The sequence below is a fragment of the Vulpes vulpes genome, chromosome 4 (genome assembly GCF_048418805.1).
Source record: "Vulpes vulpes isolate BD-2025 chromosome 4, VulVul3, whole genome shotgun sequence".
NCBI classification, from domain to species: Eukaryota; Metazoa; Chordata; class Mammalia; order Carnivora; family Canidae; genus Vulpes; species Vulpes vulpes.
Window position 1 is genome coordinate 133158075 of NC_132783.1, and position 72089 is coordinate 133230163.

Sequence of the window (72089 nt, forward strand, 5' to 3'; positions counted from 1 at the left end):
AAGAAATCAATAGTCATACAACACTGTTTCCCAATCCACAGGCTCTTTTTGGATTGCACCAACTGTACTATTGTACCTCTTATTCCTTTCTGGTCTAGCATCCAATTCAGATCATGAGCTATATTTAGTTGTTATATCTCTTTAGGCTCTTCAACCCATAATGATTCCTTATTGTTTCCCTGGTTTTTATGATCCTGATTGGTTTTTTGTATTTTGTTATAGCAGCCCAAACAGATGAAGACAAGAACAAATACATGTAAAAAGGCTTATTACAAGGAATTGACTCATGTGGTTATGAAGGCTGAGAAGTCAGCAATCTGGATACCCAGAGAGCCAGTGGTATATATAGTTCCCACTGGAGTCTAAAGGCGTGAGAACCAGGAGAGCTAATAAGGTCCAGTCTGAGTTCAAAGTCCTGATAACCAGAAGAGCCAATAGTATAAATTCTAGTCTAAGTCCAAATCCCAAGTTCTACAACTTGGACAAAGCCATAACCCATTAGGGAGAGCAGTCTGTTTTACTCATTCTGCTGACTGAAATGTTCATTTTATCTAGAAACATCGTTACAGACACACCCAGAATAATGTTTAACCAAATATCTGAGCAAACTGTGGCCAGTCAAATTGACACATAAAGTTAATCATCATAAGTCCAACCCTTGTCAACTTGGAACTCATGCCCATCTCCTTAAGCCATACTGAATCTCCAAACAAAGACAAGAACAAGGTCAAAAATCCCACCTAACATAGTATACCTGTCCAGCATACAACCAAAACCACATTAACCCCTTTCTCAGAAGAGGAGTTAGAATCCTTGAGTGATATTCACTCTTCTCCTTAATAACTACTAACTTAACAAAGTATTACTATACAAGGTTAATAATACTTAGAGTAGATATGATACAAACTTAATAAATCTTAAAGGCATAAGGGAGGAAAAGAAAGATTTTTTATACAAGCATATTCATAACAAAATAAGGAGAAAAAACTCATGGCAATTACAGTCCTCATTTCTGTAACTGCTTACATGGTCATGGTTGATATTTATAATTAACTTCTTCCACTACCCAGCCTATTACCTTTGCCGTCAGCAAGCACCTCAACTAGTTACGGTTAGTTACCGGTGGCGTAACTCCTGAAGAGTCTGGGTCATTAGTCAGTCAGTCTTGCCTGGATTGGGTTGTTGCAGTTTTCTATTGACCTTACTCACAGGTAACGGTAATACTAAGAAATGCCCAAAGGGGTCTTGAATATTCCAGACATACTCTTCCTTACTTCCGTTGTGGAGTAACAGGCCAATTTTTCTTTGGTAGTCAGGATCAGTCACCCCAAACAGCACAGTAACTGCCTATTCTTTTTTCTTTTTAAAGATTTATTTATTCATGAGAGACAGACAGAGAGAGAGAGAGAGAGAGAGAGAGAGAGAGAGGCAGAGACACAGGCAGAGGGAGAAGCAGGCTCCGTGCAGGGAGCCCAATATGGACTCAATCCTGGATCCCAGGATCATGCCCCAAGTCAAAGGCAGACGCTCAGCCACTGAGCCACTCAGGCAAACCCCATAACTGCCTATTCTTTGCCTGTTTATTCACAATGAGAAAGCCCAAAGGCACTAGATGACAGTCTTAACTTTCAGTTCAATGAAATCGTTGTGTCCCCTTGTAGAAGCATCTCTCCCCTTGGAACTAAGATTTCTAGGCAGCAGAGCATAATATCATAGGAAGAGGAACCAAAAATTTTACTAGTTGGTAGGTCACTTGAAGTAATAGAGAAAAGTGCCACGGACACTTCCACCCCTTGGCTCCTGGACTCATATACTGGACGATGACTCAGAGCATATATAGCCTTCTGGAGAACCTTGCTTCAGCCCTGCAAGGTATTCCACCTAACTGGTGGTTTTTTTTTTTTTAAGATTTTATTTATTTATTCATGAGAGACACACAGAGAGAGAGAGGGGGAGACAGAGACACCGGCAGAGGGAGAAGCAGGCTCCATGCAGGGAGCCTGACATGGAGCTTGATCCCAGGTCTCCAGGATCAGGCCCTGGGCTGAAGGCAGCGCTAAACCACTGAGCCACCTGGGCTGCCCCCCTAACTGGTGTTGTAACTGAGTCTTCAAAAAGCCATTTCACCATTCTATCAAAATAGCTGCTTCAGGGTAGTGAGAAAGATGGTAAAACCAGTGAATTCCATGAACATTGGACCATTTCTACACTTCTTTTGCTTTGAAGTGAGTTCTTTAATCAGATGCACGTTATGTGGAATACCATGATGGTAGAAAAAGCTGTAAATCCATGGATGGTAGTTTTGGCAGAATCATTGCATCCAGGGAAGGCAAATCCATATCCAAAGTGTCAATCCAAGTAAAATAAAATGATCCCCTTTTCATCATGGAAGTGGTCCAGCGCAATCAATCTGCCACCTGGTAGTTGGCTGATCACCCTGACCACTCGTGAACAAAGTGGCCATGGTGGCTGGGATGAAGGTTATACATGGGCTTAGGAACATTGATTTGCACATATCAAGGTCAATCTGGCCACTGCCAGAGTTCAGTGTCCAATCTGCTGGCATCAACAACTAACACTGGGTTCTGGATATGGTGCTATTCTCCAGGGTGATCATGAGCCTATAGGGAGAAAAAAAAGCATTTGTATATAAGCTAAAAGGAGACATATTAATTTGTTCAAACATGAAACTACATCTGATACAACAGCTGCAATTGGATACACTTAGGATAATCCACAGTCATTCTCCAAGATCCATCGTTCTTCTATACAGACCAAATAAGCGAATTGAATAACGATGTGGTGGGAATCATTGCCTCTACATTTTTCAAGGTCTTGATGGTGGCATTAATCTATGTAATCCCTCCGTGGATGTGGTATTGCTTTTGTTTGCCTAACAGTTTTAGAGACTTCCCTTGGCCTTTCCCACAATAATATCCCTAACTCCACAGGTCAGGGAATTAATGCGGGGATCCTGCTAGTGGCTAAGTATGTCTATTCTAACTCTGTATTCTGGAACTGGAGAATTAACCACAGTATGGGTTTGGGGACCCACAGGGCATACTGTGAGATAGACCTGAGGTAATACTCCATTGATCATTTGATCTCCATAGGACTCTATGCTGACTGGTGGACTACAATGACATTTAGGTCTCCTGGAGTTCATGTCAACTCAGAGCGAGTGTCCAGTAGTCCCAGAAAGTTTTGATTATTTACTTTTCCCCAGTGAGTTACCCTGATAAAAAGATGTAAGTCTCTTTGGGGAGAGGTAGGAGAAATATTGGCAGTATAAATTTTTGTCAGGCTTCGCCATCATTCAGGGTTTGGGTTGGTGAACTGGCTCAAGTTTGGGAACTGATTGAGAGAATGTCGCTGTTTTTATGTTTAAACTTTTGTTCACTTGACCTAGAATTTTTCTGCTTATACAAATCAAGTAGAATTTAGTAGTTTCTAGATCTGTTCCACTTTTAGGAACACCACAATCAAATACTCAATGCCATAGCTGCATATAAGTCAGACTATTCTAATAGCTGCTTTGATTCTGTCGCCCATTACTGTAACCATGCCAACCTTGCTTTGGTGATTGGGTGCCTCCACTTGACCCCTGCCTCTCTGAAACCCAATTACTCTCATTACATTTAGATTTCTCAATTCAGTGACTATAATTCCCACTGTAAGTTCTGACCTTTAGAGAAGAACTATCATAGAGTTCTTCAAGGATGCCAGGATTCTCCTTACCAATTTATTTCTCACAGTAATGGTGAAAGTCCTGCCGCTTAAACCTTCCCAGTGTGAGTGAATAGATATTAAATTACAAATTTACTCTAACGTTCCAATCTTTCTAAGCCTTTGAATCCCTTTCCATTAAACCAGGGCAGGTCTGGCATTTCTAATTCGTTCACTATAGACTACCTTTTTTAAGTCCATGTTTCAGCCATCCAAACAGTGAGAGCCCTTCCTGACTCCAAGCTGCAGCATTAAATGCAGAATCTCTGCTTAGTGAGATTTTATTAATAAATTTAGCCTGATCCAAATTTATGTTCCTTGCAACATTATCCCACACCCTCAATATTGTTTTACACACATATTCTACAGATTTCTGTCTGTATAAATTAGGAAACTTAAGGAGTTCTTTTGGAATATAGTATATACTTCCTCATGAGTTATATTTCATACCTCACCTTTAGGGGCCTGCTGCAATGAGTCTAGTTATAGATTTAAAAAAAAAAAAAAAGAGGCTTTATGGGAATGGGTCATGAAGAGAATCAGCATTGTCTTGCATGGCAGCTACATTAGAGGAGGCCATTACAGTTTCCTTAGACAAAGCAGGATTAATCCCCTTAAAACAGGGTGAGGGTGGAGTGGGTGGAGAGGCTGCTGCTACCACTAGTAGTGGGGAAGCTACTGCTACTGGAGTGGGGAGGCCATTTCTCCTGAGTGTGGTAAGGCTGTTTTCATTGGGAGTAAGGCGTTAGAAAGGCTGCTTTCACTGCCAAAGAAGACTCATCAGAATTTAGGGGCTCAATGTCCCTAGCATCATCAGTCTTTTCACATATCTTTATTCCAACTTACAGGATCCCATTCTTTCCTCATCAGTGTCCCCACTTTAACAGTAAACACTGTGTGAGAGTGGGTGTTCAAATTGTAGTGTAATTCAACCAGATGCAGGATGAGATTTTGTGTTTAATTTTCAGCAATCTCAGTCCTACAACTATAGGGGATAGGGATCTCTTTTCAGGGTACCCATGGAAGCTTTCAGATTTTTATGCTTAAGCTGAGAATTTGAATCCCTGAGACCATCCTTTTCTTTCAATACTTTGTCCAGCTAACTGAGAGCAAACAGCAATCTCAATATGTTTCTTAGTTTTCCAGAAATGTTCAAAAGTATCATATGCACAGTTTCCTAGCCCCTTGCTTCTTATAAATGGTTGATTAGGAGTATCCAATAGTATCATGGACTATTGGTACCATTTAAACCTCTGGAAATAGAGTCATTAGTGTCCCTAAATTTAATCAGGTTAGAGATGTAATTCTGGAAAGCCTAGAACCAATCCAGAAAAATCATCCTTAAAATTCTGTTCTAGTCTGGGTTCTCCAGAGAAACAAAACCCAATAAGATACAAGATACGCAGACGCACATGCACACACACATGCACACGCACACACAGATATAAAGAGATCATAAGGAATTGGTTTATATTATAGAGGCTGAGAAGACCCACAGTCTGTGTTTGGTAAGCTTGGAGACTCAGGAGAGCTCATAGTATAATTTTGGCTTGAATCTAATTGCTAATGGTGTAATTTCTAGTCCAAGTCCTTTTTCTTTTTCTAGTTAGGCCTCCAGTAGATTGGATAAAGCCCATCTGCTTTAGGTAGAACAATCTGCTGTCCTCAGTATACCAATTCAAATATTAATTTTATCCAAATGCTCTCATAGACATACCCAGAATAATGTTTGGCCAAATATCTAGGCACCCTGTGGCCCAGTCAAGTTGACACATAAAATTAACCATTATGCTACTTTAAAAAAATTATTTATTAAAAAAAATTATTTATTCATGATAGACATAGAGAGAGAGAGGCAGAGACACAGGCAGAGGGAGAAATAGGCTCCATGCCGGGAGCCCATCAGGGGACTCGATCCCGGGACTCCAGGATCGTGCCCTGTGCCAAAGGCAGGCGCTAAACCACTGAGCCACCCAGAGATCCCCTTATGCTACTTAAAAAAAAAAGATTTTATTTATTTATTCATGTGAGACAGAGAGAGGGGCATAGACATAGAGGGAGAAGCAGGCTCCTCACAGGGAGCACCATGTGGGACTCGACCCTGCACCCTGAAATCACACTCTGAGCCAAAGGCTCAGAGTGTGCTCAACTAATGAGTCACCCAGGTATCCCCCATTATGCTCCTTCTCTCTCTTTAATTTATATCAGTATGGATGCATAGATTCTTGTTTTTTCAATGGATTTCATATATATATAACTATCATTATTTTGGTGTTAAAATTATCTCAGATTTGGTATGTGACAGCCACTTTAAACTGATAATCTGTGTCAGTTGACATCCTTGCATTTTTCTTTTAGGAACCTTTTTTCCTGGCATAACAAGCAATCCCAGGCTCACTTTATACTTTCTCTCCCCAGCCCTGAAATTTAGCTGTTTCTCTAAGAAGGCCTGGTTTCTTTTACAAAAGATGGTGTTTAGAATTGAAGATCTTGATGTTTAATGTGCTTATTGTTATTGGGGTGGTTATTGTTGCTAGATCCACTCAGCAGAGAGAGGTAGGAAACGTATTTGTGTATGTATTTACATACACATAAATCTGTGCTTTTAAATCTACCTATATATGTGTATATGTTTGCATGTGTGTGTGTTTTAAAAATGAGTTTTCATCACATCAATACTCTCAGTTCCCATCCAGAACCTAACACACGGACCTAAGAATTTTCATCTTCCTTTCTATATTTGTAAACCCCTTCTCTAGCCTCAAAATATTTACTAACATGCTCAGTTCCACCTATATTTAACCAATCTTTCAACCATACCAGCCAGGTCCTCAAGACCTCAGGTAATTCTTCTAAGGCATGAATTTACATTAAACATGTAGGGCTGTAGTTAAGAGAAAGTCACTTACATTAGTAGTTCTAAACATACCCACAAATTCTTTGCTTCTCTTCCCATCAAGAAGTGGAATCTCATTCTTCCCATGAGTAAGGCCTGACCTTAATGACTTGCTTGAACAAATAGAATATGGCACCAGTGACACTGCATTATTTCCAAGGCCAGATGCTATAAGGTGATCTGTCTGTCATCCTCTTGGGTTGCTTTCTTTTGGAACCCAGCCCCATGCTATGAGGTAACCCAGGCCTTATGGAGAGTACACATGTAGGTATTCTGACCAGTATCTCAGCTGAGATCTCAGCCCAAAGCATTAACTACAAGAATTGTGAGATGGCTCTAGTCCCCAGCCATTGTCTGACTATAACCACATAAGATACCCTGAGCAAAAACTGCCTAGCTGAGCCCAGTCAACCCCCAGACTCATGACAGAGAATGATGATGAAACATATATGTTTCCTTTAGGCTGCTGAGTTTCAGATGGTTCATTACACAGAACATTTTTGTAATGACTCTCTATCCACTTGTCTAGAATCTGATCTCAACACAGAGTTGCCATTTATATTTTAGTATAGTAACATATTTCTTATAACAACTCCATCAAGTAGATGGAGTTCCCCAATTTTTAGAGTTGAAGAATAATATGTTATCATGGAAAATTGATAAGTTAGGTCTTAGACAATGTTAAGGGTCTGCTGCAATTCATTTTTGTTTTGTTTTTTCAGGATGCTAAACCTTGATTATCTCAAAGACTTTTTCAGTAATTCCCTTGGACTTTTGTGCATTTGAAATCACCTAGCATCACTTTCTTTAAGAAAAAGTCACCTTTTTCTAGGGTGCCTGGGTGGCTCAGCTGGTTGAGCATCTGCCTTTGGTTCAGGTCATGATCCCATGGTCCTGGGATCAAATCCTGTAGTTGGCTCTCTGCTAAGCAAGGCACCTGCTTCTCCCTCTCCCCTACAACTCATGTTCTGTCTCACTCACTCTGCTTTCTCTTTCTCTCAAATAAATACCTTTTTAAAAATCCTTTTAAAAAAAAAATCCTTTTAAAAAAAGGAATTTTCTTTTTTTCTAACTTCCACATTACAATGGCCTATTTTTTCATTCATTTCTTCAACAGTTTCTTCTCTACCTTCTTGGCTCTCCTTTCTGCCCCGAATTTCCCAATATGACATTTCCCAAGGTGCAATATGAAGTACTCTACTCTCTTTACTGTCTTTCTCAGAAGTCTTCTTCTCTCACCATAATTATTTCTAAACAGATAAATCTCCCTATCTATATAATCCCTATTTACTGACAGGATTTTTTTCTGTGTTTGTATTTTACAGCTAATCATTTCCTTCATTAAAACCTCAGTGTCATCCCCAAAATACAATTAGAACCAGAACCACACTTTCAACTTTCTCATAAAAAATTACTCTGTCTTTTGACATATTTATTCCAGTCTTTGGCATCATTATCATTACTTCAATATACCTAAAGTTTAAACTCCCTAATTCTTTGATTAATCCCTTTTCTTTTTTCTTTTTTATAGTGAGTCTTGAAGTCCTGATTCTTTTTATCCTTTCTGTTATATTTGAAATTACCTCTACTTGAGGAGCTGCCTGCTAATTGGTTGCTAGGCCTCCAACCACTTTCTTTCTTAAGCTATCCTGTTTATTAGTACTAGGTCACATCACTAAGATATTTTCATATTAAATCCTGATTGAAAACTTCCAAATGGGGATCCCTGGGTGGCGCAGCAGTTTGGCGCCTGCCTTTGGCCCAGGGCGCGATCCTGGAGACCCGGGATCGAATCCCACGTCGGGCTCCCGGTGCATGGAGCCTGCTTCTCCCTCTGCCTGTGTCTCTGCCTCTCATTCTCTCTCTCTCTCTCTCTCTCTCTCTCTCTGTGTGACTGTCATAAATAAATAAATAAAAAAGAAAAAAAAAGAAAACTTCCAAATGTATCTCATTATATAAGACATAAAGATTTTCCAGAACTTGATCACAACTGTTTTACTAATTTGTCTCATCTTCATCTCTCAAATGTAATTCCAGAATCAGTCAGATGGGTCTTTTCACTGTCCCTTTATTTCTTGTACATGCTTACCTCTTTGACTTTGTTTCCTTTGCTTCCCTGGAGTTCTCTCATTTTTTGTAGTTTTTCAGCTCCAATCCTCAATGCATTCTTATCAACCCATTTGGTGATAAAGGGATCTGAAGTAAAATAAAACAGTATTAAAGGGAAATAAGTATGTGTGAGAGGTGGGAAGTATTATTTTATACACAGTGACCAGGGGATTGTCATAAAGAAGATCTGGAAGAAATGAAGAGAGGTCCACAGACAGAGAGATGATTATCCCAAGCAGAGGAAACAGCAAATGCAAAGGCCCTGCAGCAGAATATGCTTGATGTAGTCAAGAAACAAGGAAGACTGCAGGGCTAGAGTAGAATGAGGAAGGGGATTTGGAGATGAGGTCAGAGAGGTTGGGTGCAGCTCTTCTGGAATGGTGATGGTCATTTTAAGGACTGTGGCTTGACCTGGAGTATTAAAATCATTGGACTGGAAGCTTTGGACATAATGTCATCTGGTTTATGTGTTAGATCAGAACTTTGATTATCATGGTACTCCTTTCTCTGGAAATGCAGAATTTGGCAGTTCTTTATAAAATCAGGAAAACCTCCTTCCTTTTGAAGAAACCCATTTAACCCATGGATTATTTTACTCTAAGTTTAAATCATAGTATATTCAATATTTGGAGATTTCAAAACTTTGTGGGCTTGGTTCTTAATTTTGTTTTGCTTTTTATTTCTTTGATTTTACTGTTTTGTAATGTAATTTTATAATCCAAGTAATAGAGATACATAGTTTAAAAGACAGAAATGTGGAGGGGAGGTTATACCACATCCTCCATCAGCTGTCCAAGAAAGATGTCATCAAAGGTAATATTTTTTTTACCTTATAATCTGGATATATATTTATTCCATTGATAATTTGGTTTTGAACTGTAAGTTACAGATCTCCTTTTTTGCCCTTAGTTAGAAAGGCATTGCTCTATTATCATTTAGCTTTTTACATTGCTAAGAAGTTTGATATTTGATCTCTAAGCTGTTATTACATTCATTCGCATGAAGCGAGGGACTTTATTCACACTCTCAGTTAGTCCCATTCTAGGATGTTCCCTGTTTTCATAGATATCTTGTGTCTAATTTCTGACCATTTCTAGATTTTGCAGCATAAATTATCCTGCTCCTATTTGGCATTACTTTCTGTGGGCACTTAATTTTTAACATCTGCTCTGTTAAATTAGGGACCACTCAATTATCTATTTTTCCATCTCCCAAAATTATGCTTAAATATCTTATTTCTTTATTTTTTCCACTCTTTTTTTGTGGGGTTTATACTCTTAGAACTCTTTTTGTATTGATTTTTGGACATTGCAGGGATTAAATATGCATTCAATTTGCCATGTTTAACAGGAAATTAAGGATTTCAGAATTTTATGATACAAACCTATCTTTCCACCTTTATTTAAAAAGCTCCATATATAGTCTACTACAAAGCAAATTTCCTAATAGTGTAAAGTAACATCTGCTAATATAAAAATGCTAGGTAGGAATTGATTTCATGAAAATCAAATCAACACATTAGTCACGGTCTAACATGACAGTACTAGGGATCAAGAGGTTATAAAAGAAGTACATGATATGGCCTCTTCTTTTAGGGTGCTTACCATTTTGTTGGGATGATAAGGTACACACACTATCATATGAGAGAGTTAATGATTTCATTAGAAATATTTTTTAAAATACTAGAAATAAACTTGAATAAAAAATTGCATGATTAAGTGGAATAGATAAGATAGGTGCTTCCAAGAAGAATGGGAATATATGAGTAAAGGATAAATATAAATTTAAACATAAAAATGTTCAAAAAATAAAATACATTTGCAACACTGACAGTTTCCTATTTTGTCCATTTTATGTAATCTTTTTTGGAAGGGGTGGAAGGTAGTAGCAATGATCAATTTCAAAGAAATGTTAGTGACCTTAGTTGTTTACAGTCATTTTAGGCCTTAAAATGGGTTTTTCTTCAGACAGATTCTTTGAGTCTTTCTGTTTCAGCTACATGATTCGAGGTGGAGATCAGCCCCTGTGTCTGGCAAAGCTAGACTTAATTGGATTAGCAAATGCAAGTCTAGAATTTTAAATACCAAATTTGTGCACATTCTTGGCATTCTATACCCATTGGAGGCATTTCGGAATGCTTAAAAGTCTCCAAAGGGTCCAGACTAACCAATCTACCCACTCGGGCAAAATTTCAACCTAAGGAGGCTACATTTTCATTTTAAAATATTTTCCAATTTCTCAGTATACCACTGCAGTTTAGCTCCTTGTTTGTGAGCCTAAAGAGTATCAGAGAATATACCTCCTATTCTTTTTACTTCTATCTCTCTAATTGTTAGGCCTTCATTTACCCCTTTGCTATTTCCCCCATTTGATAAGTGAATGATGAATACAATTACTGTATTCAAACATATGAGTTCTCATCCAAATGTAGTCCTCAGTGAGGTGAGAAAACGTTAATATCCCTTTCTCCCTTCCCTACCCTCATCTTTATAATCCTGGGAGTTTAACTAACTTGCCTTTATGAAATTTAACTATGCTGATAGCCTTCAATCTTCTTCAATGTTTAATTCAAATTTATTTCTCTGCCATAAAGCTTCTCCCAATTCTAATATATTTACCCTATGTCACCTGAATTGTGTTTTGTTTATTACAGACTCAGAAAATTTACTATGTACTATATCTCTGATAATATGATATATATTTAATATGTTCAGTCCCCTTAGATTGATCAAGAAATAATTTTTTAAAGGTTTTATTTATGTAGTAGAGATAGAAAGAGCACAGGAGCACACGAGTGGGAGGAGGGGCAGACAGAGAAGGAGAAGCAGACTCCCCATGAAGTAGGAAGCCCAATGCAGGGCTCAATCCCAGGACTCTGGGATCCTGGCCTGAGCTGAAGGCAGCCATTTAACGGACTAAGCCACCCACGTGCCCCCCAAAATAAATTTCAAATGGCACTTGGGTGGTGTAGTTGCTTAAGCATCTGACTCTTGATTTTGGTTTAAGTCATGACCGTAGATCCTGAGATCAAGCCCATGTCAGATTCCATGCTCAGAAGGGCATCTGCTTGAGATTCTCTCTCCCTCTGCCCTTCCCCCTATTCACGTGCAGTCTCTCCCTTCCCCCACAAATAAATAAATTAAAAAAAAAAAAGAAATTTCAAAGATGTCATGTTACATATAGCACATAATTTTGCTGATAATTCAATCTTTATTAGACATTTATTAACTGGATCAATTAGTTTTACTGCAACTGATTGTAACCAAAATTATAACCATGTTTCTGCAGTAGTCTTATTACTTAAAAATAACCATCTTTCAAGACATATATGTTTCCCTAAAAAAATACATTCTATAACTAGATTTTTGAATGTGAAAAATATTTCCACCTCAGAACGTAATTTTCCACCTTAGGAAAATATTTTCATTTCAGGTATCTTGAAATTTATTGGTAAAATGTTTTCAGTTCAGAACTGTGTGTTTGGTGAAAGGACTTTTACAAAAAGAAAATGAACATCAAAACTTTAGCTTAATCTTCAGCAATTCTTTGCACAAATCTTTCCCTTGTACCCTAACTTGTCTTTGAAGTGGCTGGATCTAAGGGAAGGCTAATTAACACATGTATCATTTTGTCTTTGCATTCTTACTTTCACACACCCTCTTGATTTTCTGTTACTCTGGATTTGAAGACCAGTCTCTCTGCACTTTTTACCTTTTGGCAATGGAAGAAAAGAAGGGAGGGAAGGCAAGAGGGGTGGGAAAGAGGAAGAAAGGAAAACTCAAGTCATATTTTTGTCTATAGTTTTCCTAAAGATATTATGGAGGAGGGGTTAGAATTTGAGCTTGGAGCATTTTCTATCTTCCAGTTCATTCTTATTTTTTCTGGAGCCATTAATAAATTTTTCCTCCTATCTTACCTAAAGCACATCTATTTCTATTCAGGTGCTGGAAGCATAGCGTCTCCTCTGAAATGGGCTTTTAAAATCTTGTCTTCAATAAAGGTAGACCTCTTCTTGCATGTGAATTTTCTATCAGCTGCCAAAAAAAGTGAAGTTTCTTGATAACCCTACACTTTGAGATTCTTTAGTTTCTTTTGAACATTTTTGGAAATAACCTGGACACTCAACCTTATAAACATTTTTTTTATAAACTTATATTAGAATAAAAGACTCTTGGTCCTTGGTTCCATGAGATATCTTATGACCATGCATATCTTCAACACCTCAAAATGATCCATCATAAATATGTCCTTCTGTGGCAGAAAAAAATGTGTTGGGAAACTTGGTAAGTTCAAGAACATTGCTTTTTGTTTGAAATATCATTTATTATTACCACAGTAGTTAACATTCATTAAATCTTTACTTGAGTTATGTACTGGTCTATCTCCATTCCCTACAGAGATCCTGTGAGGTCACTGTATTTGTTTTCTACTGTAACAAATTACCATAAACTGGACAGCTTAAACTCACCTGTACTCTCATAATTCTAGAGGACAAATGGTGGAAACCAAGAGATCTGCAGGGTTGTGCACTCTTTGAAGACTCTCAGTGGAATATCTTTCCTTGCCTCTTCCAGCCTCCCATGGCTCAAGAATTTCTTGGCTTGTTGAATAATTCCAATCTCTACCTTCATCTTTACATGGCCTTCTCCTCTCCCTATGTGTCTCTCCTCTGTGTTGTCTCTTATGAGGGCACTTGTCACTGGACTCAGAATATCCTGAATTATGCCTCAAGATCTTTAACTTCATTACATCTGCAAAGACTCTTTTTCCAAATGAGGTCACATTAACAGGTTCTAGGTGTTAGAACATAAACATGTAGGGATTACAATTCAACCCACTACTGTCATTAAAGCTTTTTTAATAGATGAAGAAACCAAAATTCAGAAAATTCACTTAACTTGGTCAATATTAGATAAACAAAATTTGAATCTGGATTAATCTCTCATCAAAATCTGTGCTATTTTGATTGCAGTGTCTCTTGTATGAAGATCTGGATTCACGTATATTTTGAGTAGAGTTGGAAATCTATAGATGGGGTGAATCTCATTCTCTTTTCATACTAGCCATGTTTTTATCATCCTAATGCCCCTCCAAATAAACCCATCTTTACAAGGAGATATGCCAGTGGAACTCCTTTTGAGAATATGCCTAAGCATAGTTTTCCCAATTATCTGAAGTTAAAACACTAATAAAAAACATTAATTCCCCAGCAAACCAGTCACTACTCTTAGGGGCATTTATATCATTCTCTTTCATATCAGCAGAAGAAGCATATGGCTTATGTCATATATTTGGGCTATCAGCTGGACAGAGTTTTCTTTTTTTAAAACATCTTATTTATTCATTCACAAGAAACATAGGAAGAGGGAGAAGCAGGCTCCCCACAGGGAGCCTGTCGTGGGACTCCATCCCAGATCCTGGGATCACACCCTGAGCCAAAGGCAGATGCCCAACCGCTGAGCCACCCAGGTGTCCCGAGACAGTTTTCTATAGATGAATGTAAACAGCATTTTTAAGAACATAATTTCTGTGGCATGTTTTTTTTTCCTATGGCATGTTTTAATCTCAGTGGTTGTTTATCACCAAAATTCAGAAGACATCCTTAACTTGGTACTCATGACATGTTGACCTAAACCCAGATGTTCTGAGCTCACAACCTTTCTGAATATTTTGATTTTAGCCTCAGCTGCCATTTTTTCTGACCTCTCAATTAGAGTTATTTCAAAATAACAGATATTTTGTTTCATTCTTTGACGCAAGAATGGCAATTTTTCATCATTTTTTTCATATTATAAGTTTATGATTTCCTAATTCATTTCAGCACTTTCCCTCAGCAGTTGTGCCAAAGTGCATTTTCACAGAGAATTTCATGGTCCTTTTATTAATGAAAAAAAATGTATGTGTTAAAGATCATGGAGTATGGAGTCAGCCAACCTGGGTTCAGTTCCAGCTCTACTATATACCTTGGTCAAATCACTTATCCTCTGTGTCCCTTAGTTTTACAATCTATAAAATGGAGATATAATAGTACTTAGATGACAGGATTTGTAATGATTGAGATAATACTAAAATGAGAATAATGCCTAGAATATAGTGAGCACTAAATATATATTTATTAAAGAAGTAATTTCTCCCCAAGGTTTGTGCCACTCCCGCATGTTGTGTTTCTATCCCTAATCTTGTTCCTTACCAATTCACTTGTGACTACCGTCAGAGTGATCCTTTTAAAGTACAAATGTACTTCTCTGCTTAAATATCTAAATAGAATTTCAGCTTCCAGCTGTCATGGAGTAAATCATACCAAGCTAATCTTTTTGCCATTAATATCTCAAAAACTGGACAAAACATGTCAAGCAACTGCATTTTAGGCAATGCACAACAATCAGTTTAGGCCTGTGATCATTGCGGAGGGAAACTCACAAAGTGAGCCTCATGATTGCTCAGTTCTGAAATACTGAGGTAGTTAGAATGTGGTGGATGGGGCATGATGTGGAAGGGAGCTGTCCCAGAAATCTGTGTGATGGACCTTAAGTCCATGAGGGTAAGCTGTATGTATGTGTTCAGGGCAAATTACCCAAGGCTTAATAGATACCACCTGTTACAAGTTTGAGAGCTGAACAGACATCATGGAGGTGAAGCAATACCTGCAGACATTGAAGTTCCAGCCTTACTAGAGTAAAGACATTTTCTCTGACACCTCTTAAACACTCCTGGCATCCAACTGAGACACCAGAAAGGCATCTTAGGAGTAAGGACAATACCCTAGAGTAAAGCCTACTATAGAATTACCCTAAGAAATTCCAATACCAAGCTCTAACAAGATCCATAAAGCAACTGAGTTTGGCAGTTGAGTCCCCTTAAGTTAGAGGGGTTGGCAAAATACCTTGGGCTTTCCACAGTTCCTCACCAATAAAACATAAAATCAAGCCCATACAAATTCTGAGGGATTAGCCAGTATTTGAACTTGTTGCCATGTAAAAAGTGAGTAAGATAGTAGAATCCTAATTCTCTACAATGCATTATCCAAAATATCTAGTTATTCAATCAAAAAAGAACATAGAGGGGATCCCTGGGTGGCTCAGCGGTTTGGCGCCTGTCTTTGGCCCAGGGCGCGGTCCTAGAGTCCCGGGGTCGAGTCCCATGTCAGGCTCCCGGCGTGGAGCCTGCTTCTCCCTCCTCCTGTGTCTCTGCCTCTCTCTCAATCTCTGTGTCTATCATGAATAAATAAATAAATAAATCTTTAAAAAAAAATTTAAAAAACATAGAAATTTTATTATATTAGAAATTTTATTAAATTATAGAACATAGAAATTTTATTATATTAGAAATTTTATTATATTATATATATTTTATTATATAGTCAGAAAAAGTAGAAACAAGTGATTTTCTACAAGGTAATTCAATGGGAAATTAACGGTCTTTTCAATAAATGGTTCTGAATCAATTGTAATCTAATTTTCATATGCAAAACAATGGACTTCAACTCTTACCTCACACCATATACAAAATTAATTCAAAATGGATTGTATCCCTAAATTCAAAGATGAATAAATCTTGTAGAAGCAAACATAGGAAAACCAAAAGACCAGTAACCATAAAAAAAGATATCAATAAATTGAACTTCCCCAAAATTCAAACCAATTGCTTTTCAAAGGAGAAACTCAAGAAAGTGAAATGACAAGCCACGTGCTAAAAGAAAGTACTCGTAACACAAATGACTGATAAAGCACTTGAATATAAAGAACTCTTACAACTTAATGATAAAGCAATAAACTCAATTTTTAAAAAGATTTATTTATTTATTTTAGAGGAAAAGAGTGCATGCAATTGCATGCAGTTGAGCGCAAGTGAGAGGAGGGGCAGAGGGAGAGGGAAGGGGAGAGAATCTCAAGCCGACTCTCCACTGAGTGAGGAGGAGTTACATGGCTTTGACCCCACACCCCTGAGATCATGACCTGACCTGAAATCAAGAGTCAGACGCTTAACGGATTGAGCCACATAGGGCCTCTAACCATAACCCAATTTTTAAAATGGCAAGTGAAAAACAAAACAAAACAAAACAAAATAAAAAGTGGCAAGTGAAGTAAACACATTTTATACAAGACAAAATACAAATGGCCAATAATCATGTGAAAATTGATGTCTGACATTACTGATCATTACTGGAAATACAATTAAAATCATAATGAAGCATCATTTCATAATTATAGAATGACTAAAATTAAAAGAATTGGTAATATAAAGTACTGGCAAAGATGGAAAAGCAATAATTTTCACACATTTATGGTGAGATATAAAATGGCATGACCACTTATAAGAACAATTTGCCTATTTCTCTAAAGTTGAACATGCTTATCATTTGATCTAGCAAATCTTTTCTTAGGTATTTCTGCAAAAGAAATGAAACTTTACTTTCAGAAAAAGACTTGTACATAAATGTTCATAGCCACTTTATGTACAGTGGCCAAAAAACCTGAATAATAATGAATTCTAGCAAATGAGTGGATAAACAAATTATAGTACATCACAAAATCAAATACTACTCAGCAATAAAAAAGAAATAAACTATTGATACATACAATGTGGAAGAATTTCACAGATACGCTGAGTAAAAAAACCCAATATTTCATATGAAAAAATTTTATTTATATGAAATTGTAGAATAAGTAAAACCGAACCATTAAAGTGATGAAAAGCAGAGCAATTTTTACCTGAGTCAGAGGTGGGGGAAGCAAAAGAGGAGATAGATACAGGGGCACTAGCAAACTTTCCCAGGAGATGGAAGTGTTCTATATTTTAATTAGAGTGTAAGTTACATATGTATGCATTTGTCAGAATTCTTTTGACCTCAAATGTATGCATTTTATTGAATGTAAATTCAATTCAGTTCATTAAAAAAATTAGATCTTTCATGTCTCAACTTCTACCACCCTCTCCCTTGCAGCCTAATCCCTGTTTCATCTTGAACTTTAAGTTTTCTCCATTTGGGGTACTTCTTGCCCTCAAGTTTTTGCATAAACTGTCCCCACTATTTGATAATTTTTACACTCTTTATTCACCTTGAGGAAAGTGTTTCCTTCTAACCCCATCTTGGTTAAATGCTTTTCCCATCTGTTTCCGAAGCACTCTAGTATAATGCTCAATAGAGAATATATTCTGTACACGTTATTACATGTTATTGTTTTTGCTTGTTTAATTGTCTGTCTTTCCTGTTAAAGTGTAAACTCCCTGAATATAGGAACTGTGTCTGCTTTGTTTGTCACCATACCTATCACAGCCTTGGCTTATAGTTAGTACTTAATATATATTTGTTGAATGAACAAATGAATGAACCAATAAATGAACAAATCAACTTACATAAACCTCCTGAAATCTTTAGGTAGATTCTCAGCGATTTCAAGTATCTGTTTTCTAAGTAAAATTAATTGAGGGCTTCCCCCTGTAAGTGAGTGTTGTTTTTGGTATGGCACCACACGTTTTATTATAGGTATTTTCTTCTAAATTGTATTTCTCAGAAGCCACCGTTTTTGTAGGAGCAGTGAGTCACAAAAATGCAATTCTTGGCTGTGCCTTTCCCCACCATCCTGTCCCCCCAGCTAGCCAGACCAAACATTCCATATTAACCATGTTTTTGATTGTCTACAGGATTTCTGTCTGATTTAGATTGTCTATCAAGATATTTTGTAGTCTTCCTCCATTCTGAAAGGTATTGCATATTTTTCCCTTCTTATAATGTTTTCTACCTTTTTGCAAATACTTTTAAAAAGTAGGTGTCTATATATATATATATATATATATATATATATATATATATATACCAAATATATACAAACAATACATACAGATGAAGCTTTAATAAGATAGATTCTTATTTATTCTGCCATGGTTTCTTGTGTCTTTTATTCTATTTTAACATGTAGTTTCAAAGCTTTTAGGAAAAACTATGCTATATTCATTTAATTCAAAGTATCAGAGAGAAGTAATAAGGTCTCCTCAAATAGCTTAAAATCTGATGGGGACTTAAAAATAAACAAGCCATTGTCTACTCTATGACACAATAAAATCATGTCCGGGCACTCAGTGGGGGTTGGAGTCTGCAACTCTATGTACATTTAACTAGTTGTTAAATGCTCTTCTAAATTAGGCATTAACAGTCTTACTTGGGGATCCCTGCATGGCGCAGCGGTTTAGCGCCTGCCTTTGGCCCAGGGCGCATCCTGGAGACCCAGGATCGAATCCCATGTTAGGCTCCTGGTGCATGGAGCCTGCTTCTCCCTCTGCCTGTCTCTCTCTCTCTCTCTCTCTCTCTCTCTCTCTGTGCGACTATCATAAAAAACAAACAAACAAAAAAACAGTCTTACTTTACAAAGATAATTAATCACAAAACAGTAGTGTTTTCAAGATAACATAACTAATAAGTGGCAGAACCAAAATCTAGGCCAGAGTTTTAAGCCTGTTGTTTTATGTTTACCACATTGCTTTCCCAAGTATAGGGACAGAAGGAAATTAAGGAGTCAAGAATGAACCACAGTTTTCCAGCTAGGTAGACTGGGTAGCAAGTGGTAGGATCCATATTCTGAGACCAAGTATGCAGGTAGTTGGACAAGTTTGGAGGAGAACATGGTGTTTGGAGATATTTCAAGGTTAGTGTTTGATGGTATTGAGAGAGTGATGCCTGTAGGCCACTAAATTCAGCTACTGCAGACGATGGAAATAAGACTTTGGAGCACAAGCTACAGGCTTGGATTGAAGACAAAGGTGTGAACACCATAGTACCTATGTAGTGGTTGAAGCTTTGGGTATGTATTAAATCACCTAAAAGGAGTATGCAGATTGAGAAGAGGTTTAAATGTCCATCTTCGATTTATTGGTCTCTAGATTTCTCATGCATATCTTACATAAAAATCTAATGCATGTATCAGGGTTGAATTTAACTTGCATTCATTCATTGAATAAATATTGATAAAGTTACTGAGTATCAATTTTGTGTTCAATGGTAAGTTAGGCCCTATAGGGACTAGAAAGGAAGAAGATAAAGTATCCCCTCTAGGATACTGCAATCTGGCTGGCAAGTCAGAGTGTGTTTATATACCAACTACTAGAAGTCATAATGTGCAATCTAGAGTGTGGACAGGACTAACATGTCTTATGTTTGTGGATAGGTTTCAGGGAAGCCTTGGGCATCTCATAATAAATCATCACAAGACATCCAAAAGTAATGATATAAACAACATTGGTATATGTTCCTCCTAGTTTATTACTTCTTTTTCTGTTCTTCTCTTTGGAAGCTATTCATCACTTAACAAATAATGAAAACTTTTATTTCCTGAACATGTTATACTTGAAGCCCATTCCTTTAATGCTGAAGAATGCAAGCGGACCTCAGGAAGACTGGAACTTAGAAAGCTATATGGAGGGACGCCTGGGTGGCTCAGTGGTTGAGCATCTGCCTTCAGCTCAGAGTGTGATCCCAGGGTCCCAGGATTGAGTTCCGCATCAGGCTCCTGCTTCTCCCTCTGCCTGTATCTCTGCCTCATTTTGTGTGTCTCTCATGAATAAATAAATAAATACAATCTTTATTTATTTATTTATTTTTAATTAAATCTTTAAAAGAAAAAAACGAAAGCTGTTGGGAGAGCTATGGATGACCTCACTCCATTTCCCATCCCTGCTTCTCACTGCAGGTCAGGTTCATCTTCTCTCTGCATATGCTCTCTCTGCTCCTAAAGCTGTGTTAGGAAGCACCTAAGACTCACCACCCGGAGTAGAATATGGTTACTAATCATTTTGTTAAGTGTTTCCTCTGAGTTTTCCTTTCATGTGCATGTATTTTTTTAATCCTTACAACAACCTTTCAAGACTGAAATTATTCTTTTGCTATTATACATGAGACTGAAGCTGAGAGGGATTGTGGCCTGCCAAGTCACTGTCAGCTGCTGGGGATGCAGAGATGAAAACACTGGACTTCATAGTCCAACAGTGAAGCACATATTTATCATTATAGGTATACACATTAATTATTACAAAATTTTGTGGAAAAGTGCTGTAATAGATGTGTAAACACTGAATTGTAGTAACACAAAGTATGATGCCTGGAGAAGCAGGGAGAGCACCCTATAGAGGACATTTCAATCAAACTTGGAAGAATGTGCTGGGCACAAGAGTGGGAGGAGGCTTTAGAGGCACATGAGTATTTAGGAAAAGCAGTGATGTCCATGTTTCTCTTTGATCCCATGGCTCACCTTCTGAGCTGGCAGCCCAAGCTCATGTGTGCCTTATGTGAATTTGGCTATAGAGCCTGCTGATATGGTTCAAAATAATCTGATTTCCAATCAGAGAAGAAAACACTTGAGACCAAAATTTGCTATAAAAATTCAATCTCTCTCTTACTTCTTTAGTTTTCTCTCTCTCTGTTTTTCTTCCTTGCACCCCACCACAACCACAATATAAATCAGCCCAGACAACGTGGGATTTGGCAGTGATTGGTACTTGCCCAGACTTGAGCATTACAAAAGCTATTGTGTTCTACATTACACTTATTAAAGGGTATCTCCAGGTGTATTTGTGTTTTCTCTATCCTACAGCCTATATCATAATGCTCTGAATAAACCTTTTGGAATATCCCACCAATAAGATGACTCTGAAAAAGAAACATGACTCTGGATTCTGTACAGACTTATTTGGCAAGGTATGGGTTAGAGAGTCTTGCATATGTCTCTTCAGAAACAAGGCTGAAATGTAGGTGATGTTTATATACAAAGCAGCTGAATACTGTCTCTAGCTTGCTATAAATGAAGAAAAGTACTGACGATTTTCACTATTATGAGGTGCATTTTCCCATAACTAAGTATACCCACAGAGATGTTTAAATGAAATGCTTTTCCATAAGCCATAAGAAATCTTAATAAGTGAGAAAAGTTTATTACATAAAGCATTATATTTAAGTTTCAGTAGAATTGTAACTGAACATTTATAAACTCATTCTATTTGTTAAGCTCTGAAGAAGATGGATGGGTATTTCTATTGTATGCTTTCAGCTTAGCATTTGTCAATAGGACAATTCAACTTGAATGTCTTTTCTATGTAGCTTTGTTATTAGAAATAGCCTTATCTTTTTTGAACCCCAGGTCTTGCTGGTTCAGGACATAAAAAATATTGCATATACTGAACTACCTCATTTCATCTATTGTAACAAAAATTAACTAGTCCAGAAAGACTCAGGTAAAAGAGAGCGCAAATGTATTTGAGTATGTTGCCCCACTAGCTCTCACCACTAATGGAGACAGTATACAATGATGGCATATAAATTTTTTAAACTTTTTTGTCCAGGTAATTATATGTATATGTAATAAAAAAATGAAAAAAATATAAAATATATGTGGTAAGATGAGAGTAAATCTTCACCTTTACCGCCAACCAATATAGCACCATCTCCAGAGGCAATCACCATATCCAAACTTTTTCTGTCCTTCCAGAGATATTATGCACATGTGTGAGTGTATGTACATGCCCGTTGCTTTAATTTGACACAAATGGTGGCAAACAATACACACCATCTTGGGTCTTGTTTTCTCATTTAACATGTCTTGGAGTGGTTGCATATCAGTTCATGTAGATCTGCCTCATTTAATTTAATTACTGCTTAGGATTTCATTATAGCATCACACTGTAATTTATTTACCAGATCTCTATTAATGGAAGGAAGTTCATGTTATCTCCAGTCTTTTGCTAATATAGGCAATGAATGCTTCAGTGAATATACTTTGAGTGTGTATGGGAAGATTTGTCAGATAAATTTCTGGAAGCAGAATTGCTGGGTTAAGGATAGGGAATGGAAATGAAGGCATTTTTTGAGTAAAAAATGATCAGAGATTTTGTACCTTAGCTTAGCTCTGTCTGTCTTAGTTCTATCTCTTTGGCTCTATTACATACTTAACATTTTCTAAGATCATTTAGAGACTCCATAATACTAAAAAATCCTTTTACTTACACCTAATTGTCCACCTCTTTCCAGTATTGGCCATTCCACTGGCTGATCTATATTTATAACTTTCTCTTACTTATACCACCACAGGAAATGGCTTGGTTCCCCACTTCTTAGAGAAACATAGCTCACTAGCTAAGAACCCCCTTAATTCCTCTTTTAACTCTCAGAATTTCTACATGAAATTCTCAAATGATCTCAAAACAGGAATTTCCCTTTCACTATCTTGCAATGTACTCCTTACTCCCACTGCCTCTCTACTGAATTTTTTACTCTCTGGAATAAATAAATTCTTAAAAATAAAAATCCACTCTCTACCCTTTATTCTCCTCCAGTGATTGTTTCCCATTTCTTCCCAAATAGCATTCTCGAGAGAACAGGCCAAAGAATAGATATTGCTACCACTGTTTAATTTCCAGTCTGTGGGTGACATGCACTGAGGGGGGCACTTGACGGGATGAGCACTGAGTGTTATATGTTGGCAAATCGAACTCCAATAAAAAATATACAAAAAAAAGGGAAAAATTGACTTAAATATGCATTTGACAGGAGGCTGGCAACCCCAGTAATCAGCAGGAGGGACAGTATCATGCCATGTATAGTGTTCTGAAGGATTTTGAAACAATTCAAATGAATAAAAAGTGCAAGGTATCTTGAGGAAAAAAAAAATTCTGGTCTGCTTGCCCATTCACTAAAGACTAGGTCCTGTCTCATGAGAGACACAGAGAGAGAGAGAGAGGCAGAGACATATGCAGAGGGAGAAGCAGGGAGCCCCACGCAGGACTCGATCCTGGGTCTCCAGGATCACACCCTGGGCTGAAGGCAGTGCTAAACCGCTGAGCCACCGGGCTGCCCTAGGTCCTGTCTCTACCACAGCACTAAAACGACTCTTGCCATGATCTCCAGAGAATGTCAAATTTCCAAGACTTTTGAGTAGTCTTGGGCATTATCATCCTTGAATTTTAACATTTGATTTTCCTGAACCTCAACCCCTCCAGCAAAATTTCTGTTGTTTTCATTATAATATCTCTTCTTGTTTTCCTTTCCTTTTTAAAAGTAAACTATTCTGGTTTCTTTCTGACTTTAGGTCTTTAGGTCCTATGTTCCCTAGGATTAAGTTCTCATCAAGTTTTGCTTTCTTCTTTCTTTCTTTCTTTCTTTCTTTCTTTCTTTCTTTCTTTCTTTCTTTCTTTTCTTTCTTCTTTCTTCTTTTTTCCTGTTATTATAGAATGAAGTCTAAATTCTTCACTCTTTTTTTAATTGATGTGTAGTTGACACACAGTGTTACATTAGTTTCAAGTGTACAGCATAATGATTTCAAAACTCTATACATTCTGTGTTCACAAGTGTAGCTACTATCTGTCACCATACAACACTACATTATAATGTCATTAAATGTATTCCCTATGCTCTACCTATGTATTCCCTATGCTCATCCCCAAGACTTATTCATTCCATAACTGGAAGCCTGAACCTCCCACTCTCCTCTACCCATTTTGCCCATCCTTCCAACCTCTCCTGTCTGGCAATCATCAGTTTGTTCTCTGTATTTATGGGTCTGTTTCTGCTTTTTTTTTTGCTTGCTTTGTCTTTTTTTTTTTTTTTAAGATTTTATTTACTTATTTGAGAAAGAGAGAGAGAGAATGAGGTAGAATGAGCAGGGAGGAGTGGCAGTAGGAAAGCAGACTCCCCACTGAGCAGGGAGCCTGATACAGGGCTTGATCCCAAAACCCTGAGATCATGACCTGAGCCAAAGGCAGGTGCTTAACTGACTGAGCCACCCAGGTGCCCCTGCTTTGTCTCTTAGATTCCACATAAAAGTGAAATCATATGGTATTTGTCTTTCTTTGTCTTATTTATTTTACTAAGCATAATGCCCTCTAAGTTCATCAGTGGTATCACAAATGACAAGATCTTATTCTTTTTTATGACTGAGTAATATTCCATCATATATATTTACCACATACTCTTTATCCATCTATTGATGGACACTTAGGTTGCTTCCATATCTTGACTAATGTAAATAATGCTGCAGTAAACATAAGGGTGTATATATATATTTTTTCAAATGAGTGTTTTCATTTTCATTGTGTAAATACCAATGGTGATCCTTTATTTTAAAAACCTTGTCCCTTACTTTTTAGCTTCTTGACTCAATCATCTTCCTCTGCATTGAGCCAATGCCTAAGATGATGATGATAATGATAACAAAGAGAAAAAAGAGGAAGAGTTAACCTGAGCAATTGCATATTCCAAGGTACAGAGGTTCATCTTTTCTTTTGCGGATGTTGTCATGAGGAGTGTGAATTTTGGAAACACTAAACATATTAATTAAATAGAGGTAGAGAAAAGTTGTTGCTTCTATATTCCAAAGTATGAAGGGAATCTGTGGTCATCAATATAATGAAGTAGAACTCTAAGTTCTCACTGATTTCAGCTTCTGAACCTATCTTTTGTCCAAATCACCAGGTCCCGTTTCTGTGTTACCCCAGAATACCCCATACCATTTCCAAGGCCATGGTTTTAGATTCATGGCTGTATCTTCTTCTTCTTCTTCTTCTTCTTTTTTTTTTTTTTAAGTCTTAGCCATTTCAAACAGAACTCCAATTTATAAAAGTTGTGAAGTATTTGGATGTAATAATAGTGTCAGTTATTGTCTATTCAGCTTTCTCAAACTTAAAGAAAATAAGCAATTTTGTGAAAATATGTATTATCTTCATTGGCTACTGCTTGACTTTCCCCATTAGTCACCCTGGAGCTCCAGGGACAGTTCAAGCTCCTTTCCTGCTAGGCCTGTGTGTATCCCTAGCTTTGATCTCACATGCTGTATATCAATGCCCAGCTCTACTGTTCCCTTTGCCAGATGCAGCCAGTTTTACAAATGAAATTATACGTTTGAACCAGATGAGTTTGGCTTGGTGATTGGCCCTGTGCACTGTCTACAATTTGGGTCAGACTTATGAAAAGTTTGGTGAATTTGGCATCATCTTTGAGGAAGTGTGGACTATCTTAAAACTCCAGAGAGAAAGCTTTAGGATCTCAGACATTCCATCTTTTGTGGGCTTCCAGAAAAGGCCACCCTCAGCTGGCAAGGGAGAGAGGGCTTATTTTCAAACTATTCAAGTCATGTTGTGACTGGAAGTTGAAGTCTGGTGCAAAACCATGAAAACTGAAGAGATAATTTATATTGATCCTGGAATTAGCAGCTTCACTCTACTGTATAGTAACTCTGGTATAGCTGGTACAGGCAGATATTTCTACCACCAAAGCATAATTTTATGAAAGAGTTTACTTAAGCTATTTGTGTTCCTTAGAATAAATGTCCTTTCTATAATGTGAGAAAAAATAGGGCCAGTTAATTAGTTGAGAGATGACAATGACCTGATTCCTTGTATCAATTGAAAGAGATTCGTAGGTTCCAAGATATGGGATACTCTCTTCTGCTGCTTTTTATTGGCTTCAGGAGGAATGAGACTTCAATTAGGACAGTGCTAAGGCCTGAGAATTTTTTCCATCCCAGATATTTAAAGAATCATAAAGCAGCTTGAAAGAAAGCCTCACTCATTCACCCTGAAACCTCCACTGAAAAATAAATAATTGAAACCATAGCTGAGCATGATTAATGAAGATACATTATGATAATTTATTATACTATTTTTGGAGGGCTGTTTTTCCTCCATTTTTTCTCATCTGTCTCCTATATTACCCCTGCTACTACTCTGGAGACTGAGCAAAATGCAGATGTTAAGAACATAAAGATATCAAAAAGTTAGTTTTGGCTGAGTTAGCAGTGACCACATTACAGATCTCAGATTTTCCTTCCTTTCATGTGGCTTTTTTGCAGGTTGGACAATAAATTTACTAGTATGAAGTTACTTCATATATGATCCAAACATACTGCATTGGATAAAAAGGAGTAACTGTGGGTAGGTCTGCAGGGAACTTCTAGATCACATTCAAGTATGGATGAAGGGACCTTGGAATTTAGGTGAAACTTTTCAAATCTGACAAATGCATTGCTAAACACATTTGTAAAATTCTTAAAACAAATAACAGAAAGCCCTCCTTGTGCCTAATTACCACATACATTTCCATACAGGAGGTCATATAAAGCAATTATACTTCACGAACACTGGTTCTTTTCACCTTTTGGTTGTGGTATTACCTTTTTAACATTAAAGAACCTTTTAATTGCGCCACCTACTCCTTGCATTTATAAAGCCATGATGTTTAAAAGTATTTAATTTCATATATATGTTCTAAATTCATCTTAAAACTCTGTGCTAAAATGGTGTTTCTTATTTAAATTGTTAAAAGTTCTTGTCTAGCAAACAGGAGCCTCTGTAGTTTTAGCTTAAAAGAGTATGTTCAGAGCAATGGTTCTCAACCTTGGCTTCACATTACAATCACCTGAGGAGCTTTAAAAAATTCTGATGCCCAGGCTATACCCCAGACCACTTAAATCAGAATTTTAGGACATGGTACCAGTACTTTCCCTAGATGATTTCTAGATTGAGACTACTAATTTAGAAAGGTAGCATGTTGTGATGAAAAGAGCAAGGTTTTGAAATCAACCAGTTCCTTGGTTGGCATTCCATTTCCAGCACTATATTCATTCAAAAATATTTTGGACATCTAATCAAAAAACAGAATGCCTAATATACATTGTACATTCAATATATGAGTGGAATTATTATAGTAATGGTAATATCTATTAAAGTATTTTATGCATGGCATTATACACATATAGAAAACAGATATATTAGTTTAACAAGATGGCATTTTAAAATTTTCATTTATTTATTCATGAGAGACATAGAGGCAGAGACATAAGCAGAGGGAGGAGCAGGCTTTATCCCAGGACCCCAGGATCATGCCCTGAGCCAAAGGCAGATGCTCAACCACTGAGCCACCCAGGTACCCCATAAGATTGCATTTTAAGTGCCTTGCTATGCTTCACAGTTATGTATTCTGTATTCATAAGGATCACAAAGCCAAATAGACCTATCTCACCCACCTTTAAGTACTTTTAACACCTTGTACTTCCCTTAAAGTAATTATTTTAATTTTACTTTGGATTTTATACATAATTATCTTTAACAATGTAGGAAAACATTTCTTCTTCTTTTTTTAAGATTTTATTTATTTATTATGAGAGAGAGAGAGAGAGAGAGAGAGAGAGAGAGACAGAGACAGAGAGAGAGGCAGAGACACAGGCAGAGGGAAAAGCAGGTTCCATGCAGGGAGCCTGATGTGGGACTTGATCCCAGGACTCCAAGGTCATGCCCTGGACTGAAGGTGGTGCTAAACCGCTGGGCCACTGGGGCTCCCTGAAAAAATTTCTTCTTTGGTACATGCTAAACTCTAAGCTTCTTGAAAATAGAAAATGTTTTCTTAATCATGCTGACATCCTTCTCCTAGCATGGTGCATCACTCTCCATGATGCTAGCATGCAACCTGTTTTCTGAAATCAATGTTATGAATATGTTGCATTATATTAGCTTGACCATATTTGGGAAGCAATTAAAGATAGCATATTGGATGAATTATAAATTGCACATCCATATGGGTGTGTGTGTGTTTGCATGTATATCTGCCTCTGTGTGTGTATGTGTGTATGTGTGTGTGTGTGTTTGGAAAGAGAGATTTTCTATTAAAGGAAACTGTGCTTAGCTTAGTTTGTTCCTTGGCTCAGGGTCTCTTGTAGTAGGCATTTTCCTGAGGGTTGTCAGACGACTGATCTTGTGGGTGGTCTGCCATACTGAATTTGGGAACTAAGATCTCAGATCCAAGGCTCTCATCCTCCATAATGCCAGCAGACGGTACAGTCCATCAACGCCTAATTACTTCCTACTAGTTTGAACCCACAATCTTTTTTGGTTTGGTACCAGAATCAACTTAAGAAGATGTTGAAGAAAGAATGTCTGGAATTGGGAGCCTAAATATGTAGACTTTCCTTTGGGAGGTGATTGATTAGAACATTTGTTATTCACAGTACTTACAAATAACAACTTTGAGAAGGAAAGACTTTCTGATCTCATGGCAATCGTTGTTGTCTACTAAAATTTCTGCCCTGATTGCTTTTTGCCTTACCAACTATTTTTAATAAGAATTTGAGGTGGAAACCAGTTTATTAAAAAGTTTATTAAAAAGATTGTTAAAAACAATCAATTGGCTGTACATATAACCACACTGCCTCACTGCACTTGTAGCTAATGCTTCCACAGAATTGAATCCATGACAAATTCTTTTCTTTTTTTTTCCATGACAAATTCTAAAGTTTAAATTTAGGGGAAACCCTAAAACAAGGAAAGGTAAGGAGTATTTCTGAAAATGGCTTTTTAAAAAAGATTTATTTATTTATGATAGACACAGATAGAGAGAGAGAGGCAGAGACACAGGCAGAGAGAGAAACAGGCTCCATGCCGGGAGCCTGATGCGGGACTCAATCCCAGGACTCCAGGATCGCGCCCTGGGCCAAAGGCAGGTGCCGATCCACTGAGCCACCCAGGTATCCCCTGAAAATGGCTTTTAAAACAGAGAAAATATTTTTAAAAGAGTAATGAAATAACAAGAGCATCCATAGTTTTTGCTTTTCTCCAATAAATTTATAGTCATGTAGAACATGATATAAAAATGCTAGGAACTATAAATGAGCTAAATTATTTTATCCTTCTATTAAAGGGAAATCAGTCTCAACAAATTTCACATCCTAATTAATCCTCACAACTCCCACAACAATCATAAAGACAAAAGCCATGTAAATCTATTTAGGAGGCAGAAGCAGAAAAATAGTGATATGTAGATGGCAACTTCATCCTTCTCTTAATGCCCTAAACAAACATATTGGTTTCCCCTAGAGGGATTGACTAGCTTTCTTCTAATATGTGTTATTTGTGCTGAAGATATTTCACCATTGCTAGAGGAGCTCTTGCTCCTAATCAGTATCAACTCTAAGTATATATGAACATCTTCTAGTAAAATTAAGTTAATTTTTGAAAGGAAAAAAGGCACATTTATTCCTGATTCTTAAAGCTAATTTAAAGAAGAGAAATCCTTTAGATCTTAAAAGTAATACTGATTGTCCTCAAATATTGTTAATTTGAAAGTGTTACATAGAGTAGGGGATATTGGAAAAGGAAGAAAGGAATCTGGTTTCCATACCACAGATATCAGTCAATACTTAGAATTTGAATGTATCAGAATTCCAAAATAATTCTTCAATCAGTAGTTTCTGGTATGTATTTTACCTGAGGAAAGAAGAGGCAAGACTTCAAAGAACAATTTAATGCTACTATTTCCCATTCCCACCCAAATACCTCTGTGAAGACCCATCCCTTCTTCACAGTGGTAATCAGACATCTCTGATGTACAAAGACTTTTGCATTCACATAGCAAATTTCTCCTGGTTTTCCTCCACTATTAATCAGCTTCTCTTAATTTGCTGCTGTCAATAAAATATTGCATCATTAATCCATTTACAGTAAATGTGTAATACATTTTATAGCAAAATTTTGTTAGATCTGAAAGATCCTGTTTATCTCTTTGTATGCGGAGAAAATATTTGCATTTTAAAGGGTCATTCTAAATCAGTCTGAGAATACCCCACTTGACATTGTAATGCAGATATTTTTTGAAAACCACAGTTTTTTAAAAACAAAACACAATTAATGCTATAACTGGTGAGTCACAAAGCAAAATGCAAGCCACATCATTTTTTCTAAAAGAGCTGGAAAATTCAATTAGAAGAATATTTTAAATGGTGTCTTGAAGGTGTTCTAACATTAGCTTTGAGGTCTCCCTCTAGACTTTATAAATTTTGTAAACTATTTCTTCTGTTCACCCTCATCTTTCCTCACATTTAACATTGATTTAGATGATTTGGAATGGAAAGGTTTCCCTTTCTTTAGACAGATCTTTCTAGTACTTCCTATTTGGTAAGAGATACTATATAATTCTTAATATCCTCTACCAAGAACTTTACTAGCATGATTGATCCATTTGGCATTAATCTTCCCTTTACTCTGCTTTGTGATCTAGGTTATGATGGGACAGTTCCTGAGAAGCTATAGCACCAGTTTAGTTTCTACCATAAAAATTTTCTTTTCTAGTGAAGTTTTCAAGTTCAGCTTCTTACTGTTTGTATGAAAGCAAAATACAGCTGACTCAAAGATAATCTAATAGCACATCATGGGAAGGCCAACTAGCCAAAAACATCATCTGATGTTCATTCTGGCCCCTAGTTTAAGGAGAGAAAAGCAAATTGCATCTTATATGTGATGCCATAAATGTGCTTTCTTTGGTTGATTATGAAGAGCGGCATTGGATTTTAACACATTGAACTTTGACTTTTGGGGTGAGACATTTTATAATCATCTGATCATCTGGTTTGCTTCCAATGTAATCATTTAATTAAGGTATAAAAACATAATGAAGGAAACATGGAAAGTATTAATATTAACATATAACATTTATTGAATGTCAGCATTCCCCTAGGAATTGTACAAAGCACAAGATTAAAGTGCCTGCCAGTTGGCTTAGCATATATCTGCCAAGTTTTTAAAGCAATTATACAATTTTTAAAAAGACCTACAAAGTATCTTTATAACCAAAAAGATTCAGCCAATCCCTTTCACCAAAATCCATTATCATTGTAACTGCTTAGAAATACTGCTTCCATTGCCTTAATAAGTGTGCCTGAGTAAACTGGAATAACTAAAATCTTCCTGTCAAAATAGCAATGGAATAAGGAGTGGGGGCTGGATAAAAAACTTCTAACAAAAATTAATTTTAGTCTTAAGAGCCAACTAAAGGAGAGATTGTGTCTCATTCCAATAAACCTTTTGTTGTAAATCACTACTATATGTTCCCTAGCTGAAACAGATTGTGAGCATTGCAGTGATTTCACTGGCCACATATTCACAAAAAGGGAAAGCTAATACCTATTCTTGCAAATATTTTTGTGCTTTTATTTTATTTTTATTTTTTTTTTGTGTGTGTGTGCTTTTAAAGTGTCATGCTAGCTCCCTTTTTCCATTTGTGACTAAACTGATCCAGGAAGAACAAAAAAAGAAGAATGAGGAAGGGGACATGAGGAAGGAGGCAGAGAAGTCAGTCTGCATATGCTACCTGCTTTTCTTACCACTCTTCTTAATTCCCAATTTGATATCCACTCCTACCACTCAAGGGAAACTCTTCTTAAAAATCTCTTGTAATCTCTGATTACCAATTTGAAAGGCTTTTACGTGGTCTTTACTTTTTACCTTTACACAGTCTCTGTTTTCATGCAGAATATGGAACACTTGACACTCCGTTGATACTGTTGAACAGACTTTTTTACTAATTTCTCTTTCCAGGGCTTTGTGGCACTGCTTTCTCCTGGGTTCCCATTGCCATCTTGTATTAATATCCTTTACTATCTCCTTGTCTTTTTCCACCCACTAATCAGAGACATTTCCATAATTCTATTCTTGATATCTTATTTGCTTGGTCTTCAATGACTCTTAATTCTTGTGCTCACCATATGAATTTAACTGTGATGTCAACACCCCTGATCACCTCTTGTCCCTCTGTTCTAACCACACTGGCCTTTTTGGTGTATCTTGTGTTTGTCAATCCAGCTCTCACCTCAAAGGTCTTGCATTTGATACTGTCTTTAATTGGACTGCTCTTTCCCCAAGTATCTGAGTGGCTTGTTTCCTTATTTCCTTCAGCTCTCTGCTGAAATGTTACCTTACAGGTAAAGTTGTCCTATATCACCCCATGTAAAATAATAATTCCTACTCTCCACACTCACTTTCCTGTCTTATGTTTCTCTATGCTATTTAACACTATCAGACATATACATTTTTTGTTTGCTTATCATCTGTCTCCCCATCTTGTAATATGTACTTCATAAAGGCTGGGATCTCTGTCTATTTTGTTCATTTGTATATTCTCAGTGCTTAAAACTGTGCCTGACACACAATAGGCACTTGGTAAATACTTGTTGAGTGAATGAATAAGTTAGCAGAGATATAAGAAAGCCAAAATTCTTCATAGCTCAAAAATTCCTATATATAGCTATCTTCATCTCACCTGTGGGATGATGGCAGTGGGGCCTCTTTGTGTGTCACCTTTCATACCATGGTATGAAGATATGTATGGAAGTAATTTATGAAGGTACTTCTCTAGAGATAGTCCTGGAGAAGAGAGAAATAATTAGGCAGGAGATAGCCCTGAATCTAACTCCAGTGTTTTTGCCTGTAAAGCACCTTAGAAGTAAAAAAAAAAAAAAAAAAAATAGATATCAGTTTTATAACACTCTTAAGTTCAGATGAATTAATTACTTTGTATCATCAACAATTTGAATCATATCGATATGGCCAAACACAGTTTATTGAGAAAACCAGTAATGTATGGAAGCTGAGTAAGATTTTAAAATTTCATGATCTTGGCAGGTCATTTTTATCAATAACCAAATGATATGCCACTAAAAATCACAAAGGTTCTTACTTTGAATTTTCATTATATTCATATTGGACTCTTCTAAGACCAGCGTATGGTCTCCCCATTATTTTTATGTCCATAGGCCCACAAATCCCATTAAATAAAAAATGTCTTCATAAAAACATTCTGTCAAAAGGTTTTCTGTTAACAAAACTAAGTTTTTTATACTCCTGAAAATTTGTCGTAAAACTCAGAATTCTCTGAAGTCTGGTTAATTCACAGAACATTAGCTTGCTTTCAAGAAAGCAAATATCACAGCAAGTTCAAAGTAAAATGTTCGGGCACAAGACTATATAGCCATGTCAGAAAAGGCTTTATTTTAAAATACTTCCTTTGAGGAACATTTGTCTAGACATGTCTTCTTGCCTCATGTGAAATTAATAGCTTAAAAAGAACTCTGTGAATGGTTCCAAACGCAAACTTTAAAATTGTTGAATAACTTAATAAGGATGCATTTCATTCCTGGTTTACCAAATATGGTTTTGACAATGCTTCCAACTGTCAAGATGGTTTTTATAATGGAGACTGCTGCATTATTTAATAATAATGGCACCCTAAAAGGAGGACTGTAAATGCTCAAGACATTACCTGCACAAACCATCTATTTTAGTATTGGAAAAATAAGTTGATGAAAGTGTCTTTTGAGATTATTAATGGAGTAGTAAAAGATTCTCTAGATTAGAAAAAGTCTGAAGTCAAAGAAACAGTCTGAGCCTCTCTTCTATTAGCAAACTCAGCTGTTCATCTGTGCAAGAATTGGATGAAATAGCATTGGTCTCTTTAAAGTGGATGGAGAAAGTAGATGAAGAAAATAGACTCACTGAGGCTCTACACACATTATGCATATCTCACATACTCTTGCATATCTTGTCTTATTCAGTCTTCAAAGTCAATCGTATCAAATATGGATAATTACATGCATATTACTGATAAAATAATCTTATAAGAGATTCAGAGACTTGTGGCCAATCTGAAATATGAACCCAGGTCTTGTGACTCCATAGCCAGTGTTCTTTCCCCTGAATCACACTATCCCATGGCTCTATCCAATTACCTGAGGTATAAGTATTATTCACAGTCCCTTGGTCAAAAATATCATTAGCACTATCACAGATTTTAGTACTCCACCCATAGTCCTTAAGAAACTTTTCACAGTTTATATTCTCTCTACCTATTCCAGATCCTATGGCTGTGTAACAAATTACCCCACAATTCAGTGGCAGAAGACCAACCACTTATTATGTTCATGTATTTAGTTCAGGAGTTTGAACCAGGCATAGCAGGAATAGAATGGCCTCTGCTGATGATGTCTGGGGCATCAGCCAGAAGGGTGAGGGATGGAATCATTGAAAATCAACCTTATTCACATGTCTATGGTTGATGTTGGCTACAGGCTTAAATCTTAATTAGAGCTGTCAGCCAGACATCTCCATGTAGCCTGGGCTTTCTTATTACATGGTACTTCAGTTCTAAAGGAAAGACTAGCCCAAGAGGAGTCAGAATCAGTTGGGTATAATACCTTTTTGAAGCTAGCCTTGGAATTCACACAGTGAATACTGCTGCATTCTATTCATTAGAAGTGAGTCATTAGGGCAAGCCCATATTTAAGAGAAGAAGAATTTGGCTCCCTTTTGTGGGAAGAGCATTGGAGACTTCGTGAAGATTTAAAATTTTTAAATTACCACACTGCTCTTTCCCCTGGCTTTGTAGTGCTTTTGCTTGCAAGAGCCTGCCCTGTGACTCTCCCCTGGAGGACTGGCCACAAGTTGAGCCACTTTGTTCTCAAGCCAGAAGTACCTGAAAGTTAACATGAGGAAACCCTTTCCAGCTGAGTGGAACATAACTCAGGTTCTGATTCTATAGATTAAAAAAAAAAAGCTACCTTCTACAGAGCTTTGCTTAAAAACATGCCTTTGTTTGTTTTTCTTTAATAAATTTGTATACACAAATTTTCATCTCATTGTCCTTTCCCTGGGAACTCAACCTATGACAGGGATGACTAGCAGTCTGCAAAGTGATTCTGACTCAGAAAGGCAAATTCTGATGGTACCATCTTTGCTGTCCCTAGTCTGCCCTCAACATGTAATATGTAGTCGTTTATTCTAAAGGATTTTGCCAAGATTTATTAATTCATAGATTCTGACCATCACAAAATATTTGGAAATGCTTTATATTTTAAAGATCTGAGCCTCTTGTGATTGTTGAGAGGTTCAACATGTATTTTTATTGAGCTTTCTTCTCTAGTTTCTTAATGACATACTCTCTTTGTAGTAGAAATTTAGATCTCTCTGGGCGATTAACTGGGCATTTTTCCCAGTAATTGTATTCACATACATTATTTGTGCATCAGAGCAGACAGAAATAGATTCAATAGAATTTGCCTTGAAAGGCAATGTATACGACAATGTGGATTATAGGTACCATCACAAAAGGCAGAGATACAGTCATATGTAGTGAGTAAGTACTTATGGAAGAAACAGCATGAAGAAGGGAGAGAGAACAGAAGGAAAAGGGGAAGTGAAAGAGCAGGAGAGCAAATGGAAAGGAGAGACAAGGAAAGAGGGATATCAAAGAGAAGGTGGCAGTATATTTTTTTAGTGTGATTTCTTCATGGTAATCTCAGAACGTTTCATTAAATCTACAAATCATAAAGTGGTTCATGTGTTAAGTTTCCTACACAAGCAGGAATGAAGAAAAATTTTGTGTTAAGTTTATGCAAGATGCTAAATCTAACTGATGCTGGAATGAAAACAAAAGATCCACTAAATGTTTGTCAGATACTTGCAGAGGTCATTGGGAGGCTACTGGACATTCCAGGTTCTGGAATTGGGAGTTTGGCACACTCTGTGAGGGTTAGGGCAGTCCCAAATGACATCTGGGTTACATTTGTTTTTTCCAACCAAAGGGATGAGAGCAAAATGCCTTGTCATCATTGGAACCACCACAGAGAAGCCTGGCATAATGGTAAACTTTTTAGTCTACTTTACCAGGATTGTTGCCTTCAATTTTTAATTTAGTGAAAATCTAGAGCAACTCACAATTTCTACTTAAAGTAGCACTTGTAGTTCGATGAATGGGAAGTTAAACAATTTAATTGTTTAAATATAGAAGAACTATTGATATTTGGATCAATTTTATGAATAACAACTTTACTTGAATTATAGCTATTAAACTCTGCCACAGCACAACAGATGGGCTCAAGAATTTCAATTGTATACAATGTGAGATACTATTGTGAGGTTAATGAGGCAGGGCCAAATAGGTAGCCAGCTGAAAGTTCTCATGTCCACTTATGAAATCTAAATCCACCCCAAGTCCTGATGGCAGTTGCCATTCTTACTTAAATACCAATGAAGAAAATTCTGAATCTGGTAGCTGGCTGGAATTTACAGCATAGTGGCAGTGATTCCAAATTTCTTAGTTGTTTGATACGTCTTTTGTTAGACCTGGGAGTTTGGCCCACAAAATTTATGAGGACGTAGGGACTCACATTGTGTTTCCTGTGTCTTTAGATAGAGTTTCCTGCCATATACCTGCCTGCCCCTCCATTCTATGCCCCCATGCCCCCATAAGATGAGAACTTCCATTTACCTCCACGTGTGAATGAGAATTAGAGCCAGTTGCCAACCACATGATATCTGAATTTGGATGATTCTGGATTAGCTAATGACACAATTTTCTTTGCTACAATTGGAGTCATTACCTGATTAAATTTATGATAATTATAAGTTGTCTGTCATTCTCAAGATCCATCTGTGTTCTGCACAGGCCAACTAGTCAAGTTGAAGAGAGATATAATCTCTACAATCCTCTAGGAATGCAGCATTGCTTTGGATTAACTACTTTCAAACTAACTTTTTAAGATTTATTTGAGGGAGAAGAGGCAGAGGGAGAGGGAGAAGCAACTCCCCACTGAGCATGGAGCCCAGTGTGGGGCTCAATCCTAGCGCCCTGAGATCATGACCTGAGCTGAAGTCAGATGCTTAACCAACTGAGCCACTTAGATGCCCCAGGTGTTTTCTATTTTCATAGATAGACGCAGTCCTGATGGCTTACATTTGACTTTTTCTATCTTAATAGCTCCATTTCATGCATGCATCAAAGAATCACTATGGCACCTCTGCCAATGGCTGAGTAATGTTCTTCCATTATGCATTCCAAAACTTAGGAAATAACCACAAAGTGAGTCCAGGGACCCACTGGGCTCACTCACCATACAGTAGACCTGAGCCAAAATTCCCATGGGTCATCTGATAGGAACACAATGATGTTCTGGGTCCCCAGGAATAATGATAATTTGAGTCGGTGTGGCCAGAGTGATAGCGCTGCTTGTACTGGCAAAAATAATTTGGGGATGTCTGAATGGCTCAGTGTTTGAGCACCTGCCTTTGGCTCAGGTCTCAATCCCCGGGTCCTAGGATCGAGTTCCGCATCAGGCTCCCCATAGGGAGCCTGCTTCTCCCTCTGCCTATGTCTCTGCCTCTCTCTGTGTGTCTCTCATGAATTTAAATAAATAAAAATCTTTAACAAATAGTTTGAAGTAAGTTAGGAGTTCAGAGTCCCCAGCTTTATTAGAATCTGCCCAACTATCCCATAATAATTTTCAGAATCCCATTTCTTCCCAGTCAGCATCTTAACTTTAACAAATGAGACTCCATGAGTTTGAGGATTCAATTTGTCTTGTAATTCAGCTATACATAGGATTGGACTTTGGGTTTGGTTTTCAGAAATATCAGCCTTGCAACTATAGGAGATAGGAGTTTCTTTCAGAGTAGTCATAGAAGCAGTACCTTAAGCTGGGAACTTAAAGCCTTGCTTTCAGAATTTTCTTTCCCTAAATTCTCTAGCACACTTAGAAGCAATTGATAAACTCCATCATACTTATTTTGACTAACGTTTTCTGTGCAGAAAATATTTTGTAACCCAAAACCTTGCCTTCTCTATGGGCACATTATTACAGACATCTGCAGGTAATAATTTGAGTAATTTTTTGCCACTGCATGCCATCAACTACCAGTGTTGCCTTTACCACTGGAAATAGTCACTAATGCCTTTAAATCCAACCATATCAGAGAACTGAAAACCCCAGAATGAATTTCGGAATCTATGTTTAAGATTATGTTCTTTAGGAACTGCTTTTCATACTAAATTCTGTAACATTCAGGGTTTAATCAGAGGAGAACGACTAGGACTGTGTATGTGTTTAGGTGTATGTGTTAAGAGAGGTAATGCAGCTACTCCAATTTTAGGTTTTCTTGAGACTTCCTCATTGATCCAAATGTTACTGAAAAGTTTGTTGTTGAATCCTCAAATATATGGGGAGTTTATAGCTATCTTATTTTGATGTCTGGTTAATTTCACTGTGGTCTGAAAACACTTTATGTAATTTATATTTTTTAAGATTTCTTTTATGTCCCAGAATATGGTCTATCTTGGTGAATGTTCCATGTGAGCTTAGAATATGTATTCTTCTGTTGTTGATGGAAGATTCTATAAATGTCAGTTAAATCCAGTTGATTGATGGTGTTCTAACAATCAACTCTTTCCTTACTGATTTTCTTCCTTCTTGATGTATCAATTACTGAAAGAGGGTTGTTTGAGTCTCCAACTATAATAGTTTGTCCATTTCTCCTAGAGGTCTATCAGTTTTTGCCTTGTGTATTTGTATGCTCTGTTGTACCCACAGGTTAAAGATTATGTCTTCTTGGAGAATTTACTCCTTGCTTGCCTATTAGCATAAGTCGGGATTTTTGTTGTTGTTAAAAGCTGAACATGATGTACCAGGTGATAGAAACCAGTAAATATGCCTTTAGTGTGAGGTTTCATATTAATCTGCTTAGGAACTGAGTTATGTCTAATGTTTGTTCTAGCTGTAGATGCCAGAGCTTTCAGTTTCCTCTAGTGTCCTTGCTTTTGTCTCTCTTGTTACCTTTGGGTTTCCCTAAGAATTCTTTTTATGAATAAAGTCTGCTACTTGCAGCTCTTTTATCTATAATCCATTGTTATCATACTGTGTCCTGTCAATGTGGCAATTATCTGGAGGTAAAGTTCTATAATATTGTGATTAAATCTGGCTTTTTGTAGGTTTATATCCCTGGGCTTTAACCTTCACAAGGGTTTCTTGGCTTTTTCCTCTCTTTGGTGAGTCTGGAAGTGTAGAGTGGGCTTGAAATGGGCAATTGTCCTTTCCCTATGTAGAATAAAGCTATGGTAATCTTTTCTTTTGAAGAATAGGCCCTTGTTAAGGTGAATGTTTCAAATGGCTACTTTTCCCCTCCCACTGCCAGAAACGCTAAGAGATTTTTATTGTTTTTCACCTGAGAACTTGGTGGGATTCCTAGAGGTAAAAGCCATGAACATGAAGGTTTTCCCTTAGACTGTGCCCAGGAATTTTTCAGTCATGGGAGTACACACTCAGGAGCCAGCAGTTCATCAGACTTGCCTCTTAAATATTCCTACCAGTTTGTGACTTTTCCAGTCTCTTTTCCAGGTAAACTGATCTCAGCTGTGGTCCTCTGTATTTATTTGCCTGTCACTGCAGAGGGTGTGGTTGGTAGTTTGCCCTGTGACCTCCTTCTCTAGTTGGCCCGAGGAGAGTCATTGATTTGTAGTTTGCTCAACTGTTTCTTGTTGTAACGACAGGAGTGATGACTTTTAAGCTCTTTACCTTGTGGAGTATTTTGTTTAATACTTTAAGTCCAATCCTCTCAATAGTGATCATTTTCCTGTGAAATTATTCTAGAACAGTATACTGCATTGGCAAATGGCAAATTCAATTCTTTCATTTTTATCTTTGAAAATTTTTTTCTGTTCCATTGTTTTTGTATCCTCTACCTCAAGGACACCAATTTATCTATACATGATTAGTCTCTGCTGTCTATGGCCATAGCTCCTCTTCCTTTTATAATTTTGTCTATTTTAACTACATTTTGTAATATATTCTAGAGCTCTTCATCAGCTTTAGTCTTTTTTTGTCCTCATTTATTAATTGCTGCTTATAAATAATTAATTGGTTTTAATATTTTTGCCTCCAGTTTATTCTCCAGTCTCATTTTTACCTTATTTTGTTGTCATTATTTCAATATGGGCTTTTTCTTTCAAAAATGTCATCTTTTCTTTAATTTTATTTAATTCATAAAGTTTTTTTTTTTATTATTACTGGTGTCTTCAGAGTGAATTATTTTTCTGGGTTGCAAAATATTTGCTTACATTTTTTTTTAATTTTGTTTTGTTTTTCTGTATTGTTTTGGTAAAGTGGCTGCTTTTCACTTTTCCATCTCTTTTCTAAGTATGTGGATAATTTTTCCTTGCCAATTTTTTACTTTATCTGGTCTTTCTTTGTAATCTCCCTCAACTTTTGACTCAATTCTATATTTGGCATTTTATTTACCTAGAGGAGGGCAGTGGTAGGGTGGAGGTGAGAAAGAAGAGCTGGAGGTGTGCCCTGATTCCATTCACACATTTTGTCTTTAATATCTTTCTTTGGAAGTTTGTTAAACATCTTTTGCCATATTTTATTCTTGTTTCTCTGGGGGGCATGTCCAGATCCATGACGATATTGGACTATTACTCCATTTTTAGAATAATTCCTTCAGTTTAGCTTTATTAAGTCTTTGGCTATCTGAAAACACACTACTTAACTCACTATTCTCCAGCCATCTTTTGTTCCCAGCCCACAGTTGTGGTTATGTTGGGGAAATACTCAAAATTCAGAAGTTCTTCCAACAATCAATGTGATGCTTTTTAGCTACTATGGAAAAGTATCCAGTGGTTTGAGGAGTGGTATTTTCCTTTTATTCTCATCTTTTATTTTGCCAAACTTTTATTTATTATAGACAATTAGTTCTGGGTAATTCTTCCTGAGGTATTTCTCTTATGTTGCTCTAAGCCAGAAAAAACAAAATTCTGACTTTCTTAGTTATTTCAGCTTCTCATTCACGTACCTTTTAGTCCTTTCCCCTGGGCCATCAAGAGACTTTTCAGGAATTTGTCCACTCACTTCTCTGTGATACAGCTCCTACTTGTTCTCTTCCTCTCTCTCTCTCTCTCTCAATGTCTGTGTGTGTATGCGTGTGTGTATGCGTGTGTGTGTGTGTGTTTGTGTGTGTGTTGTATTTGGAGAGGGAGGTAGTAGGTAGGAAAATCATTCATTCTTCTCAAAGTCTTCATTATTCAAAGATACTCTATAAAATTTAGAATTCATAGCTGCATACATTTTCTTGTTAGAGTACTATTTCTGTCTTCTTTGTTCATGTTACTTATATTCATTAATGGCTTAGAGTGGAAAATCCCATTATCCTACATTAACTCTGTTGGCTTTCTAATAAGTCACTTAATATAATTCAATATCTCGTATTGATCAAGCAACCTGGGTTTCCTAGAGGGGAACTGCTATGAAGATGAACATAATGAACATACACCTTAATGTGAGTTGTCTTCCAATGTGGGAATTTGAATAATTGGAAAAAGAGGCTCAGTAATTGAAATCTGCTCATGTACTGAGGGTACTGAATGGATTTTAGTCATTACTATCAATTTCTTCCCTAAATTTCTAATGGTCCCATTGGTTGTGCTGAATTAATTGAGACACAAATGAGACGTATGAGGTTAAATAGGGAATAAAGGGAGGACTATGTAATTCACATATCTGATAGGCACCATTCTCCTGCCATTTCCTAACCCGTGTCCAGATAAATGAAAACTGACCTGGGTCTCTGAAATGACAGCTTACCCAAAAAGACATTTCATCTTGGAGATGAAGAGTCTTTAAACCAGATGTAGTGATGCTGAATCCAGGCAAAACTATGAGATAGGTGAAGTTTGTTGTCTGAGTCTCTTAATCCTTTGTTTCCTAATCACAGGCTTCTTAAGATCCCTGTATCCTACCACTGTTCCCTTTGGCAAAACCTATCTCAAATTCTTTTTTTACTCTGAGGAATAAATAACTGGTGAGGGATCTTACCCAGAGGGTAGTTGTGTTTAATCAGGATTAAATCCTTAAGTAAAAGAGTTAGATTGTGGAATATAGGACTTTAGGAATCAGCAAGCTTATAGAAAGGATTTCTTTTCTTGAGCACCTGAAATTATATTACTTGGCTAATGTCTAATTCTGTTCTTTGCATAGGGAGAACCCCCAATGTTAATTAATTTCTGGGTTTTCCATTCTGCTGAAATTGAGTGAAGCTTTTTGTGTTTATTCAGCAAATATCATCTTATTGATATTTCTTTAACACAGTAGTGGAGAAAAAGTCAGAACTATTTTTCAACAATTTTATCATTTTATTGGTTTTGGTCTCCAGATTACCTGAGGCTTTATATACTCTCTACCACTTTTTAAGATCTTATACATTCAAATCTTTAAAATGAAACATAAAATATATCTTGGGAGTGTTTTTGTGTAAACATTTGCCAAGATGAGAGAGAATACATTGAATCCTCCATGGCTTCTGCTATGAAACCTATCTTTTCTCACAGTTCTTGAACTCTAACCTGTGACATTGGCTCAGATTTCAGCATTGCTGTAGTATATAATTTGTTTTTGGGATAACCTCTGGCCCTGAGTGATTTCAAATAATCTACTGACCATATTTTTACGAAAGAAGCCTCTCTGTTGTTCTCCCAGCTTCAAAGCAAATCTCTAGAATCCCTGTAACAGAAAGGGCTCAAATGTTGCCTTGATTTCAAATTTAAATTCCTTGTCACTAGGCTACACTGAATATATTTAAAATTCTCTGGTTCAAGCTTGGGAGCATTTATATATCGCTGTGCCAGCTACTAACAAGTCAAGTACTGTGAAGAAGGCAAAAGAGTAGACTTCTTTCTACCTTTGACAATTGCTCATGTCTCTTCATAGTCTTGTGAGCTTGACAGATCTTTTATTACAATGGGGATGGTGGTATAAACAGCAGAAGACCAAACTAAATATAAAATGTCTGATGGTCATAAGTGCAATGGAAAAAAGTGAAATAGAGAAGTGGATTGGTTGAGAATTCTGGGGGGGAGGCGCATTTTATTTTTACTTATTTATTTTTTAAAGATTTTATTTATTTATTCATGAGAGACACGGGGCTGGGGGGCAGAGACACAGGCAGAGGGAGAAGCAGGCCCAACATGGGACTCGATCCCTGGGTCTCCAGGATCAGGCCCTGGACCGAAGGCAGCACTAAACTGCTGAGCCACATGAACTGTGGGGGGTGGGGCGGGGGGCATATTTTAATATAAGGTAGACAGAGAAGGTCTTACTGAGAAGGTGACATTTGAACAAAATGTGAAGATTTGGGACTGAGCCATGCAGATATTTGGAGGAAGAGTGTACCAGGAAGGGTAAATAGCAAGTATAAACACTGTTTAGAGGTGAAAGCGTACCCAGTTTGTTTTAGGCATGGTACAGAGTTTGGTGTTAGCAGAATGGATAAAAGAGCAGGGAGGGTAATAGGAAAGGCTGTCAGAGAATTAAGAGAGTGGATGGGCAGATCTTGTTTGTAAGCCATTTTAAGAATTTGACTCTCTCTGGTTTGAGTGAAGGGAGGCTATTAGACATTCTGAATAGAAATCTGGCATGATCTAATTCATGTTTTTCAAACTTTTTTTTTTAATTTTTTTTTTTATTTATTTATGATAGTCACAGAGAGAGAGAGAGAGAGAGAGAGAGGCAGAGACACAGGCAGAGGGAGAAGCAGGCTCCATGCACCGGGAGCCTGACGTGGGATTCGATCCCGGGTCTCCAGGATCGCGCCCTGGGCCAAAGGCAGGCGCCAAACCACTGCGCCACCCAGGGATCCCTAATTCATGTTTTTCAAACTTCCACTTTAGTTGCTACACAGAATCTAAAAAGGGTAAAAGTGGAAGCAATGTGTCCAGCATAATATTCCAGGCAAAAGGTGGTTAAGACTCAGACTGTAGTGGTATAAAAACAGTGAGAAGTGGTAGGATTCCAGATAGATGCTGAAGGAGGGTCTTACGTCTTGCTGAAGGTCTTTTTGCTGGTCAGAAAGAAGGGAGTTAGGGATATTTCCAAAATTTTTGAACTGCAACTGGTAGGAAACAAGTAACAGCTGAGATAAAGAAGACTGTAGGGGGACTAGAGATGGGAGGGAGGGGCAGAGCTCAGTGTTCAGTTAGGAGATACCTAGTAGAAACTTGAAATTCAATTCATTGAACTTAAATTCAAAAAAAAAAAAAAATACAAATAAAAACCTGGCAGTCATCAGCATATAAATAGTATATAAAAGAGAAGAGATCCAAGCACTCCAGACAGCATCACCCATGCTTCTTGTTGGTTTTGTCCAATGGGAGTCACTTGCAGGAGAACATAGATAAGAAAAGCAAGGTCATGGGTTTCTGGAGGTCCCCCCGCTCATGTCCGTGTCAGGCAGCCCCTCTGCTATTCTAAAAGGTTTCACCAGGCTCTGGTCACACTGCTCCTACCCTTGGTCCTCTAGGCCTAGGAATGATGAACTGAAAACTTATTTTCACTGTTACCAGTCCTGGGTGCTTTACCACCTCTCATTGGTTGCCTTGACCCTGTCCACTCCATTTAACTCTCTTCTATTTCTGTTTCAGAGTATGCAATCTGTTTTCTGCCAGGACCCTAATGATATAATGGTACCTCTAGTAAAAATAGATTAAAGTAGTAGCACTTAAACCCTGAGGTCTAATCTATTGTTAATTAGTGTTATTGATAATTAGTTTTTATATAATTATTAAAATTATTTTTATTATAATTTTATTTGCTATATTTTATTCTATCTTGCAACCAATTGGATTAGGAGCATATTATAAAGAAAAAAAGCAGTTTTGACATGTCCTTAGAAAAGTCATGTTACTTTTCTGAACTTCAGTTTCTAGATGAGTTAAGTAAATGTAACTACTGCCTCTGCTTCTAGAAGTCCTTAAATAATGAGTTTGTACCTCCTTCAGGGTGGTGGAATAAAGTTGTTAGGAGAGTAAAGGCTTATTGCTTACTCTTCAATAATTCTACTGGTACCTAAAACCTAAAAATGCTAGCTAGAATTAGAAGAGATGGATAGGGACAGAGGAAGGCTGTCAGTACCTGCAAGGACAAAATGCATGTCATTTCAAGATGTGTTCAGTAATTTTTTGTTTATCAGAACAGATTCTTTTGGTAAAGCCACATGACTAAAGCAGAAAACAATCTAAAGACTTTGGAATGACAGTCTAAATATTGATGGTTACCAGCATGTTTCCTCTAGGTCTCCTTGCTGAAAGCTACATCCAGGAATGACACACAGTCACGCAGCCCTGGAGTTTGGCAGCTAAGCACGCTTGGATCTCTGGCCTTCGGCACCCAGAGTATAATTCTTAAATCTACAAACTGTCTCGTGCAGCATTTTTCCTCTCCTCCTCAAATAATATCCAATTACTGAGTGCTGTGCTGGGAGAACCTGGGGAAATGCTAGAAGGAAACACAGCTGAGAGCCACTGTGGTTTGACAACTCTCCAGCTACTTTGAAAGTATTTTGGCAAAAACAAGATTTTAAGTAAAACTGTTTCCTTTGGTAACATACCCAAAACTGCAGGTTTTACATTTTCAGTACTATGATTTGAGCCAAAAGGGGGAAAAGAAAAGAAAAAAAGAGGGGGGGGAGTTTTTCTAGAGGGTGGAAGATAGAATCTAAGGGAAAGAGGGAACACTTTCCATGAGATGAGAGAATGAGGACAAGGAGGAAACATATGGAGACATATTAACATTCTCTCCTTACTTCTTTTCTCTACAGAGGAGTTTTCCCTGTCAAAACACAGTGTTCTCTTTTGCCCTCAGATGACCTGGAAGGGATTCTCTAGGGATGACCAGGCTAGGATTTGTGTTACTGCTTATTATAGGATGATGGATAGTCAATTAGGGAAGATAAAACCACGTGTGGCCATCCCACACTACAGCAGACATGGAAGGGGATGAAATGGAATGATTTTCATCTGCACCCACTAGTTGGTTTTTAGAGGATATGCTTATCTTTTCTTACTTCATTTTCTCCCTGGTCACAACCACACATGAAATCCCTCAGTATTTGAAAATACCAGGCTCTCTCCTATCTCACAGATTTTATTTTGTAAAGGCTATTTTATCTACCCAGAATGCTCTCCCCCCAACCTCCAGCACTATTTTTCAGAGAACCCCCCTTACTGTCCAGGTGATGTTAGCTTCTGGTATTCTCCTTGTGGCTGTTTACGTATTCCACAATTATCTGTACATTCTATGAGGTCTTGTCCATAATCATATCTCCAGGCTAGCACACTGTGGAAAAAATCTTAAAGCACCAATAATCCCTAATCAACAACAGCAACAACAAAGAAAAGAACATTCAATAGATCTCCCACACACTGTGTTTCAGTAATAGTATTTCCTAATATACTTGACAAGGTAAATTATTTATTGATTAAAAGTGGACAAATAAGATTATAGAACATCAGCCAAAAATAAATTTGGTGAAAATGTTATTAATGTAAGGAATTCTATCTGGTTAATAGGATCAATTTTTTTTTCCTTTTCACTGAATGCTATGGTCTGAATGTCTATGTCCCTCCCAAATTTGTTTGTTGAAATCCTAATTTCTAAAGATGATGATGATATCAGGAGGTAGGGATTCGGGAGATGCTTAGGTCATGAGTGTGGAGCCCTCACAAATAAGATTAGTGCCTTAGAAAAGAGATTCTAGAGAGATCGTTTGCTCCTTCCACCATGTTAGGACACAGCAAAAGATGCCAGCTAGAACCAGGAAGAGGACCTTCACCCAACCATGCCAATACTTGATCTTGGACTTACAAACCCCTAGAACCATGAAAAAATAAATTTCTTGTTTATAAACCACTCAGTAAGTGGTATTTTGTTATAGCAGCCCAAATAGGCTAAGACACTAAAAAAGGAGAAATGTACCCGGGTCTTTAAGAGACATATCAAATAATTGAGAAACAAGATAAGAAACAGGAATAGAAATGGGGATGAGGAAGAGCATTTCCTTTTTAACCTAACCAAGTTTAATTTGGAGGTCATTTCTATTAATCCTGAGTGTCATGGAACAATCAACGTCTAAGCATCAGTGTTAGGGAGCATACATCCAGCTTGGGCCAATGAGGCAACTATCAATTTCTGTCCTGCAGTCAAAGGCCACAAATAATGTAATGTGTGGTTGCATATTCCTTGAAGTAGTGAAATTTTTAGTGATGATTTTTCATGAGATAGCTTTATCTAAATTCCACCTGTTCCTCATGTAAACCTTGTTCTACAAAACTCAGAATTGCTGTTTGTCAGGCAAGTATTTGTTATACATTTCAGATAGTAAGTTAATACAGCTATCACTTTTAGGCAGCAAAAAGTATATTAAACTATTAAGTATTTGTACTTTTAAATGTGGAATAAAATATACATTAGATTTATTCAAAGAGGGCCTTGCTGACAGTTAACAAATTTAGCAAGATTTGAAATTTTGATTTCAGGACAGTCATTAATCAACCCAAGACTATATTCTGCCCCAGACACTGTATTCAGATTGACTTTTTCAGTTAGCTTCACAGTGTGAGAGACTTTTCTAAGATCCAGTCACAAAGCAGCCTGGATATATAAAAACCAGCTCAGGTGATCTTGGTTTATGACAGGGAGGGTTTCTCAACTTCAGCACCACTAAATTGGGGGATGATAATTTATTGTGGGGGACTCTCCAGTGCATTGTTGGATGTTTAAAAACATCTCTGGCCTCTACCCATCAGATGCCAAAGGCACCCCCTTTCCCAGTTGTGACAAACAAAAACTTTTCCAGACATTGCCAAATGTTCCCTGGGGGAAAATTTGCCCCCTGTTTATAGAGTAAGTAAAGAAGCCTTCTAAGTATCCAGGATTTAGGGCCACAACCTTGTTCACCAGATGCAAACCTCAGAAAACTGTACCTAAGAATCTGATCTCTTTACTACTCTAAAAACAGATGCATGTCCACTGACTTGGTTTGTTGAAGCTCAGCAGTAGTAAATATATAATATACATATATATACTATATAAGGTTTGATTTGTGTCAGATCTTTGTAAAGCATACATTTCCTAATTTTGGCTCCACTTGGTGCTTTGTTACTTTTGTTTATTTCATTCTAAACTTGTCAAAGGGTTTCTAGAAGGATGAGAACTTTTTACTATCACATTTTGCAATTAAAACTGCTTTATAAAAAAAAATAAAAATAAAAATAAACTGCTTTAAAGGTATTGTAATTCTTTGACATTAGAGATCTCACCATCTAGATACGTAAGGCATATATTTTTAAGGCTCAATAAAATTGAAGTCCTTTAGTCAATTATTGTTTTCAGTTGTTTCTACCCTTCCAACCCAACTGTGTGTTCAGAACATCCAAGGACAAAAGATAGTTAAATGATCATTTTCTAAGCAATTCACATTACCCAATATTTATTCATGTTTAAAATGGTTGGAAGCACAATAATGCTAATCTCAAAATATAGTGATAATCCCAAAATGAATGTATTGATTTATCATGAGATATCATGAGGCTCTGTTCATTTATGAGTGTCTCAAAAATTTCTTCTTTACATTTATATATTTATCTTTGAAAGTACGTTCCACAGGCTATCAATCCTCTCATTCCTTAGGGATTCCAAACATGGCCCCATCAGACCATCTGCCAATCTTGGTCACCACAAATAATTAACCCCACCATGAAGTATTTAAAATATGTAAAGGTTAAAAGATCATAAAAATGAGACCATATGTTCAAACATACCACGTGTGCTTTGGCAAGGAAAATGTACGTGTTAAGACAAAACTTAAGAAGCCTGCCAGGGAAATAGATCAAAACCAGGACAAAAAGATTCTTTTCATATAAGCTAGGTATTTCCCTAGCGCTTACCCTGAGGTTAGAGAAGATGAGGAAACCAATATCCCTGTATATCTGCCTGACAAAGCTATCTTCCTTAATGGCTGAGAAGATAAAAAGCCTTGAACCCTGCATTTGGGGAGATAAACTGCCCTGGTCCAAATCCCGACTCCGCAACTAATTCTATCAACATCTTAATTTGGCAAAATACTTAATAACTTTGAGCCTCAATTTCCTCATCTATAAAATGGAAATTATTATCTTTTTCCTGGAATGTTTTGAGGATTAACAAGATAAACTGAAAAGTATTTAAAATTTTTCCTGTCACATAATGAAGGTTGCTGTTCTTTATTAAGAAAACAAATGTATATCCATTCTCCTCAGGATTGCTAATATTCTGGTGTCCATTCCTACTTATTTTAGATAATGGTCCAAGAAAACACTGGATCTGTGAAGATGCATCCAGTTTTGGGCTGGGTGGCTCGGTTGTTAAGCATCCCAACCCTTGATTCTGGCTCAGGTCATGATCTTGGGATTGTAGGATCAAGCCTCGATGGACTCACACGCTGGGCATGGAGCCTGTTTGGGATTCTCTTTCTCCCCTGCCCCTTCCCACCTTTTTCTCTAAAAAGAAAAAAATATATGCATCAAGTTTTGCTAGGTGGCTCTACCAACCAAAGCCAGATTGAGGAAGAACATATGTTGTCTTAATCTAGTAGTGCACAAGCCTTTGTGTTCTGGGAGTGGGACATCTGCACAGGAATGGGATTTATCCCATGAATGGGAAATAGCCAAAGGAGTCTTCTTGAAGATCACCAGAAAGACAGTAAAAAGTGGGGGATGTTGGATAGATTTCAACCATGCATTATACATATTTAATTAGTGACACCTGCTTATGCTGGTTGAATGAGTGGATTGTGAAACTGTCATAACCTAGGAAGAAATTACTTTTAGATAGCCAGTAGTTGGGCTTATCCGCGTCACACTTGCTATCCTTTAGAACTGATTATTTAATGTTGATTACACCACTATGTGTCAAATTGTTAAATTAAAAATTGTTAAAATAAAAAAATTAATTTTAATTTAATTTTAATTTTAAAATAAAAATTCACTCATTAAATAGCTAAGTAAGTGAGAATTAGTTCATATAATCCTCAAGGGGAAAAATGTAGTTTCCCATGCTTTTCGAGCCTTTTAGAACTTAAAGAAAATAATGAAATATTCCAGACATACAAAAATGTATAAATAGTAATAAAGCAAACTTTTACTGAGGCTATAAGGGCTTCAGGAGTCCCAGCATTAATCTGAGGTCTGGGATCTTACTTACTAGCTCTCCTCCTCACTTTTAGTACCCAAGCCTCTGGGCATAGAAATTGTCAAATGCCTAGAGCAGCTAAACATTTGGTTATCAGTTTCCCACTCCACTTTCTCTGTGAGTTTCAATAAGCCATAAATTTAAAGAGACATGTAAAATATTTCATTCAGCACTCTGTGTGTTTTTAGTGAGAAATTTTTTTAGGATATCTAGCCTCTTCAGTATTTTTTATCTGAATGTATTCACTATTATGAGTTTGAATTTTAAAATTTCATTTTATTTATATATTTCTGTCTGTAAGGTATAATTATTAAGATTATTAAGATGGTGTCAAGATATGAATGACAATAAAGACAAAATTACCATGAACATAATTGGTATGCTATGAAAATTACTGTAAGGACAGTTTTCCATGGTAGAAATTTTTATACTTGAATTTCTTTTCAATAGTTCCAAAATAATAACTAAAAGAAAATCAGTCATCTTGTTGTTACTCAGTGAATGTGAACTCTAAACCCAAACTATCCTACCCTTTCCAAACATCTTCTAGGATATTTTCCCAACTTATAAATTCCCCATTCTAGTGTAGATTGTCCTAAAAGAATGGAATGTGAGTGCCAGCAAATCCTCTTAGCTGTCTCCTCACCTAAAGTCTGTTATTAATGAGGAAATTCAATCTGTCTCTATCTGTGTGTGTGTGTGTGTGTGTGTGTGTGTGTGTGTGTGTTATCAAGTCTCTGAATCCCAACACTTTTCTTACCCTAGTGTAATGATCGTGCAGTAAACAAGCGCTGAATTGGTTATTTTAGCTACCCAGGGTTCTGATGAGCCCTGGGGTATCATCAAGTGGTAAATCTTGCATTGGTAACTATCTTCCATAAGAACTCCTCTGAGTGTGCTTCTGGCCAACTAAAGCTGATACTTTCTGCCAAATTTCTCCCTGGAGGGTCTGATCCCCACTTCTAACACCATTGGTGGTCCCATTCAGATCTGTCTTGGCCCGTCTGTGTGGGAAGAAGAAGGAAAGTGTTCCATCCAGTCTTAAGATAAGGAAACTGAGCCTCATATAGGTTAATTTTTATGAATTTAAATAATAAACAATGGAACCAAACTGACTCCAGAGCTCATAATATTTCACTATACTGCATTGCAAATATAAAAATACAGTTTTGTAAAATGCTGGCAGCCAGTAGTGCAGTAACTGATTTTAGGGATATTTTAAGTGGTTGGGGTTACGCTGGCTGCTTGTGGGAAGCCTAATTTCTTTGGAACAGGGCCTGGCACATAGTGACTGTTATATAAGTGCTTACTATTTGCCATTGCCACAAGCACAGACTCTGAGCAGCTTAGGTGTCACAAATACGTCATAACTTCCATGTGTATACTGCTATTTTCTGGATCCAGATTTAAGAAGAGGACAATTCCTTAAAGTATAAGCAATTTTAAGCTAGTAAAAGTTTCTGCAAACTGGAGTAGTGCTTCTGTGATGCTCGGTAAATCCACAATAATGTCAAGAAAGGAAACTATTTATGTAAATCCATCTGTGTAAAGCAAGATTAGATTTTTGTAGTACTCATTAACTTTGTTGTTGATCTTTTAGCCCTTAATACAAGCTTCTTTATCTCTCCATACATAAAGATACCAAGTTATGAGAAATTTGTGAATTCGGACTAAAACCTATTGATTGATTGAATCTACATTTGGATAACGGCTTAACAAAAGTGTCTCTCTAGAATGTCTGTTAAGAAGGAATATTCTTAGGAAAATAATAATATAAACAATGTTAAAGGAAAATTATTTAAATTATCCGAGGCAACACACATTTTTAAGTACCTTAAACTTTTCCAGTAACAACACAATGATAATATATAATCATGAGATCTGTTTCTTAAACCAGATCCACAATAATTTCTACTGGGAAATTCTTCCATTAGCCTGATGATCTTCTCACAATTTTTACGTTATTAAGATCCCAAAGGCTACTATCTCCCAAATATTTTTTTTCATACCAAACCTAAGAGTTTTTTTAAATAGAATTTAAATTCTCTCTCTTACTAAGCCACAGGTCAAGCCATGTTCTTAAATCCAACTTAGCTAGTAATAAAGATGACTTGTGATCAAAAAAGATGACTTGATAAAAATTTTATTTTTAATAAATAAATTATCTGTCTTACTATCTCTACTTTTCTCTTTTTTTCTGATGTAATGATTTTATAATGATCATTACATATTTTTAAATATTTTAATACCCACAATCTCAGAATGTATCATTGAAACTTGTATTTTTAAAATTTTAGTTACAGCATTTATAAAAAGTTGGTGAATAAATTAATAAATATTTATTTTGATTCTGCGATGTGGTTATAAATTACTTCATATTTAGGAAATTCATGTTATTAAAATCTTAGAAAATTAGGTGGCTATTTTTCTTGGCAGTGCTGAATTTGAATGCTTGTGAATAAATCTTTTGTACAAATCAGAATTTCAAATGTCCCTGTTTAAAACATATATACACACACACACACACACACACACACACATACATATACACACACACACAGTATATAAGAATTTTGAGCCAAGGAAAAAGAGACTACTTGAATATCTCTGTCATTTCAAGTTTAAGTTTTTCTGGTCTTACTGTGTGATTTTTTTCTGAGAATCCAGACTTAAACATTTTCTGTATAAGGAAGTAACATGCGGTCTAAATAGCATCTGCCATTTCCTTACATGATCCCAAATTTTGGCATATGACTCAATCAGTGTCCTGTCCAGAGAAGAATGTACCTTCCTCTATGACCATGTGAGAACAGAAACTATTGCCAGCAGCTGTGTCCCTGATTATGTAGACGATCTCTTGTCTTTAGAAGGATAGCACACATTGGCATTCATAAGGAAGACAAGGCATATGAAAGAGAGAAAAGAGAGTGACAGAGAGAGGGAGAGACAGAAAACTGAGATGACTCACATAGAGAGAGAAGGAGAGGGAAAAGGGAAAATTCAGGTGGTATCAATATGATTATCATGTGTATTGCTTCAGGTCTGGTTCCTCACCTGTTTCCTGCCTTCCAAGGCCTGGTCTTTAAGCCTTTGCTTTTAACTGTAAAATACTTTGTTATCTTTCAATGTTCTCCTCTGCTCTTCAAGTGGACTATCCTTGCAGTCTAAGATTTCTAATAGAAAGAGGTATCCCAAAGTCTCTGTGGCCCTGCATTGGATAGTATGCAAGTTTGATAATATGGACAATAATTTAGACTGTACATTAAATTTTAACTATTCACCAAATATATTAATGTTATAAGGAAGGAGAAAAAAATCACCTGGCAGGTATCAGGATTATAGAAACTATTATTTCAAAGACCAGTACCTGAAGGTATTATTGAATTGAAAGTGAGAAATCAGGCCCAACTAGAACAGATAGATGGGGAGACCAATCCAAAGTAATCCTCTTGAAGAAATTTAGACTGTGTCAGGGTGCTGAAGGAACCTCAGAATCTTCAACTGAATTCAAGTTTTATTTTACCTTCATCACCCCTAGGGTATTGTAGAATCCTTGCTACAACAAATTATAACACACTTAGTGGCATAAAATGACACAAATTTATTATATGCAGGCCTAGAAGAAGTCTAAAATGAGTCAGCAGGGCTGTGCTCCTTCTGGAGGCTCTGGGGAAGAATCTGTTTTATTTTTCTGGTCTCTAAAGGCTGCCCACATTCTTTGACTCATGGCTTCATATTTTTCCAGTTATGCTTCTATCATTACATCTTTTTTCCTGACCATGACTCTTCTGTTGCCCTCTTATAAGGACCTTTATGGTTATTGGGCCCACCTGATAGTACAAGATAATCTCCCATCTTAAAACCCTAAACTTAATCACATCTGCCAAGTCCGCTTTGCCATGTAAGTTAGCATATCAGGTTCTGGGCATCTTTGGAAAGTGCAGGCATCTTTGGGAGGACATAGTTAGCTTACCATACCTGATACTACTTCTTGCAAAAGAGTGCCAAACTATAGAAGTCAGTGCTACTTAGAAATCGGTGACTTGATATATTACCTCAGACTTGTCTGGAGAGGTTCACTGGCCCTAAAAGGAACACTATCAATCTCAATGTGGGATTCTTGTGGGGAAAACTTAGGAACTGGTGTATACAATCCATTTTTTCCTATGGTTTTGGACAGATGAGCACTTGTTAGAAACCCCACAAATGCTGAGAAGATGTCAGTGGGGATTACAGAAGTTTCTCTCCAGGTAGTGGAAACAAATCCAGCTGTAGGGACCCGGTTGCTCAAAGTCCTTTGGATAGGCCATGCTGCTTACCAACAAGCTGGCCAGGGCACTTAACTAGACCTCCAAAGATCTAGAAATGTGAGACAGAGGCAGATTCCATGCTGCAGATAGCCAATATTCCCACTATTCTGAAATCTGTGCAACTAGTGCTCTGCTAACAGGACAAGTGAGCATGTTCTGTGAGTCTTGGCATGCAGAATTCTAGGGACATTTCTGGAAACCACTTGGCCCACCACTTGCAACGCATCCCATAGATTAGCAATAGCAGAATCCCTTACTACCTTTAGTGTAAAGGAAAGTGGATATAGGATCACCCAATAGAAGTTGGAACCACTGAGAGCCTATTATAGGAAGGCTGAAACTATGAAGGAAATACCATTGTTGCAGAAAAATCCACTAAGGCTGTGTGTGGGACAGGGCAGCAGGAATACCATGGCTTCTCCCTTCTTCCTATCTTCTAATCTACCACCATAGCCTGACATTAGCCAAACTCAGCGGGAAGCTTGTTGCCAATGGAAGCCTGAAAAAAAACACTGCTTGTCAGAATACTCACTCTCTTCTACCTCTCCCCAATACGGGAAGAACAGGGAAAGGGCAAGCAAGGGATCAACACAATAACCAACTAACTTTCAGAAATATTGGGCTAAGCAAAGAACAGTTATTTCTTAACCATAGGATTTTCTATATGCACTGTGATTTTCCATGAAAAGGATATAGTATGTGGTTGAAAATGGAACTATTTTATGCCATGTCCTGTGCATACATGGTCTTAATCTCTATTCAAGGACTAACTATCCTTTGAGAAACTCTATCTTCAGCTACACTAACCCAGGAAAGTAGGACTGATCTTGTGGAAATTGCTCTGAGTTGGCTACAAGAGTAAATTGTTTCTTAATAGACACCATCTACCCTCTTCTTGGGGGAGGCAGTGAAGTCCAAGTATAAAAACAGATAAGAAAATCATTGTGGCTTTTTCCTCTGCTTCCTGTGGGGGCCAAATTAGAATTTACTTTTTACTAAAAATCCTTGCATCTAAGACCCTGGCACTCTGGAATTTGAAAACTCAAACTAGAGATTGAACAGTCAAGAAAAATGAACCATTTTCCAGGGCACCATTTAGGGGGAAATCTAGCTTCTTAAGGGGCCTTTGTTTTCAGCTAATACAATCCAAGATCTTTTGCCAAGACTGGTCCACCTGCCAGACATTCAGCAAGCTAGTGAAGGCCAGACATTCTCAAGTAGTAGAAGAGGTAATGAAAATAAAAGAGCATGCAAAACCTGATGTTTTTCTGCATGCTTCTCTTACCATAGACATTTTTAAAAAAACAAAAACAAAAATAAAAAGTAATTACTGAAAGCTATCACAGCACAATTTGCTGAGTCACTGAATTAAGTTTTTTTTTTAATAGACCTGTTTATTTCTAGAGAACTGTTGATTTTTAATAGAGATGTTACTATTTGAATCCAAGTGGAGATTTTTGTCCACTTAGGCATCCAAAGCTAAGGCTGTGTCAAATCAGTTACTATATGTCAGGCACAAAGAAATTGTAAAAAGAAAGACAAAGTTTTAGGGAACTCTGAGCTTTATCAGAGCTCCTTAGTTGAAGAATTAATGTGCTGAAAATATTAAAAAAGAGTTTTAAACTTGGGATCAAGAAAGATTTCATCCTGGTCCCCGATGTAATAGCTGTGTGATCTCAGCTGGTCATGATTATTTTTGATTTGAGTTCTCTCATCTGGGAATTGAAGGTGAAAATGCATATCCTATATACCTTGGGTCATCATTGAGAGACAAAATGAGATCATGTCTGGGATAATACTTCTAAATTATCAACTGCTCTTCAATAGAAGAGGATGGCCAAAGAAGGATGCATACTTTGCTCTGGACTTATGCCAGTGGCCTTAACATGCTAAGATACCTAAATAATGAAATCAGCCTCCTTCCCTGTCCTCAGAGAAGATTTCTACAAGTAATTCATAAAATTAGTACCTCACTAGAAATGAAGTCTGATTTAAGGAACATCAGCATTGAGAAACTCCTTGGAGGACAGGGATGTTTTTTCTTTCACGATACTGTGAACAATATTCATGTGGTTTTAGAAATTACTCCAATATATCACATCTCTAAACTGAAGGTTTTTTCTTCTGATTTTCCTAGAAATTTACCTTCACCACATGTCTGCTATGAATTAATCTCTTCTGCCCAAGCCACAGTCTTGGTAGTAACCATTGCTATTCCTTCACATATCATCCTCTGAGTCCTCTGAGTACCAGCATTTCATTAAACAGATTTCTTCTGGTCTTAGAAGCATGACAGTGGGTACACCATAAAGATGGAAGTTTTCCACATTTGAATCATGTAATAACATCAGAAGTAATGTTGGAAATCATCTTTTTAATGGTTTGTGAGATTTTTATTAGCACAGCCTTTTGTAAAATTAAATCTTGGATAGAATGTCATATATAAAACAGATTTGACCAAAACTGCTTTGAATAAAGGAGAGAAAAAAGAAGGGCAAAGCTCTAACATAGTACTCAATCTCTTTGTTTCAATGCAGATGCTAAGGTTCCATTGAACCATTTGAAAATCAGTCTATATAGTCCAATCTCTCCTTCCCTCCAGAGCTTCACTCTCTTTTATAAAGCCACCAATGAGTTGTTCAACCTTTCAATATTTCCAGTGGTGTCCATCTTCCCAAAGAAGGCCATCCTATTTTTTGACAACTTTGCTTATTTAGAAATAGCAAGTTCATTCTTGCTAGTTTCCTTTTAAGTTCTTCTTGTTGAACCTAGAACAAAACTAGATTATACTGTATTCCATGTAGTTGAATCAATGATATTTTTCATATTTCTCTGAAAAAAATTTTTTGACAAACTAGATATCCTGATCTTTTTCAACTTTCTTATAATGTAAGAATATGTGGTCCTAATTTCTCTTCAAATAACTCTCCTTTGTGTTTCCTTTAGTTTGTCAATGTCAGTTTTAATTTGTGCACCCAGAACTATGAACAGTAATTCCTATCTTGATTGCAACCATCAACTCTCTAATTTTGAACATTTTAACTTCTATTCATATGGCCTGCATTTGATTTGGAGGAGACTTGTGGAGCTTAGTCAACTAAATCCATGATATTATTCCTTAATATGCTACTGCAGAATAATATCTCCAATACCTTAAACTTGTAAAAATATTTTCATGGCTACATTTGGTCATTTTCTTTAGCTGTGACTTATGAAGCCAACTACATGGCTCAGTTAGAAAGATTTCCTTGTTCTTATCATTTATAGGATCTGTTTTGTAGGATTTGATAAATCAACAACTGTATATTGTTCACATTTTATTCTGTCAATCACAGAGACATCATCTTCTTAATTTTCTGTAGATCTTTATTAATATAACTTCTTTTACAAAACAGTTGGTCATTATTTTAAATCCAAACTATGTAATCATGGCTACCCACTTATATCTGACATAAAGAACTTTTTGGTTATAGAATTTTTGAAGTTTGAAGAGGGCAGACTATAAGCCTGAAAGGATAGGAAACCTGCTAAGTTTATTATGTTCTTCTCCAATGGTCCTGACATTTCAAAAATCTACCCCCAAACTAAGGGTTTTAGATGAATTTTTTTAAGCAGCAGAAGATCAGTCTGAAATTTCATTTTTCCCTAGGAATTTTTTCAACTTTGTGGGTTCCAGCCAGATACTTTGCCTTCCTTGAATGTATTTTCATGTGGTTTTATAATATTTATTCAGCATTATTTTCCATTAGTTCTCTATTTTTAATTGTTGGTAACCATTTCAGTGTGTAGCTATTACATGGTGCAGAACTGATTTATCCACATTAATGTCTGAGGAGACCATGACCCATTTTATTTGCTGCGTGGTCAGCCCCAGTATTCATGGCAGGTTTTCTGAATATTTCTGATGAAGTCTTTAAGCACATGTAATTCTGAAAACACATTCCCATTTAGTAAGACTTAAACAGGATGGTAAGCCCAACATGGCAAAAGGTTTCTAAAAAATTCCATAAACATTAAGCATATTTATGTCATAGCATTAAGTTTGGTCAATTTGAAACTTACTGTATTGTAATATAAGAGGCATTTTGTTTGCTTGTGTTTACTTTCCCAGGAGTAAATGCGTTTTGGTTAACCACAATGGCAAACTTAGTCAAGACATTTATGTCAACAAATCCTACTGCTTAACAAAGTCACATTCTTAGTTTCTAGGACAGCAGACTGGATTCTAAGTAATAAGGTGTTTATAAGGCATGCTGTAAATCTGGGACTATAAACATGTCTACTTTTCTGTTAAACCTGCTGCTGTGCATGAGGTACAATAAGCTCTCTTTTCAGTTTTATGGTGGCCAGTATGTTGGCTTGCCAATCCTGATTGCTGTTGATTCTGCTGTTCCCAAAGCCTCCTGCCAAGTTCTTGACCCAAGTCACGCTCCCTGGTGATGTCATAATGCTGCTAAGAATTTACTCATTCAGTGTACCTGCAGGGATGCCCCAAGAGTCACATACCTTCTCTATTAGTCACACACTTGTTGAAGAATAACATCATGAAAAAAGCAGGACCTCTTCTTCCCCTGATTTCAAAGGTATCACATTTTTAGGTCTTTCATAATGAGCCTATAGATGATATAGTAAGATGACTTTACAGAAATCATTTTTAACATGGCTTTTTCTCAAGAGTTAACAGTACTACTTTTATTGTTTTGATAAGAAACAAGATTTTCTCTAAATCTATAAGCAAAATTTATTTCAGTTCAACACATGTTCATGAAATGCAGTGCCTGGTGTTTGAGATTTTCATCATGGTTACTGATGCCAAATATCTGTAGGAAAAGAAGAGAAACTGGTAGTAAATCTGAGTATTTAAATTACATGATGTCAAATATGTCTATTTTGAAAAATCTGATCAATTAAGTTCTTCACTTTCACCTAAATATTATTTATATAGGTATACCTTGCATCTTGCCTTACTTTACACTTGATTCCCTCATCCAAAGTGCTCATAGAATAAAGTTCCAGAGATCCTGCTAGACCAAATATTAAAAACAAACCCTCAACAAAAAAAATCTCTTAAAATCCGCTGGTTTTGAGCTCAGTCCCAAATAGCTCTTGTGTTTGTACACTTTTTGTTTCTCAGATGAACACTACCAAGATAACATCAATGTTTTAACCAGGCATGAGCAATGACCCAAATACAAATGACTAAAAACCACCAGTTAAGTTCTCATGGACTATGAGACTTAGAGCTTATCTTCTATCTTTGATATGTCATAATATTTCCTCTCATACTTCATTTAATGAAGGAGGTTTTTTTTAAAGATTTTATTTATTTATTCATGATAAACATAGAGAGAGAGAGAGAGAGAGAGGCAGAGGGAGAAGCAGGCTCCATACCAGGAGCCTGATGCGGGACTCAATTCCGGGACTCCAGGATCATGCCCTGGGCCAAAGACAGGTGCTGAACCACTGAGCCACCCAGGGATCCCCTAATGAAGGAGTTTTTACTAAAAGATTCTCTTTTGCTACCTTAAGGAAGAAAGAAACCCCATCAGTAACTAAATTCTTTGATCAAAGATTTATGGGCTATTTCTGAAAAGTTCCTTGAGTTACTTTGCACAATTATACCTACATATTTAACATTCAATTTGAAAATTAACATGAATTAAGCAAAAACCATTTTCTTAAAGTTTTTCGAATTTTAGTAATAGACAATTTGCAAAAGAAAAAGTTCTTGTAGATCCCACAACTTAAATTATTTTTGCCATGATGTTAATCAAATCTGTTGATTTTATATAATAAAACCTAAATACCTCTCATGTTCCCCTGGCACCTCAGCCCACATCTGTACCTGAGCCCATGGCGCCTACCCTACTGCCCAGGCCCCAGGGCCAGGCCTGCTATATATGCAGTGCTGCCAGACCAGAGCTCCTTGTGGAACACTTTCTAGAGGGTTGATGAAGACAGGAGTGGGTGATATGAACAATAAGCTTCAGCAAGCACTATCCAGTGGCACATGGACTCCATTTAATCAGTTGACTGTCAGGTCAAGCATGTCTATGTTTGAGAGAACAAGGCTGGTATGACCTTCAGCAAGTTCACTGGCATCTGGAAGTACATCACAGACTATCAGAATGTCTTCCACACTTAATGACAGGGACAATTGTAGGATGATTGACAAGAACACTCTCAGGGTACTGGCTCTCTGACCAGTTTCATAACATCCTCTTTCACAAATTTGACAAAGACAGGGGCAGATCATTTGATGTTCATCCAGTGCTGCATCATCTTACAGAATGCAATATCAGTGATATTGAAGTTTCTGTGGCCTAAGTACAATACTCCATGATTTCCTTACCAACATCAACAGATATATTTAGGCATTACCACACAAATGCAGATTCAAAATTATTTACATTTGTTCTTCCTTTAGATTTTATATAATTAACATTTGAGGACTTGATTGTACATGTGTGGATAAGCATATTAAGGTCTTTGCAAATGTAACAATAGTTATAATCATTATTCACCTGCAAACATTTGATTTGAGACTGTTCAGTTGTCTCATGAAGTAAGATGCAATAATGTTTCAGGTATCCTGCATTCAAAAAATTTATCATGTGAATTTCCAGATAGCTCCAATTCTATAGTGGAAATACTCTCATTAGCCAATAGGAATTTTAAAATAATATAGAACTTGCACAGAGGCTTTTATGTATCTTACATTTTTAAACAAGGTTTATTGTATTTGTTTAAATATACAGCATAAGCAGTAAAGCAAATGTGCTTCCTGTCCTGCCCCTCAAAAAAATTAAACAAATGTAAAAGCAAAAATAAACTCATGACATCTATAAAATTCAGTATTAGTTTAACATGTTATACGGTTGTTTTAATGATACAGAATTACTACTTGCACTGTGAAGATGATAAAAATTTTTATTATCACTACACTATATGCTTCATGTAGACAGACTCATGTCTGGTTTTTCTTACCATTTTGAAAGCTTAGAAAATATTTGGGGAGAAAATGAGTTAATGATCCTTGTTAATATGGATGACCTTTAAGATACCAAGCAGAACAAAAATGTACAATATTTTTACACTGAAAACTACAAAACATTAGTGAGGGAAGTTGAGAGGAGCTAAATAAATGGAGAATATACCACGTTCATGGACAAAAAGAACCTATATATAAAGATGTCACTTTACCCCAAACTAATCTATCAATTCAGTGTAAGCCATGTAAAATCCCAACAGGTACATTTTTTTGCAGAAATTAATGATTCTGAAATTCATAAGGAAATGCAAAGGCTTATGAGTAAACATAAGGAACTTTTTAGGAACAGTAAATTTAAAAACTGAAAGCCTTACTACCATATATTAATACTCACTATGAACTATACTAATTTAAAAAGTGTGGCATTATAGGAAACCTGAGAAATGAAACAGAATAGAGTCTATAACCTGAACAATAGATGTACAGCCACCTGATTTGTGACAAAGGCAACACTCTACAGTGAAGTGCAGGAAGTATGGTCTTTTTAGAAAGTAGTGAGGGGTCAATTGCGTATCCATACAATAAAAAGTTTCTTGACCCCTATTTAAACCATATAAAAAAATCAATTCCAGATTGATTGCACACTAAATGCAAGAGGTAAAACAAATAAAGCTTTAAAGTGAAAACAAAGAGAATATATTTGATACCTCAGAATATTCAAAGGTTGCTTAAATAGGCCATTAAAAGCACTAACCATGAAGAAATTATGATCTATAAATCTATAATAAAATAAAAACAACATAATAAAAATATAATGACCTGAGATTCCGTAATAGATTGAGTAACAAGAACCAGATTTACTCTCCCATCTGAAATAACAACAGCAACAAAAATAGACAACAAACAAAACTACCATTCTCAGAATACAATAGGTCAGGGGGAAAAAAAGGGCAGTGATATTGAGAGATGGAGAACAAATGAAGTGGGCTCTATTATTGTCCTAGCTCACTCCCTTGAGAGAGTTGACAGTGTGCAGTACAAGTTGGGAGAGGGGACCAAATAGAGCCCAACAGATTCCCTGAGTTGAAGAGACAAGGCTAAGTATCCAGGGAGACCAAGGAGGCTAGAGTTCATAGGACAGACACCAAACAGCAGACAAATAATTCTGGAGATAAGTATTTAACTGAGTACTACCTGGAATATATATTTGGAAAACACCTGAGGCCAGGAAAAGAATGATGAGAGAATATTAGAGGGAGCAGTGCCTAGCACTTACACAAGGTCAGATTAATGCCTTTTTGCACCAGCCAGACTGATAAACCTGATGATTCACAAAAGGTGGAAAATAACAAAATGGAGGTGCTTTAGTAAGAGAAAGAAATTTAAAATTGGTCCTAGACTAAATACTCCTGGTAATGCCTAACAACTCTTAAAAGCAAACTTAAAATAATCAAACTGTTTCCAATTAATTTAACTGCAAAGTTTAAGAATATTTATAGGAAGAGTACCTGGGTGGCTCCATTGGTTGTGTCTGGCTCTTGATTTTGGCCAGGCCATGACCTCAGGGTTCTGGGATTGAGCCCCACATCAGGCTCTACACTCAGTGGGGAGTCTGCTTAGGGTTCATTCTGTCCCTCTCCCTTTTCCTCTGCCCTTCCTCCCCCTGCTCATGCTCTCTCTCTCTCTCTCAAATAAAAATAAGTAAGTCTTTTTAAAAAGAATATTCATAGAAATACAAAAATATCTAGAAACCAAGTATGTGAAATCACAAAGCCAATTTAATTGGCATTTAATTAAAGATTACCAAGCATACAAAGAAGTAAGAAAAATACATTCCATAAGGAGGACAAAAATCAATCAGCAGAAATCAACTCAGATGACACAGATACTTTAACTGTGTTCCAAATATTCAAATATTATGTAGAAACAGAGAAGATATAAAAAAAGAACCCAAATTAGAGGTAAAAACAATGTCCACAATGAAAACTACACTGTTTAGGATTGGCAGCAGACTAAGTATTTTAGTAAAAAGATAAATGAAGAAAAATAATGGAAACTCTCTAAATGAAAACAAAAAAAATTTTAAATTAATTTTTAAAAAGCATCTGTGGGATATGGGATGAATCCAAGCAGCCTAATATATGTATAACTAGAGTTTACAAAGAAAGAAGAATGAGACATGAACTATAGTTGAGTAAATAATGTCCAAAATGTTTCAAATATGATGAAAAACTATAAACTCATAGATCCAGGAAGTTCCATAAATCCTACACACAAGAAAATGAAGAAAACGTCACTAAGGTATATTATGAAATTGCTTAAAACCAGTGAGAAAAAAAACAGTAAAAAAGAAAATATCTTTTATATATTTAGTTTTTAGATGTTTACATAGTAGATGATATATTATGTATAGAGAAACACAGATAAGGATGACAACAGATTTCTCATCAGAAACAATGTGAAAGTTGAGCTACATCTTGAAAGTACTAAAAGAAAAAAAACAACTGTCAAGCTACAAATCTATACCCAATAAAAGTGTCTTTTAAAAGAAATATTCATCACTAGCCAATCTTCAAATAATAGAAAAATAGTACTGGATAGAAATCTAGATCTATAAAAGGAATGAATAGCATCAGGGTAGTTACATGATAAACTACATGATAAATATGTCAGATTTTTCTTATTATTTAAATATTTTATTAAATACAACGATAACAATTATTTGTGAGATACATATGTATAATAAATAAAGTATAGCATTAAAGTCAGGAGTAGAGAAATTAAGGTATACTATACAACAATTCTTATAATATATGTGAAATAGTATAATACCCTTGAAAGGAGAGTGTGATTGGGAGAGGTCAAAGATGTAGAATATAAAATCTAAAGCAACCACTTACATAATGAAACAAAGAGTTATAGCTAATAAACTAATGAAAGAAGTAAAATAAAATAATTAAAAAACTCTTAAAACACAACTAATTAAAAGGCAAAGATTTTCATATTGAATTTCTTAAAAAGCAATCTTCAACTATATACTACTTACAAAAAAGTCACTTTAAATCTTTTTTTAAAAAATATTTATTTATTCATGAGAGACAGAGAGAGAGAGAGAGAGAGAGAGAGAGGCAGAGACACAGGCAGAGGCAGAAACAGGCTCCATGCAAAAAGCCTGATGCGGGACTGGATCCCGGATCTCCAGGATCACACCCTGGGCTGAAGGCGGCACTAAACTGCTGAGCCACCCAGGCTGCCCAAAAAAGTCACTTTAAAGATAAAGACACAAATAGCTAAAATATACCACACTAATACTAGTCAAAGAAAATCTAGAATAGCTATAATTACATTAGAGAAAGTCGATTTCAGAGCGAAGAATATTTCCAGGGAAAAGAATATTATTTCATAATATTAAAGCAGTCAAATCATTAGGAGGAATAACAATACTAAATAATGTATTTGCCTAACCAAAGAACTGCAAAATACATGCAGAAATTAACAACTCCACAAATGGAGAGTTCAATATCCTTCATCCAATAATTGATAGAATAAGTAGACAGAAAGTCAACAAGGACACAGAAGATTTTAATAATATTAACAAACAAAAAATAATAATAATATTAACAAACAGCTTTATTTATTTATTTTAAAAAGATTTTATTTATTTATTCATGAGAGACACAGAGAGAGAGAGAGAGAGGCAGAGACATAGGCAGAGGGAGAAGCAGGCACCCCGTGGGGAGCCTGATGTGAGACTCAATCCCAGGCTCGGGATCATACCCTGAGCCAAAGCCAGAAACTCAATCACTGAGCTACCCAGATGCCCCAGGCAGCTTGATTTAATTGATGTTTTCAAACACTCCACTCAACAGCAGCAGAATATATATTCCTTTCAAGTCCACCCAGAACATTTACCAGATAGGCCATATTCCTGGCTATAAAACAAGATCTCAGTAAATTCAATAACAAAAGATAAAGAAATCAAAGAATAACACTAAAGAAAGCCATCAAACCACAAAGGAAGAGAGCAAGAGAAAAAGAAAGGAACAGAGAAAAACTACAAAATCAACCAGAAATCAGTTAACAAAATGGCAATAAGTACACTCCTATCAATAATTAAATGTAAATGGACTAAATACTCCAGTCACAAGACATAGGGTGACTGAACGGATAAAAAACAAGACCCATCTATATACTGCCCACAAGAGACTGACTTCAGACCTAAAGACAGGTACAGGCTGAAAGTGAAGTGATGGAATAAGGTGTTCCATGCAAATGAAAGAAAAACGCTGGGGTACAATATTTATGTTAGACAAAATCAACTTTAAAACAAAAATGTATCAACTTTAAAACAAAAAATGTATCAATAGACAAAAGACATTGCATAATGATAAAAGTATCAATCCAACAGGAGGATATAACAATAGCAACTACCTATGCTCCCAACAGAGGAGAGCTAAATGTATAAAGCAAATAGTAACAAACTTGAAGAAATTGACAGCAATACAATAATATTAGGAGTTTAACACCTCATTTATATCAATGCACAGATCATCCAAACAGAAAATCAACAAAGAAACAATGGTTTGAACAACACATTAGACTAGATGGACCAAATAAATATATACAGAACATTCCATTCAAATACAAGAAAATACACATTCTTTTGAAGGGCACATGGAATACTATCCCGGATAGATCACATGTTAAGCCATAGAACAAGTCTCAGTAAATTTAAGATTTATATAAAGCATATTTTCTGACTGCAATGGTATGAAACTAGAAATCAATTACAAGAAAAAAAACTGGAAAAAATACAAATGCATAAGTCTAAACAACATTCTGCTAAGCAACCAGTAGGTCAACAAAGAAATCAAAGACTGAATAAAAAAAATACATAGAAACAAGTTAAATTGAAAACACAATGGTGCAAAATCTTTGAGACAGAGCAAAAGCAGTTCTAAGATAGAGTGATAACAGGCCTATCTCAAGACACAAGACAACTCAATTAAAAAATATAACCTTCACCTAAAGGACCTAGAAAAAGAAAACAAAAAAGTCAGAAGTTAGTAGAAGGAAGAAATAACAAATACTAGGGCAGAAGTAAATGAAATAGAGACTAAAAAAACAATATAAAACATGAAGGAAACCAAGTGCTGGTTCTTTAAAAAAATAAAATTGATAAACCTTTTGCCAGACTCATAAGGAAAAGAGAGAGGACTTGAAGGCAGAAATTAAAGAAGAGAAATAACAACCACAGAAATACAAGGAATTATAAGAGAATACTATGAAAACCTATATACCAACAAACTCAACCTAGAAGAAATGGATGAATTCCTAGAAACATATGATTTTCCATCTCTGAATCACAAAGAAATAGAAAACTTGAACAAAATGATTACTAGTAATAAAACTGAATTAGTAATCAAAAAAATTCTCCAACAAAAGTCCAGGACCACGTGGCTTCATGGGTAAATTCTCCTAACCATTTAAAGAAGAGGTAATAGCTATTCTCAAACTATTCCAAAAGACAGAAGAGGAAGAAAAACTTCCTATTTGTTCTATGAGGCCAGCACTAGACTGAAGCCAAATCAGACAAAGACCCTACAAAAAAGAAAAAGAAACACACAAACACACATGTGCGCGCGCGCACACACACACACACACACAGCAGAAAAATCCAGGATCACATCCCTTATGAACAGTGATATAAAACTCCTCAACAAAATATTAACAAAATGAATTCAACAATACATTTAAGGGATAATTTACCACAAGTGGGATTTATTCCAGGGATGCAAGAGTGGTTCAATATTCACAAATCAATGTGATACATCACATTAACAAGAAGAATAAAAACCATATGATTACCTCAAAAGATACATAAAAAGCAGCATTTGACAAAATACAACATCTATTCATCATAAAACCTTTCAATAAACTAGGCTTAGAGGGAACATACAAAAAATCTACAAACTAATATACTCATTTCTAAAAAACTGAAAGCATTGTCTCTAAAATCAAGAGTAAGACAAGGACTGTCCACTGTCACCACTTTTATTCAGCATAATACTGGAAGTCCTGGCTGTAGGAATCAGATGAGAGAAAAGAAAGAAAAAGAAAGAAAGAAGGAAAGAAAGAAAGAAAGAAAGAAAGAAAGAAAGAAAGAAAGAAAGAGAAAGAAAGAAAGAAAGAAAGAAAGAAAGAAAGAAAGAAAGAAAAGAAAGAAAGAAGGAAAGAAAGAAAGAAAGAAAGAAGAAAGAAAGAAAAAAAGAAAGAAAGAAAGAAGAAAGAAAGAAAGAAAGAAAGAAAGAAAGAAAGAAAGAAAGAGGAAAGAAAGAAAGAAAGAAAGAAAGAAAGAAAGAAAGGGCATCCAAATTGGTAAGGAAGAAATAAAATTGTCACTATTTGCAGATGACATGATCCTATAAATAGAAAACCCTGAAGACTCCACCAAAAAACTATTAGAATTAATACATGAATTTAGTAAAGTTGCAGGGTACAAAATGAATATACAGAAATGTGTTGCATTTTTATACACTAATAATAAACTAACAGAGAAATTACAATCCCACTTATAGTTGCATCAAAAAGAATAAAATAACCAGGAATAAATTTAATGAAGCAAATGGAAGACCTATACCCTGTAAACCATAAGACATTAATGAAAGAAATTGAAGATGATACAAACACATGGAAAAGAGACCTGTGCTCATGGTTAAAATTTCTGCATTATCCAAAGCAATGTATAGATTCAGTTCAATCCCTCTCAAAATACCAATAGCATTTTTCACAGAACTAGAACAAATAACCCAAAATATGAATGGAACTACAAAAGACTAAATATCCAAACCAATCTTTTATAAAAAATTGTTTTATTTTTTTATGAGTAATCTCTATACCTAATGTGGGGCTCAAACACCAAGATCAAGAGTTATATGCTCTTCTGAGTCAGCCAGGTTCCCTGCCAAAACAATCTTTAAAAAAATATTTATTTATTTATTTATTTATTTATTTATTTATTTATTCACTTATTTATTTATTCGAGAGAGAGAGAGAGCACACATGGGGGAAGAGCAGAGACAGGGAGAGAGAAACTTAATCAGACTCTGCACTGAGCATGGAGCCTGGCATGGGGCTCAGTCTCACAACCCGGAGATCACAACCTGAGCCAAAACCAAGAGTCAGACACTTAACCAGCTGCACAATCCAGCTGCCCCCCTGCCAAAGCAATCTGTAGAGAAAAGAACAAAGCTGGCAGTATCACAGTCTTGGATTTCAAGATATATACTACAAACTATAGTAAATCCAAACAGTATGGCTATGGCTCAGGTCTTGACCTGGGGTCCTGAGATCAAGTCACATCAGGCTCCCTGAAGGGAGCCTGCCTCTCCCTCTGCCTATATCTCTGCCTCTCTCTGTGTCACTCATGAATAAATAAATAACATCTTTAAAAAAAAAAAGATATACAGATGGCCAACAGATATGAAAAGATGCTCAACTTCACTAATCATCAGGGAAATGCAAAGCAAAACTACAATGAGATATCACCCCATACCAGTCAGAATGGCTAGTATCAAAAAGACAAGAAATAACATGTTGGTGAGAACTGGAGAAAAGGGAACCCTCTACAATGTTGGTGGGAATGTAAATTGGTACAGCTACTATAGAAAACAATATGGTGGGCCTTCAGAAAATTAAAAATGGAACTGCCGTGTTGATCCAATTAATTCCACTATTGGGTATTTACCTAAAGAAAATGAAAACATTAATTTGAAATGTGTTCCTATCTTTATTGCATCATTATTTATAATAACCAAGATATGAAAGCAACCCAAATGACCACTGATTGATGAATGAATAAAGAAGATATGGCATATATATATATATATATATATATATATATATATAATGAAATATTAGCCTTAGCCTTAAAAAAGAATGAAATCTTGCCATTTGTGACAACATGGATGGACCTAAAGGGTATTACACCAAGTGAAATAAGCAAAATAGAGAAAGACAAATACTATGCGATTTCACTTATATGTGGAATCTAAAAAACAAAACAAGTGAACAAACAGAAAAAAAAAAACAAAAAGCCAGACTCTTAAATACAGAGAACAAATTGGTGGCTGCCAGGGGGAAGTAGGTGGAGGTGAAGGCATTAAAAGATACAAACTTCAAGTTATAAAATAAATAAGTCATATAGATGATGAAAAGTACAGCATAGGGAATAGAGTCGATAATATGAAAAGTAAAATAAATTCAGAAAGATTCACATCATACAAAGTATGTCCTCTAACTTCAATGGGAATAAAATAAAAATCAATTTAAAAAAGAGGTATGGAAAATCCCTTAATATTTAAAACTTAAGTACTGTTCTTTGGCCCATCGGTCAAATTGAATTGATTAGAAATAAAAAACACAATTATGGAATGTTGCTAAAGTATCTATTTAGAGGAGAATTTATGGAACTTAAAACCTATAGTGGAAAGTAAGAAAGATCTCCATCAATAACTTCAGCTTATACCTTGAGTAAATTAGAAAAAGAGCAAACTAAAATTAAAGAAAGTAAATAATAAAAATCATAGTGGAAATGAACTAAAAGAAGAACAATAGAGAATATCAATGAAACCGATAATTGATTGAGAAGTCTGATAAAATTGATGAAACTCTGTCAAGAAAAAAAGAAGGCATACCAATTTGGAGAATGAGTGGTGATATCGCTACAGACCCTACAGATATCAAAAAGATAAGAGAATATTATAAACAACTTTGTCAATGTATTGTAAAACACAAATGAAACTATTTGTAAGTATAAACTATCAAAGCTCAATTAAAAAAATAGATAATGCAAATAAGCCCTATCCAGTAAGGAAACTGAATTTGTATTAAACTTTCCCATAAAGAAAAGTCCAAGCCCCAATGACTTTCTAAAGAATTTCACCAAACTTTTATGGAATAAATATCAGTTCCACACAAACTCTTCCAAAAAACGTAATGAAAAGTAAATATTTCCCGAAACATCCTACAAAGCCATTGTTGCTCTGATCCGAAACCAAATAAGATGTTTTAAGATAATAACTCTTTAAACCAATCTCCCGCATGAACATAGGTGCAAGAATTGTTCACAAATTTTTAGTAAATCAAATCATGACCAAGTGGGGTTTATCTCAGGAACACAAAGTTAGTTTAGCATGTGAACATCAATTAAAGTAATTTAACATATTAGGAAACGAAAAAAACCCACACTTCATCTGAATAGATGCAGTAAAAGCACTTAACAAATCAAACATCCATTCCCGATAAAAACTGTCAGAAAAGTAGGAATGGAAGGGAACTTCTTTTACATGATCAAAGGCATCTACAAAACTATTCCTAGTATCAAACTTTAATGGTAAAAGACTAATTTTTTCCCCTACGATCAGAAACAAGACATAATACACACTCTCATCTCTTGCTGTTTATCATTATAACTGGAAAATCTGACCAGTGCAGTAACAGAGAAAAAAGCCATCTGTATTGAAAGGAAGAAATAAAACTGTCTTTTTTCACAGATAAACAATTGTCTATGTAGAAAATCCTATGGACTCTACAGAAAAATCTGTTAAAACTAGAGGTTAAGTTAGCAAGACCAGTATACATGATCAATATATAAAAGTCAATTGTAGGGGATTCCTGGGTGGCTCAGCGGTTTGGTGCCTGCCTTCAGCCCAGGGCATGATCCTGGAGACCCAGGATCAAGTCCCACATCGGGCTCCCTGCATGGAGCCTGCTTCTCCCTCTGCCTGTTACTCTGCCTCTCTCTTTCTCTGTCTCTCATAAATAAATAAATAAAACCTTTAAAAAAAAGAAAAAAGAAAAGTAAATTGTAGTTCTATATACTAACAAAGTACAATTTAAAGTTGAAGTAAAGGGGCACCTGGGTGGTTTAGTCAGTAAAGCATCTACCTTTTGCTTAGATCAACATCCCAAGGTCCTGGGAGCCTGCTTCTCCCTCTCCTTTTGCCCCTCCCTGCCCCTGCTCATGGTCTCTGTCTCTCTCTCAAAGAAATAAAATCTTTTTTTAAAAGTTGAAATAAAAATATCATAAAATCTTTTTTTAAAAGTTGAAATAAAAATATCATAATTGCATAGAAATATGAAATATTTAGGTTTAAATCTGACCAATATTGTGCAAGACCTGTATGCAGAAAACTGTAAAACATTTCTGAGAGTAAGAAAACCTGACTAGAAAACCTAAATATACCTGTTCATGGATGGAAAGATTGTTAAGATACCCATTAAGATATTGTCAAGATACCAGTTCTCCAAATTAGTCTATACATTTAAAGCTATTGAGGTCAAATTCCAAGCAGATTTTTGTATAAAAGTTGATAGGCTGACTCATATGGAAAAAATTAATATGGAAATGTAAAGGATCTCTAGTGGCCAAAACAACT